The sequence below is a fragment of the Nicotiana sylvestris genome, chromosome 10, assembly GCF_000393655.2.
Source record: "Nicotiana sylvestris chromosome 10, ASM39365v2, whole genome shotgun sequence".
NCBI lineage: Eukaryota > Viridiplantae > Streptophyta > Magnoliopsida > Solanales > Solanaceae > Nicotiana > Nicotiana sylvestris.
This window is the reverse complement of record NC_091066.1, coordinates 141,152,654-141,224,742: the sequence shown is the minus strand read 5'-3', so window position 1 is coordinate 141,224,742 and position 72,089 is coordinate 141,152,654. Positions and strand designations below refer to the sequence as shown.

General features: G+C 35.5%; 4 protein-coding genes across 8 annotated transcripts; 1 reads left to right on the top strand and 3 right to left on the bottom strand.

Moving 5' to 3' along the window:
* Positions 1-37,055: 37,055 nt before the first annotated feature.
* LOC104211055 (single-stranded DNA-binding protein WHY1, chloroplastic-like) lies at positions 37,056-40,619 on the bottom strand. Its single transcript, XM_009760051.2, has 7 exons — positions 40,230-40,619; positions 39,374-39,471; positions 39,170-39,262; positions 38,864-38,958; positions 38,490-38,563; positions 38,298-38,386; positions 37,056-37,463 (listed from the first exon to the last, which is right to left on the bottom strand). Exons 1-7 carry the CDS (start codon positions 40,468-40,470, stop codon positions 37,344-37,346), a joined length of 810 nt encoding a protein of 269 aa, XP_009758353.1. The 5' UTR covers positions 40,471-40,619; the 3' UTR covers positions 37,056-37,343.
* A 4,019-nt stretch (positions 40,620-44,638) lies between these two features.
* LOC104211054 (uncharacterized) lies at positions 44,639-49,401 on the top strand. 4 transcript variants are annotated; one of them, XM_070160258.1, is made up of 9 exons: positions 44,658-44,940; positions 45,661-45,716; positions 45,967-46,129; positions 47,008-47,096; positions 47,556-47,688; positions 47,933-48,025; positions 48,306-48,408; positions 48,791-48,844; positions 48,950-49,037. In XM_070160258.1, the coding sequence occupies exons 1-8, from the start codon at positions 44,764-44,766 to the stop codon at positions 48,841-48,843; spliced, it is 867 nt and encodes a 288-aa protein (XP_070016359.1). In that variant the 5' UTR covers positions 44,658-44,763; the 3' UTR covers position 48,844; positions 48,950-49,037. The 4 variants fall into 4 exon arrangements, with proteins under 4 accessions (XP_009758351.1, XP_070016359.1, XP_070016358.1 ...); XM_009760049.2 differs by lacking the exon at positions 48,791-48,844 and having other exon boundaries at positions 44,639-44,940; positions 48,950-49,401; XM_070160257.1 differs by having other exon boundaries at positions 48,791-49,048.
* A 279-nt stretch (positions 49,402-49,680) lies between these two features.
* LOC104211053 (pectate lyase-like) lies at positions 49,681-52,576 on the bottom strand. Its single transcript, XM_009760048.2, has 4 exons — positions 52,236-52,576; positions 51,119-51,785; positions 50,716-50,958; positions 49,681-50,251 (listed from the first exon to the last, which is right to left on the bottom strand). Exons 1-4 carry the CDS (start codon positions 52,436-52,438, stop codon positions 50,027-50,029), a joined length of 1,338 nt encoding a protein of 445 aa, XP_009758350.1. The 5' UTR covers positions 52,439-52,576; the 3' UTR covers positions 49,681-50,026.
* Positions 52,577-54,900: 2,324 nt separating this feature from the next.
* LOC104211051 (alpha-amylase 3, chloroplastic) lies at positions 54,901-68,111 on the bottom strand. Of its 2 annotated transcripts, none has more exons than XM_009760046.2 (13): positions 67,763-68,111; positions 66,758-66,888; positions 66,268-66,325; positions 65,968-66,090; positions 65,680-65,800; positions 64,876-65,225; positions 61,477-62,156; positions 60,675-60,864; positions 59,938-60,044; positions 57,934-58,183; positions 57,657-57,779; positions 56,192-56,359; positions 54,901-55,513 (listed from the first exon to the last, which is right to left on the bottom strand). In XM_009760046.2, exons 1-13 carry the CDS (start codon positions 68,021-68,023, stop codon positions 55,355-55,357), a joined length of 2,721 nt encoding a protein of 906 aa, XP_009758348.1. In that variant the 5' UTR covers positions 68,024-68,111; the 3' UTR covers positions 54,901-55,354. The 2 variants fall into 2 exon arrangements, with proteins under 2 accessions (XP_009758348.1, XP_009758349.1); XM_009760047.2 differs by having other exon boundaries at positions 66,268-66,322.
* Between the last annotated feature and the right edge of the window lie 3,978 nt (positions 68,112-72,089).

Sequence of the window (72,089 nt, the reverse complement as noted above, 5' to 3'; positions counted from 1 at the left end):
CACATGAAATGCACACCTAAATTTGGGAGTTAGATATCATGACTATGCCACGGGAACCGTACCCATAATCACGATAATGTACTATTTATTAATTGCTCCTAAAGCAAACTACAATGTCATGATTCTGTTATCCTAAAATTTGAGATTTGCATGACCATGAACAATTAAGCAAATAACTATGTAATAACCTCAAAATCAACGTCTGAATATCCAGAATTAAAGGGCTAATTCATTCCATCATTGACCTTACAAGAAAATAAGAAAAATACTCAATGACTGGCAGAAGTTGCTTCTTTAAAATTCAACATTAAGTAGTGTTTGTAGAAATTAGAAATAGCAAGGCAGTGCAGACCAAATACAAAAATGCAGTTCGATGAAGCTCGCGAAGAGAGCATACTAGAACGGCTCATCAATAGCATAACATCAGCCCCATATTACAATAGCTAAACTCAACTTGCTATGTCATTAGTCCATTTTTCATCATCCATTTAAAACTTAACAAGCTAACATTTCCCAAACCAAAGTTGCAGTAATTTAAAGTCATCAAGTACATAAGTAAACTAACCTCACACATACAGACACAAAGTGAACAAATTAAATAATATCATGATATTCAATTAATCAATTATAACAATTACATTGTCTAAACTGAGCTACATACCTCAACAGCAAGAATCAAACTTAGCAAGACCAAATAAAAGCTAAGAACAGCCGCAAATTCGGTTACGAATGAAGCGAAACAGCAGCAAACAAACAGCGATCCGATCGAGACACACGTCGGCGCCGGAAACCTTGAACCCAACTCAAAAAATCGACTTAACTTGGGTGTTCTTACACAGTTAAAATGAACCTCTGTTCATCGGCAAACATGGTGCGACAGCTACTATTTTTTGGGTGGTTTGGTGTTGCGTTTTGACTGGTTTTTGGGTGACGTTTCAGCTGGTTTCGGAACTATTTTTACTGGTGGTTTGAGGTTGTTTCAAGTGTGTTTGGAGGTGGGGAAGACGATGGGGGAAGGACGTGAAGCAGCTGTAGCAACTGCTACTCGACGGGGTGGTCGACGAGATGTGTATGGAGCTGGTTTCAATGGAGGAAGAAGGCGATGGGGGAAGGACGTAAAGCAACTGCAGCAACTGCAGCAACTGCTGCTCGACGGGGTGGTCGACGAGATGTGTATGGAGCTGGTTTCAATGGAGGAAGAAGGCGATGGGGGAAGGACGTGAAGCAGCTGTAGCAACTGCTGCTCGACGGGGTGGTCGACGGGATGTGTATGGTGGTGCGCGAGGATGGAGTTTTCGAAGGGGTGGCGATGGCTATGGCGTGCGGGTTTTAGTCGTGTTTTCTCTTCTTCAAAAAAAAAAGAAGAAGATGAACAGTCCGTGGTCTCCTTTTTCTTAGGGTTCTCTCCTTCTTCATTTTGAAGAAGAAGAAGATCAAATAGTGGTCCCTTTCCTCTCTTCTTCAAAGAAGATGGACCTCACGTGTGTAGGGGTCCAAGACTTGTGTCCCCCATGCGTGGTGGGGTTCCCCGTGTGTGTGTTCCATTCGTGTTCCCCACGCGTGTCCCCCATGTGTAGTGGGCTCGGATTATTACGGGCTAGGCCCAAAAATTAGGCCTAAAAACGGGTAGTTTGAACCCAAATATTATTCTTTGCCCAGACCCGAGAATAAAAACACGATGTTATTCAATTAATCCTATGCAGGCAAAATAACAACCAAAATAAGACTAACATTTAAAACAAAACTATTTCTTTTTTTTTAGTATTTTTTCCAAGATTAAAATAGCTACAAAGCATAAATAAAACTATTTTTGTCATTTTCGTTTTTATATAAAGATAAAATATAAATTACTATTTTTGTATTTTTCAAGATTAAAATGGCTACAAAACGTTAATAACTTTTTTTGTAATTTTCGAAATTATGCAACGATAAAAACATAAAGTACTATTTTTATATTTTTTAAGTTTAAAATGACTACAACACATTAATAAAACTATATTTTTTATAATTTTCGAAATTATATAAAGTACAAAAATAAGGTACTATTTTTTGTATTTTTCAAGTTTATGAGAAATATATAAGCTAAAATTTATATATATATTTTTTGTAATTTTTCTTTTGCGACAAAAATAAAGTAAAATAGTCAAAATAGCTATATTAGACCCAATTTAAATATTCACGCTAAAAATGTGAAAATTCCCGGGGAGGGTCAAAAATCACACGTCTACAGCTGCCCCTCTTTGACTGGAAACACGAAGAGTTTTCTGACAAAGAACGACTAGACATGTTTTTGACCTGACCATTATTTGGAGGGACTATACTAAGGAAAGGAAGGGAATGTGACCGAGCCCTGGTATCTGAACTGCCTACATATCCTTGGTTATAAAGGAATCAGGCCACGTGTAGTTCGAAAATGAGAGAGATGGTAGAGTGTACCGAGGTGAAGAGCCAATCGAGGTGCGATTCCGTTGAGGTTCCGGTCCGCGGTCCTCCTATTACAAAAAATGAAAGATGGAGAAGACTAACTAAGCCTATCAGCTACTAGTTACAAGATTCCTATCTATAAGTCTTCTGAAACTTGATCTTGAGTCTTGAATGGTGCTTCATACAGACTTTGGATTTGAACCTTGATACTTGCTATTGTAGGTGCTAGCTCTTGAGCAGACCACATCTGTTCTCCACTTTCGTACTTTAGATTCATTTTTTCTTTTTCTTTTTTTTTATGCTTGCTTTTTTTTCTTTTCTTGTTTTTGTTTTTGTGACTAGCTTCTGTTGATTATCTCAGACTGTTGACTCGCATTCTTGAGGCGAGCTTCTACTATTTCTAACTTGGATTGAATGCTGAGGATTTTTGTTGCAACCTTCTGCCTTCCAGTGGGTTACTGCTTGATCTTGAAAGATATTCCTCTGTTCTACAGGCGGACTCCTGACTTCATCATCTTGAATTTAACAACCTCCATTCTACAGGCGGGCTCCTGACTTCTCCAACTTAAAATTTAACAACCTCCGCTCTCCAGGCGGGCTCCTGACTTCTTCAACTTAAAATTTAACAACCTTCGTTCTCCAGGCGGGCTCCTGACTTCTTCAACTTCTTAAATTCTATCACCTCTATTCTCCAGGCGGGCTCCTGACTTCAACAATTTCTTAAAGTCTATCACCTCTATTCTCTAGGCGGGCTCCTGACTTCAACAATTTCTTAAATTTTAACACCTTCATTCTCCAGGCGGGCTCCTGACTTCAACAACTTCTTAAAAATAATTCAGCCTCCGTTCTCCAGGCGGGCTCCTGACTTCAACAACTTCTTAAAAATAATTCAGCCTCCGTTCTCCATGCGGGCTCCTGATTTCTTCAACTTAAAATATAACAACCTCCGTTCTACAGGCGGGCTCCTGACTTCTCCAACTTAAAATTTAACAACCTCCGTTCTCCAGGCGGGCTCCTGACTTCTTCAACTTCTTAAATTCTATCACCTCTATTATCCAGGCAGGCTCCTGACTTCAACAATTTCTTAAATTTTAACACCTCCATTCTCCAGGCGGGCTCCTGACTTCAACAACTTCTTAAAAATAATTCAGCCTCCGTTCTCCAGGCGGGCTCCTGATTTCTTCAACTTAAAATATAACAACCTCCGTTCTACAGGCGGGCTCTTGACTTCTCCAACTTAAAATTTAACAACCTCTGTTCTCCAGGCGGGCTCCTGACTTCTTCAACTTCTTAAATTCTATCACCTCTATTCTCCAGGCGGGCTCCTGACTTCAACAATTTCTTAAATTTTAACACCTCCATTCTCTAGGCGGGCTCCTGACTTCAACAATTTCTTAAATTTAATTCAGCCTCCATTCTCCAGGCGGGCTCCTAATTTCTTCAACTTAAAATATAATAACCTCCGTTCTACAGGCGGGCTCCTGACTTCTCCAACTTAAAATTTAACAACCTCTATTCTCCAGGCGGGCTCCTGACTTCTTCAATTTCTTAAATTCTATCACCTCTATTCTCCAGGCGGGCTCCTGACTTCAACAATTTCTTAAATTTTAACACCTCCATTCTCCAGGAGGGCTCCTGATTTCAACAAACAACTCTGAAAATAAAATGTCATTCTACAGGTGGGCTCCTGACTTCTTTAACTTAAAATTTAACAACCTCTGTTCTACAGGCGGGCTCCTGACTTCAACAATTAAAATTTTAACACCTCCATTCTCCAGGCGGGTTCCTGACTTCATCAACAACTTTAAAATAATTCAGCCTCCGTTCTCCATAGGTGACGTGTTGACATTCATAGCTTCTTTACTTTCAGACTTGGGTACGACTTCCTGGCTTCTTGCTTGTCATTCCCTTTGCGAGGTTTATAGATGGGAAGCCTTTCATTTCCAGCTGAGGCCATGCTCAATTCCATGTCGTGGGCACGAGTTGCAAGTTCTTCAAATGTGTCATGCTTGATACCTTGCAAGATGTAATGCAATTCCCAATGCATGCCTAGGATGCACATCTTTATGCCTGAAGCTTCACTAAGCATGTCTTTGCAGTTGAGGCTTGCATTCCTCCAACGATTGATAAAGTCGATAACTGGTTCATCCTTTCATTGACGAGTATTTGTAAGTTCTATCATACTCATAGTGTGTCTCGTGCTATAAAAGCGATTGAGGAATTCTTGCTCTAGTTGATCCCAGCTATTAACAGATCCAACCTCGAGGTCTGTATACCAATCAAAAGCATTTCCTTTTAATAAGCGGAAAAAAATGCTTGACGAAGTAATCTCCATAAGTCCCAACATTGTTCCATGTCACAACGAAGTGCGCCACATGTTGCTTTGGATTGCATTTTCCATCAAACTGTTGAAATTTTGGAGGTTGATAGCCAGCAGGCATCTTCAACATATCGATCCTTGAAGTGTATGGCTTTGGCGTAGGTAAAGGAGGACTAGAAGAGACTTCATATTTGTTTTTTATAGTCCCTTCAATGAACTCCTTTAGTTGATTGATTGGAATCATCCCTTCCGAAGACACTGAAATTTCCTTAGTAGATGCAACTTGTTATGGGGGAGGATCAATCTCTTGGACTTCTGGGAGTTTGCCGGGTGCATGAGTGGATTCTTCTTCCATCAAGATTCCCACCCTGTCTGTTAGCTTGTCAATTCTAGCCTCTTGATTTTGCATGCATTTGGTCAAGCCATTGATTACTTCCGTCAAGTTTGCCAATTCTCCTCCATAGATGAAGTGTTTGTCACCATGGCTTGCATGATTGTCATGGATGATAGAGAGTAGCATGGATTTTCACACAGATTGATCCTTGATTGGTTCACACTATGTGGTGTAAGTGGGGAGGATCCATCACTTGAAGCGTCATCATCTTTCTTCACAGCAGAGTGCTTGGATCCAGAGAGGTCAAGGAGAGCAAGAGTTTTCTTGATCTTTTCAGCAACATCGCTTCCTCCTTCAGATGCGTTTGTGGAAGATCTTGCTCCTTTTGAGGATGAAGATACGAAAACAGGGGTTGATGCAGACGATACTTGGGGTGTTTGTTGTCCTAAAGAGCTTGCTTTGCTCCTCGTAACTGGTCCGAAGCTTCTAAAGGTGACATCGAGGATGCTTTCCACATCAGCATAGAACCTGGAGTTAGCAGCCTTGGTGGAAGTTGAACCAAAATTGATTTTCTTTGAACCATTTCAATGTTCTTGGACTTTGGTGATTGAAAAGTTGAGATGAGAGGTAGAGATCGTCCCACTGGGCGTGCCAGAATTTGTAGACAATAAATTGCGTCGGGAAAATAAAATCAAAACCGAAAATATCGCAACAATTGTAGTATTTTATTTCGAATATTAGAGTGTTACAATCTCTATGATTCCTCTGATTCTACTTTTCAATAGTAAATAAATTCAAGGGCCTTTGAGCTTGATCTTGAATCTATATTTGTTTCCATGAATGATGATCTTGTTCTTGACCATGAGCTTGAGCTTGATTGCTTGAACTTGACCTTGATTTGTTCTTCGTTCTTGAGCTTGAACTTGATTTCTTGAACTTAAACTTGATTGCTTGAAGCTTGAAACTTGTGGAGAAATTTGCGCGTTTGATCCACGAGCTCTCTCTTACTTCTTGTTATAACATCTTGTGTCTTTTCTGAGTTATGAAGACCCATATTTATAGTTGTGGAAGGGAAGAGTTATGATAAGAACAAACTCTTTCTGACCAATCAAATTGAAGTGTGATATGGCCGCATTTGATTGGCCAGAACACGTCACTTGCACCTGTGGCACGATTTCATTGGCCTTTTAGTGTGACTTGGCATGCCTTGTAATTTTGACATGTAGTATGATCCTATTGGCTCTTCCGTTTGACTTGGCAGGCCACGTCATTTGACACGTGGCACCAAACTAGGCCTCTAGGAAGATGTCATCGTGGGCTTAATGAAGTGGGCTCATCACTTTAGCCCAATTAAATGGGCTAGCCCAATGGTTTAAGACTTATTTATTTAATCCATATATATTGGACTTATATAATTAATTCAATTATGTTAGCCCATAGTATTTATTTGGACCAATATATCTTGAATTTAAAATATAATCCAAATTATTTTATGGATTTAATTTTAATAAAATTTATATGCCTACAGATTCAAATGAAGTTTTAAGATGTTAATTCATTGGTTATTACCATTTGAATAGATCTAGTAGTTTTTACTAGAAAAATCATGTTGGACTGCATGATACATTCAGTTCATATTTGGTACGTTCGATACAACTGTCACGACCCAGAATTTTCACCGTCGGAATCGTGATGACAGCTAAAATTTCACTTGCTAAGCAAGCCAACATTAGAATAGTCTTAAGCCATTTTTTAAAACAATTCGAGTAAATGATGCCGATTAAACTGAAATAACTAAAATAGAACTGAAATAAAGTACGAAAAGTCATAACAACCGAAATATCTAAATACAGCCCCGGATCTGGTATCACAAGTGCACGATCTGCTAGAATAATACAGATAAAGGTCTGAATGAAAGTAAAGTTGTCTGAAAGAAAATACACAACTAGGATAAGGTAAAAGGGAAATCAGGGTTCGCAAACTGTGGGTCATCACTTGTTTTAAAATGAATTCTGCATTTTAAGGCCTTGAAAACCTCTTTCGGCATCACCTCGATTTGTGTGCGCAGTCCGGGCGCGTATTCGGAGAGTCAATATGTGAAAATCTGTGAAAAATGATGAATTTTGATTGTAAAAGGGATTTAAGTTGACTTCGGTCAACATTTTGGGTAAATGGACCCGGACCCGTGATTTGACAATCCCGGAGGGTCCATAGGAAAATATGAGACTTGGGCATATGCCCGGAATCAAATTTCGAGGTCCCAAGCCCGAGAAATGAATTTTTAAAGAAATTATTTTCTGAAATTATTTCTGAGTTTTGGAAATGAAATGAGTTTAAAACTCGATGGTATCGGGCCCGTATTTTGGTTCTGGCGCCTGGTACATGTCTTATATGTGATTTAAGATAAGTCTGTGAAGTTTGGTAAGAAACGGACTTGAAACGACATGAATCGGATCGTTTTTGAGAAAAATGGAAAATTTGAAGTTCTTGAGAAATTTCATGATTTTGATGTTAAATTCATAGTTGTTGATGTTATTTTAGTAATTTGAATGTGCGAGTGAGTCCGTATGATGTTTTTAGGTTGGTGTGCATGTTTGGGTTGGAGCCCCGAGGACTCGGGTGAGTTTTGGACCACGGAGTGAAATTTTAACTCAGGGAATTGCTGGTATGCTACATGCCTGCAGGCTTCGCATTCCTATCTCGTAAATGCGAGCAATGTGTCACAAATGCGAGATGTGGCCTGGGCTGCCTTTTTCGCAAATGCGAAGTGACTGTCGCAAATGCGACAACTGCCTGGAATCCCCCTTGGTCGCAAATGCGAGACTTCAGTCGCAAAAGCGACTTCGCAAATGTGAACTTAGTAAAAGTCTAGGTTGGCAATTGCGAACCCTGGTCGCAATTCTCATATCTGCAACCTGCAATTTTATAACTTAGCCTAAAATCTTTCGTTTTTCACACTCTTTCAAAACCAAAACACTTTTGGGCGATTTTTCAAAGACAACTCTTCTTTCAAATCGATTGTAAGTCAATTTTAACTCGTTTTCTTCAATCATTAACATCTTTTCACATGATTTCAACTCAAAATCAATGATTTTCATGGGGGAAATTGGGTGTTTTTGGTAAAACATAGGTTTTTCAAAAATTGGGGATTTAGACCTCGATTTGAGATCCGATTTCAAAACAAATTATATATTTGGGTTCGTGGGGGAATGGGTAATCGGGTTTTGGTTCGAACCTCGGATTTTGATCATGTGGGCCCGGGGGAGAATTTTGACTTTTTGGGTAAAACTTTAGAAAAAAACTCATTTTTCATGCATTAGGATTGATTCATTTAGCACTTATTGATGTAGTTAAGTAACTTGTGGCTAGATACGAGCGAATTGGTGGTGGAATCACGAGGTAAAGCGAGAGTAGAGGCTTGAATTGTGTTTGTGGCATCGAGGTAAGTGTTTGGTCTAACCTTAGCTTGAGGGATTAGGAGTCGTGTCTTATTTTCTACGTGTTAATTGTGGAGTACGACGTATAGGCATGGTGACGAGTATCTATACGTCAGTGTCAAGCATGCCCGTGAGTCTTGTATTGTAATTGTTATGACTTCGTTGTGGTTTATTGCGCTTCACATGTTATTATCATTATTGTTCCCTTGACGAGATGTTATTATTATTATTGTTCCCTTGTCGGAATGTTATTATCATTATTGTTCCCTTGTCGGGATGTTTTCTTGATATTATAGTTCCCTTGTCGGGATGTTGTTGAGATATAATCGTTCCCTTGCCAGGATTTTTTTGTGATTATTATTGATTTGTAAATGGGATCGGGTGGCACGCCGCCATGGAGATATGTGAAATGGGAGCGGGTTGCAAACTTGCAACAAGATATATGAAATGGGAGCGGGTTGCACGTCTGCAACGAGATATGTGAAATGGGAGCGAGTTGCACACCTGCAACGAGATATGTGAAATGGGGGCGGGTTGCACGTCTGCAATGAGATATGTGAAATGGGATCGGGTTGCATGCCTACAACGAGATATGTGAAATGGGAGCAGGTTGCACGCCTGCAACGAGATATGTGAAATGGTAACGGGTTGCACGCCTGCAACGAGATACATGAAATAGGATCGGGTTGCACGCCTGCAACAAGATGTGACATGAAAGTGAACTCTGCATTTGTTTTCCCTATCCTTGTTAGTAATTGGATTTTGGTTTCCTTATATTCCTCTTGATATTCTGTTGTTATCTTTTACTCCCCGCAGCATGTTTTCCCCGCCCAATTTTAAATTGTGATTATCTATTTCTATTTTCGATGTATATGATTTAACTGCACAGGTTTATTTGATAGTCTGGTCCTAGCCTCATCACTACTTCACCGAGGTTAGGCTAGGCACTTACTAGCACATGGGATCGGTTGTGCTGATACTACACTCTGCACTCTTTTGTGCAAATCCCAGTGCTATAGACTTCGGACCGTAGTAAGATTGTTGTTCCTTGATCATTAGGCGACCCGAGGTAGTCCTGCAAGCATCCACAGGCCTTGGCGACACCTCTTATCTTTCCTTTATTCTATTTCCTTTACTTATTTTAGCAACAGTGTATCTTATATTTCTTTCAGACCTTTATTTGTAGTACTCTTAGACTATCTGTGAAGTTGTGACTCCAATTTTGGGTAGTCTTATTTAAATAGTTGTATTGGTTATACTCAGTAATTTTATTATTTTTCTTCCGCTCGATATAAATTCCGTTGTCTTTAAGTTATTGCTCATAATTTCTTGTAAAGGATTAAAATGGGAAAAAGGTAAATTGTTCAACAGTTGGCTTGCCTACACACTAGTAGGCGCCATCACGACTCCTGAGGGTGGAGAAATCCGGGTCGTGACACGAACGCCGAGCAATTGTACCTCAAGTATAGGTCCAATAGTCAACCTAAGCAATTTACTGACCGCCGTTAGGACAGACTCCAAAATCTCCGCAAGAAGTGCAGAGTATAGTATGAGTACAACCAACCCCATGTACTCTGTAAATGTCGAGCCTAACCTCGACAAAGTAATGACGAGGCTAAGGCAAGTCACTTATAATAACCTGTACGCAGTATAATAATAATAATAATAATAATAATAATAATAATAATAATAATAATAATAATAATAATAATAATAATAATGACATGAAAGTAAAGTACGAAAAATAAGGCAGTTAACTCATGAAAATAACTCAATCCTCGAAAACCAGTAAAAACTAAAAATACCAATCCTCAGAGTTTCGTAGGAAGAACCGAAGCCAACAGAATACAAGAAGGAATACAAAACACATAAATCGTTGCGGCGTGCAAAAAATGATCCTCCCTTATTCCACCATGTAAATATCAATAATAATAATAATAATAAGCAGTAAAAAAGTATGTTGTTGCGCGCAACCCGATCCACCGTATCAATATCAATCCTTCTTTATTCCACCTGTTGCGGCGTGCAACCCGATCTATAAATAAAATCAATAAGTGCAATCAATTTAACAACTTGAATCACAAGAATCTCTACGATTAACGAATATGAAAGCAAAACCATAAAAGAATCTCGTACCAAATCTAGAAAGGCTACAATTAATACTGAGCAACAAGACAAGTCGAATATATGACAGTTAAAGGATACAAGTAAGACAATTAAGGCAAGTAGCAATTTATCATGGAAGAAATTAATATTTTTAATGCGAGAATAATAAATGACAACTAGCAAGTTAAGGCCTAGGAAGTAATTAAAGTATGTAACAATCAAGATATGGGATAAAATAATTAATGAAATATGGGTAGATATGGAAACAAGTAATTGACAGCATATCTACACTTGTCACCTTGTATATACGTCGTTACACATGAAATTCACATAGCACATACCTCAAGGGTTCCTAATTCCCTCAAATCAAGGTTAGACCCAACACTTACCTCGCTCACCGAGCAAATCAAAGCTCTACCAGGGCCTTTCCTCTAAAATCCGTCTCCAAACCAATCGAATCTAACCAAAATCGACTCAATAACATCAAATAATTCTAGGAAAATCAATTACAATACATAAAGTTAAGATCTTTACCCTTTTCCCAAAAAAGTCAACATAAGTCAACCCCCAGTCCGCTTGGTCAAAATCTCCATTTGAGGTCTAAATCTCAATTTTACAAAAAAATTCAGTTCTTCCCAAATTCCTAATTTTCTACCATGAAAGGACAAAGATTAAGGCTACAAATTAATGGGTGATGATGGAAATGGAAGAAAATAAGTTAAAGTACACTAACCTATGAAAGGGTGATGAAATTTCTCCTCCAAATCACCTCTAGGCCGAGCTCTAATAGAAAGATGGTGAAAAATTAGTGAAATCCCATGTTTGAAATGTTTTAAGGTCTGTGCGCCAGGCCTTCTTTGCGTTCACAAAGGGCCTGCCGCGTTCACGATGCACAACGGTCCAATTGGCCTACGCGTTCGCGAGATGTGCCCCGCGTTTGCGATGGTTCTTCCCCCTGACCATCGCGTTCACGATCCAGTGATCGCATTCACTTAGCGTAAAAATGGCGTGGGGTAGCCACTATTTAAGGTGGTATTTATTTTTTATCCAGCAATTCTAATGTTGAGCAAAAATAGCCACTACTCTATTAAAATTAATATGAAAAGATATTTTTACCCTTTCTTCAATTGTTTTTCCTCCTAAACCATAACGTCTCTCTGTGCATCGAATATTGATCGCATGCTTTGCGTATTTTATCAACCATTGACCTAAAGTTGTATTTTATTCCAGAGGCAAAGCATACTAAAATTTGTTCAAAAGCGACCGTCTTCATCTTCCAAAGTCAAATATTAAGAAAAACACGCATATCATATTTCTTTAAAATTTAATTTTACTACAGAATTAACATCTGATACTTACCATTTGGTATAGAACTTGCTTTTTAACAATGCATCAAACATTGTTTATTTCTGATTATAAACAATATTTATACTGAATTCAGAGGTAGTCCTGAACTTAGAGCTTCAAGTTCAAAAAATAAGGACATGTAGTCCTGAACTTAGAGTTATAATTTCAAAAGTTAAGGACATGCAGTCTTGAACTTAGGATACAAGCTCAAAAACTAAGGACATGTAGTCCTTAACTTAGACTTACAAGCTCATAAATTAAGAACAGCTAGTCCTGAACTTACAGTAACAAGCTCATAAGTTAAGGACATTTGGTCCTGAACTTAGAGTTGGAAGTTCAAAAATTAAGGACACTTTGTCCTTAACTTAGAGTTACAAGCATATAACTTAAGGACAGATAGTTCTTAACTTAGAGTTACAAGTACAGAAATTAAGGACAGGTAGTCCTGAACTTTGAGTTCCAAGTTCAAAAGTTAAGGATATGTAGTCTTGAACTTACACTTACAAGTTCAAAAGTTAAGGACAGGTAGTCCTAAACTTAGACTTACAAGCTCATAAATTAAGGACAACTATTCCTGAACTTACACTAACAAGCTCATAAGTTAAGGACACTTGGTCCTGAACTTTATGAGCAAAAGGGTATTTTTGTCCAGGCGGGTAAAAGTTTATTAAAGCATTGGCTAAAGACTAAATATATTTTAAATAGTGGCATAAAAGTAAATACATGTCTTATTAGTGGCTAACTGTGTACTTCCCACGAAGCTTAGCACACCAGCCCAACTCCCCAAAAGTACACCTTGCTTCGCGTTCGCGAAGGGCAAGCCCCCCTCCACTTCACGTTCGCGTCCAGTACTTCGCATTCGCGAAGAGAAAAATCCTCCCCAATCCCAAACTACTCTTCGCGATCACGGGAGTATCTTCACGATCGCGAAGAAGCATGCACCAGAAACCAGTAAAAGCTAAACCAACATTTTCCTTGAGTTCAAATAACATTTGCAACTTAATCGAAACTCACCCGAGCCCTCGGGGCTCCAAATCAAACATGCACACAAGTCCAAAAATATTATACGAACTCGCTCACGTGATCAAAATACATAAATAACACTTAGAACTACGAATCGGACACCAAAACGAATGAAATTTTCAAAGAAACTTAAGAATATGCAATTTCTCAACCGGACGTCCGAATCATGTCAAATCAACTCCGTTTTGCACCAAATTTTGCAGACAAGTCAAAAATACTGAAATAAACTTATACCAAGTTCCGGAACCGAAATTTGAATCCGGTAGCAACAAAGTCAAACTACGGTTAAACTTAGAAATTCTTTAAACCTTTAAACTTTTAGGTTTCAACAAATTACGTCAAATTAAGCTAGGGACTTCCGAATTCGATTCCGGGTAGACGCTCAAGTCCCAAATCACGATACGGACCCACCGGGACTGTCAAACTACTCATTCGTGTCTGTTTGCTCAAAGCATTGATCGAAGTCAACTCAAATGAGTTTTAAGGTACGATTTCACATTTTCATCAATTTTCTCATAAAAACCTTCTGGAAGAAAAGAGACGAACTGTGCACGCAATTCGAGAAAGGCTAAACGAATCTATTCGTGGACTCGAAATACAAAAATAAAAGTTAAAACTGAAAATAACCTATCGGATCATCACAGCATCTTTTCAAACTTGTAAAGGGCAGTTGATCATCTTCCAATACAAAACATTGTTCGAAATCTAGAAGATATAAGGGATAAGAACATAAAAGAAAAGTGATTTTCAAGTGGTCAGTATGTATGTTGCCGGTAAAACAAAAACTTATAGTAGTACATTATCATCTAGAGTAGATAAACATCCTAAGACTTGGACTACAATTATTATAATATAGTAATTATAGACCTATTTTTATCTGTATGATGCATAATTATCCTCTTCCCCTAAGAAATCTGTGGGGAGCATATCTTTTTCTTCTTTTGGATTAATTTTTCACAGCAAGTCTGATATGGTAACTTGAAAAATAGAATAATAATACTATAACCGATTCAAACTGAGTTGATGTTATAAATATTCTTTATATTGTTAATGAACATAACTTAAATTCTTCTTTATCTTTTAATGAAAAGACGGGTAATTTTCTTCTATTATCTTTATAGTCGTTTGATAGAGAATAAGACAGACATTTAACTGCTTATTGATCACCAAAAAATGAAAGTATTAAAGAAATGAAGATAGTACCTTACCTCTATCTTATATAAAAGGTGAATCGACATGCTTATTCACATATATTGATACCCAAAATAACGATTATGTATTGATATGACGACTAATTTAAATGTATTTATTTAAATTAACTTGTAAATTAAGTCATTCAGCTAGCTAGGTCGTCAATAGCACGAGTTCTTTGTCCAACTTGTCGCATTGCCCAAAATAAAAATAGGTTCTAGTTGCAATTTATTAGGAAAGGCATTCAATTAATAGGGTATGTAGCACTAAAGAATCATTAAAATTTGTTGGTTAGCTCTGAATTTGCTAAGCTACGTAATAAAATAAATAATTGGTCGTTTTGATACCAGAGAGGGTTAACTGATGCTGATTTAGTAAAACTTATTGTTTTGTTTACTACTTCCTTTGAATTAATACATTGACCTAAACATGTTTATTTAAAAGCTTACTGATAAAACTTGTGCGCCTACTTTTGTTGCATTAGTTTGGCAGGTTCTTTCTATATAGCACCATTTATTAGTGCACTCTAATCAAGGGTGGATTTATAAGGTAATGTATAAGGCGCATAAACGTATTGCATTAGTTTCGCAGGTTCTTTCTATATATCACCACTTATTAGTGCACTCTAATCAGGGGCGGATTTATAAAGTAATGTATGAGGCACGTAAACGTATTGCATTAGTTTCGCAGGTTCTTTTTATATATCACCACTTATTAGTGCACTCTAATCAGGGACGGATCTCTAAGGTAATGTATGAGGCGCGTAAACGTATTGCATTAGTTTTGCAGGTTCTTTTTATGTATCACCATTTATTAGTGCACTCTAATCAGGGGCGGATTTATAAGGTAATGTTTTTTAATGGCACGTAAACGTATAATCTCTTTGCAAACCTGGGTATTTTATATATGTTTCAAACCATGGAAACAGTCTCTTGCAGAAATGCATGGTAAGGCCGCGTACAATAAGCAAGTGTGGTCCGGCTCTTTCCCGAACCCCGAGCATATCAGGAGCTTAGTGCACCAGGCTGCCCTTTGGTCTAATATTATCTATTGGCATCCACGTTCTACAAAGGCTGAATGGTGCACTTGGTTGAAGTTATTATCCAAAGTAATACGGATCAATTCCGACTTAATATTTTTTTCCTCCTTTCTTTAGTGATACACTCATACTTCTAGAAATCCTAGATTGTCTAATATATAATTAGTCACAACACGACCAAAAGGGCTTACCATTTATTTTCAGAGAAGAAATTAATAGAGTCCTTCATTTATTTGACGATGCACATAAACTACCCATTGCTTTTACCCATTTTGTATGCTCACTAGTAGAAATTCGGAAAAAAGCGACCAAAATTTAGCGACCAAAATTGATCTGTGGGAAAAAGCGACCAAAGTTGGTCGCTAAACTAGCGAAAATAATAAAATAAATAAAAGAAACAAAATAGCGACCAAGGTTGGTCGCTACTTGGTTGCTATATTAGTCAAAATGTTGACTGGACTGGTCAGACTTTCTTGGTCAAACATTTACTGAGATTAGTGACCAATGTTGGTCGCTAAAGTGGGACCCACCTACAAAATTTTAATAATTATATTATTATTTTAAAAAAATTATAAAATATAAATATATATAATATAAAAATGGCGACCAACGTTGGTCGCTACTTAAAGGGTAGGCAGATACCGACCAACTTTGGTCGCTTAAATGGGGCCCAGTTATACAATTTTAATAATTATATTATTAATTTAAATATTATATGAAATATAATTAAATCTGATTTAAATATAGCGACCAACTTTGGTCGCTAAACTAAATTCTTGAATAAATAGCAACCAAAGTTGGTCTCTATTCAGGTCAACAATGGTCAAAATTAAAAATCACTTTTGTATTTACTATCTAAATAATATAAATATAAGCCGTTAATACTTTTGTAATACAAGGGATGAATAGTACTACGAATCGTGCGTATCTCTCTCTCTCTCTCTCTCTCTCTCTCATATATATATATATATATATATATATATATATATATATTTACGATATATTATGCACTGAGTATAAGTCTATTAGGTAATATTATATCGAATATAGCTTACATATATAATATATATATATATATATATATATACTTACGTTATACTATGCACTAAGTATAAGTGTATTAGGTAATACTGTATCGAATATAGCTTATATATATATAATATATATACTTACGCTATACTATGCACTAAGTATAAGTGTATTAGGTAATATTGTATCGAATATAGCTTATATATATATAATATATATACTTACGCTATACTATGCACTAAGTATAAGTGTATTAGGTAATATTGTATCGAATATAGCTTATATATATATATATATATAAATATATATATATATATATATATATATATATATATATACTTACGCTATACTATGCACTGCGTATAAGTGTATTAGGTAATACTGTATCGAATATAGCTTATATATATATATATATACTTACGCTATATTATGCACTAAGTATAAGTGTATTAGGTAGTACTGTATCGAATATAGCTTATATATATATAATATATATACTTACGCTATACTATGCACTAAGTATAAGTGTATTAGGTAGTATTATATTGAATATAGCTTATATATATAATATATATAAACTTACGCTATACTATGCACTGCGTATAAGTGTATTAGGTCATACTGTATCGAATATAGCTTATATATATATAATATATATATATATATATACTATGCACTAAGTATAAGTGTATTAGGTAATACTGTATCGAATATAGCTTATATATATACTATATATACTTACGCTATACTATGCACTAAGTATAAGTGTATTAGGTAGTATTATATCGAATATAGCTTATATATATATATATATATATATATACTTACGTTATACTATGCACTGAGTATATGTGTATTAGGTCATACTGTATAGAATATAGCTTATATATATATTATATATACTTACGTTATACTATGCACTAAGTATAAGTGTATTAGGTAATACCGTATCGAATATAGCTTACATATATATATATATATATTCGATATAATACTACCTAATACACTTATACTTAGTGCATAGTATATATATATATATATATATATATATATATATATATATATATATATAAGCTATATTCGATATAATACTACCTAATACACTTATACTTAGTGCATAGTATAGCGTAAGTATATATAGTATATATATATATAAGCTATATTCGATATAATAAGTATATATAACTAGTATATATTAGGTAGTATATATATACTACCTAATATATATATATACATAATGGTAATGATGTTTATATAAATCTATATCATGCTTGTTTAACAAACGAATAGTCTGTTCAGATGAATTTAATGCTAAAGACTGTTCAGTCGTTTTTATCAATTGTTTAGAAGAAAGTTTATCAAACCAACCATAATCATAAATGGTTTTTATAGAAACTTTAGGAATTGTCCATTTATTTAATAAATCAAGGTTTTGAGGTATATCTACCTCTTCAAGTCTAGTACTTTTAGTACTTGTTTCTCCCAGATCCATTCCAAAAGCTTCATATCTATGTTGAATCTTTCATATCTATTACACAATTACCATGAAAATTCCTAGGCTCTGATACCATTTTACACCAGGATCTAGGTAGGCGGGCGGTAGTCCGCACGGCCATCCAGATCTAGCTGCTTTAGTACACTTTTAAAGGTTGGCGGTAGTCCGCACGACCAATAAGGATTCGAAATATACGGAAATTCTATTATAGTTTAATGACTGTATGGAAGGATCTATATCCTTTTACCCAAGCAAGGGGCCTGTCTAAGCCCGATACATACTCTTACTGAGCCCAAAATCAGATTTTTCATCAGAAATTTCTTTTCCTTTATCATTAGAAAAATCAGAAAATCCTTTAGTCGAAGATTCAGGTAGAGAATTATTTTTCTCAATTTGAGTAATCCGGTGATCGCAAATCATTTGATTTTGCTTAAGAGACTTAATATCTCTTTTCAAATTTTCGATTTCTTCTTTTAAATCATCAAAAGAAGTATCTCGACTAGGAGTACTGGACTTTTGAAGTCTTCTATTTATTTCAGATAAAGAATATGGTGCAAAGTGTTCAAATTCGTTTTTGTATTTTTCAACAGTCTTTGAACTACTAGAACTTGAACTTGCAGCTAAAGTAATAATTTTTTCACGAAGTTTTTCATCAGTAACTTCTTTTAAAAGTTCTATTACATTGTCAGACGTAATAGTTTTTATATTAAGATCATCAAATTGTGATTTCAATTTATAAAATTCGTCACTATCACAAGCACAAATATCACCTTTGCAAGCAGTGCAAGCAGTATCAACATTTTTATTATTATCAGAAAAATCAATTAACTCAACTTCAGCTTCAGATTCAGTCTCTGAGTAATAGTCAGATTCTGATCCCGAAGTGTATAACAAGCCATAAACCTTATCGTGTAACTCATCATCGAGTTCTAAGGTTTTTAGCTTTTGAAGCTTGCAGTTTGGAGAAATATGACCAAACTTTCCACACTTATAACACTTAATATCAGCGAGATCACGTTTGGATCTATTCTTCGCAAATCGAGTAGATTTCCTGTTCGCTTTTCTAGTATCACGTTCTTCCTTAGGCCTATATTTAGACCTCTTTTTCTTATACGGGCTATCCGGGTTAGGGTACCTATGATATTTGGTTTTCTTCTTCCTATTTTGAGTGGAAGTTCCGGGTAAACCAAACTGGGTACAAAAGTCACCTACTTGGGACCTTTCTTTAAGCTTATCTATCTTAAGCTGTCTAGAAAGTCTTAGCTCATTACATAATTTAAGACCTTCTTCTGTACAAACACCTATAAGCTTACCATAGGTATAATTATTATACAGAATCTCTCCGCAACTACCCTTTAACACATTCCTTACTCTTTCAGCAAATAAGGAAGGGAGGCCGTCTATAAACTTGGCTTTCCAGTGCTCATATCTATTCTCGGGTAGTTCCATAACTCTACTCATAAAAGTATCTTTATACCATCTAAACTCACTAAGGGTCTTACATCTAAGTCCATTAAGTAAAGTTCGGACGGTCTGATGGTTTGAGGTAAATCTACCGTTGAAATGCTCTAAAATTGTAAGGATAAGAGTATAAACTGCATCTTCTCTACCCACTACTAGAGCCATACCTATGTTATCAACACCTTCGTCGGTTGCCGTAGCATTTATAACGACTAAAAATTTCCAGATGTTATCACTGACAGGACTCAATTACAAAGATTTTTGGGAAGCTTAAATTATATTTCCCCTTTTTATAAAAGTTTGTCACGAGATCTAGCCCCTCTATACGATCGGCTAAAGAAAGATCATAAACACCCTTGGACTAACCAACATACTGAGTTAGTCAAAAGTATTAAAGGGCGTGTTAAATCTTTACCATGTTTAACCCTTGCCAATCCTACTTGGCAAAAGATTATCGAGACAGATGCGTCTAATGTTGGATATGGAGGGATTTTGAAACAAGTAAATCCCAATAATAAGAGTGAATACTTAATAAGATTTCACTCTGGTAAATGGACCGAAGCTCAAAAGAAATACGCTACTGTGGCGCATGAAATGTTAACTATTGTTAAGTGTGTATTAAAATTTCAAGACGACTTATACAACCAAAAGTTTTTGATAAAAACTGATGCTCAATCGGTTAAATACATGTTTGACAAAGATTTTAAGCACGATGCTTCAAAATTAATATTTGCTAGATGGCAGGCTCAGCTAGCACCTTTCGATTTTGAAATACAATACAAAAAAGGAATTGATAATTCCCTTCCGGATTTTCTATCCCGGGAATATTTAGAATAGATTATGAATTATTATACCATGTTTTTGGATGATAAGGTACTAATCACTATTCTTAAAGTGATTAAATTAAATAGAGACTTATACCATTTAACACCAGGATCTAGGTAGGCGGGCGGTAGTCCGCACGGCCATCCAGATCTAGCTGCTTTAGTACACTTTTAAAGGTTGGCGGTAGTCCGCACGACCAATAAGGATTCGAAATATACGGAAATTCTATTATAGTTTAATGACTGTATGGAAGGATCTATATCCTTTTACCCAAGCAAGGGGCCTGTCTAAGCCCGATACATACTCTTACTGAGCCCATGTGTCTAGCAGTTCTAACTGTGAAAGAGATAGCCCTTTTGACAACTTCAGCGGGCTTTAATGTCACAGCTGGCTAGACGTAGCCACTAAGGCAAAGCCAATAAGAGTAGTACCAGAACCGACTGTACCACCATCTTGGAACCAAATCAAGAAACTATATTAAAATTTCTTTATATTTTGAAAGAGTCTGGATTCTTCATGGTTAATATGCAAGAGAAATTAGTGCTTCAACATAGATATGAATCCGTTTAGCCGGACATAGTCACGGCTAGGGAGAGAGACTAAAAATACTTAAAAGAAGAATAAATATGTACCTTGTAGGCCGAGAAGCAAGGCCCTGAAGATGAACTTCAAAACTTTTATTAATTCTTGAACTCGATTTACAAACTAAGCTATGAACTAAGTGTTTACAAAGGGGGTTGGTTGAGAGAGAGAGAGAGGAGAGAGAAAGTCGAGAGAGAGGGGGGTTCCGGCCTTCTTCTTCTTCAAATGAAGAAGCATTCTTAAATAACAAAAAAAAAGAATCTTGAATAGTAAAATGGGTCCCACATCTGGGTCCCTACACAGTGTTTTTACTGTAGATAAACAGTGTTTCTACTGTTGATGAACAGTGTATCTACTGTTTAAGTGGGTCCTGGCGGCTGATAAGCTGTCAAGTCTTCTTTTTGTCCATATTTTGCATCTGTTGGAGGAATTCTTCCACCTTGTCAATTTCTCTGTCAGATAATATCATTTCTGGCTGTATAGGTTGAGTATCTTCTACGAGGTCATCACCACTCGTCTCACTTCTCATTGAAGTGTCTGATTTTTCACACTGATCTAGTGATTGGAGCAGATTTCTTTTCAACCCTTCTAAGTATTGATTTATCAAATCCATTTTATCTCCATCTTGGATTGATATTCTCCGAGCAATATGTTTAACAGTGCTTTCTTCTACTATCCTTTTTTGAGGGGCTGTCACATATAAATGAATTTGTGTTTTTATAGAATCTAATAATTCTTGGCCGTATAACGTCTTTGTTTTGGGATCAGTTTTCATCAATTTGTCCCAAAAATTGTTGTAGAATACCCTATATAAACAAGGGATTTGTTCTTCCGTATAACCCATTTCCGGGGTCCATTTATGGATCCAGGGGATAGAAAATTCAATAAAGAAGTAAATCTGATCAATTTTTTCTAAATAGCAGATATGATCTGCGTGATATAAATTTGTTAAGAACGGAGAGGCTTTTGTCCATTCTTTGTATAATTTCAGGAATGGTTCAGGCAAAATTTTGGTAGTAGGACCGTGGTATGACCACCAGTTTAAAAACCAGTTAGGGATAGGTCCTGTAAATACCTTGGCGCATACCTTGATAAACCAAGTATGCTTATGTCTTTCATTGTTATAATAAAGCACTCTATCAAATGCTTGAATATAATCCCAATAAGTGAAATTCATTGGTGATTTATTAAGGCTTATCTGCCTTTCTTTCATTGTGGAAATACCCCATTCTTCAACAGATATAATCTGTTTGATAATGACTTTTGAAAAGTTATAAACATTTTCATTTGTGTTATAACCTGAAAAGTGCTGGAATTCTGCACTACCTGTACTGATCAGGATAGTTTCATAATAGGTACGGGTTTTATATGATTCACCCGGATAGTATAATCCATTAATCAGATATCTCTGAAATATTTTCCACGGTTCTTCTTTTCTCTGAATCTCAGAGTTTTCAAGGAGAAATATCATTTCTCTTTTTGGTAACTTTTCATATGACTTGATATCATCATTGTCTTCCTCTTTAGCAATTGAAGCAAAAGTATCACTTTGCTTTTTAGATGCTAAATAAGCCTGCAGATGTCCGTATAACGGACTGTCTTCTGGAATATCTTCCAGATGTATAGAATGTCCTGAGGATTCTCCTGTATGCGGTACCTTTGAGTTTATCAAACTCTTTTTTCCTCTTTGTATTACTGGAGAGGTTGATGAGGATCCGTATGACGATCCCTGAGAATAAGTCCTACTAGGGGAAGATCTTCCCCTACCTCTGCCCCGGGTGACCCATGAAGGGTCCATTCTGCGGAAATTGCAAATCATTATTAAAAAGTGATTGCAAATCATTATTAATTAAAAAGGATAACATAATTCTAGTGCTGATATCATCTTGACCGAAGGGACACACATTTTCAATTAACTGAAGAATATCAATAACTTCTTGAAAATTAGAGTGTTCTTCTTCCCTTGTTTGAATAATGTCAGCCATAATAATATCAAGTATAACTTCTTGTAAGTCTCTATTTAATTTAATCACTTTAAGAATAGTGATTAGTACCTTATCATCCAAAAACATGGTATAATAATTCATAATCTATTCTAAATATTCCCGGGATAGAAAATCCGGAAGGGAATTATCAATTCCTTTTTTGTATTGTATTTCAAAATCGAAAGGTGCTAGCTGAGCCTGCCATCTAGCAAATATTAATTTTGAAGCATCGTGCTTAAAATCTTTGTCAAACATGTATTTAACCGATTGAGCATCAGTTTTTATCAAAAACTTTTGGTTGTATAAGTCGTCTTGAAATTTTAATACACACTTAACAATAGTTAACATTTCATGCGCCACAGTAGCGTATTTCTTTTGAGCTTCGGTCCATTTACCAGAGTGAAATCTTATTAAGTATTCACTCTTATTATTGGGATTTACTTGTTTCAAAATCCCTCCATATCCAACATTAGACGCATCTGTCTCGATAATCTTTTGCCAAGTAGGATTGGCAAGGGTTAAACATGGTAAAGATTTAACACGCCCTTTAATACTTTTGACTAACTCAGTATGTTGGTTAGTCCAAGGGTGTTTATGATCTTTCTTTAGCCGATCGTATAGAGGGGCTAGATCTCGTGACAAACTTTTATAAAAAGGGGAAATATAATTTAAGCTTCCCAAAAATCTTTGTAATTGAGTCCTGTCAGTGATAACATCAGGAAATTTTGAGGCAAAATCAATAGATCTTTGTATTGGGGTAATTTTTCCCTGGCAAATATTATGACCTAGAAAACGAACACTTGTTTGGAATAGACTCATCTTGGGCTTAGAGATTACTAAACCGTTTTGTATAACAATTTTCTTGAAAATATCAAGATGCTTAATATGCATCTCCAGAGTTTTAGAAAATACCAATATGTCGTCAATATAAACGATGATAAAATCCAAATATGAGTTAAAAATATCATTCATAATTTTTTGAAATTCAGAAGGGGCATTTTTCAAACCAAATGGCATAACATTCCATTCATATTGCCCAAATGGAACATTAAAAGCAGTCCTATAAGTATGCTCTTTAAATATTTGAATTTGCCAATAACCAGATTTTAAATCAAATTTTGAAAATATATTGGCGTCATATAATCTGGATAGCAAGTCCCTTTTGTTAGGGATAGGATACCTAATCCATTTCAGATGTTTATTTAATGGTTTATAATTTATGACTAAGCGAGGAATACCTCGTTCCTTTTCTGCCGCATTATTAACATAAAAGGCAGAACATGACCAAGGAGATTTTGAGGGTTTTATCAAACCCTTTTGTAACAAACTATCAATCTCGTTTTTGCAGAATTCAACTAGCTCAGCATTCATCTGGCAAGGTCGAGATTTAGTAGGAATATCATCCTCAGAGAAGGTTTCTTCGTATGGAAGAGTTACAATATGCCTTTTCCTGTTCCAAAAGGCACTAGGGTGATCGGCGCAAACATCAACGGCCATTTTTTCAGCAATTAATTTAATCTTCTGCTGAACTTTTGCAGATTGTATAGTATCAAATATATTCATACTAAGAATTTCTAATTGTAGTGAATCAACATGCCTTTGTTTCATATTAATCAAGGCATTAATATCTCTAGTTACGGGATCTGTAACAAAGGAATAGCTTATCTTTTTATCTTGATAAGTAGCAGAAAAACCATGTTTATCTATATTATTAAACGGATAAATAGCATTAATAAAAGGTGTTCCAAGTATGATTGGAGGGTATAACTGGTTTTTTACCAAAAAGAAGAAATGTGGAATACAGACTTTATTCTGGCAAATATGAGTATTAGGCAATTTGTACTCTATATCTAAAGCATGACCAGAAGCGGATTTCACCAAATGAGTAGTCTTTTGAAAATATCTAGTAGGAATCAATCCTTCCTGAATGCAGCTTACATCTGCACCACTATCAATCATAGCTATATCAGTTATAGAAAAATTATTATCAATTAAAATAGTACATTTAATATACCATTTATGTGCAGTAACAATTTGCATCATACCTAAAAATAAATCAGATTTTTCATCAGAAATTTCTTTTCCTTTATCATTAGAAAAATCAGAAAATTCTTTAGTCGAAGATTCAGGTAGAGAATTATTTTTCTCAATTTGAGTAATTCGGTGATCGCAAATCATTTGATTTTGCTTAAGAGACTTAATATCTCTTTTCAAATTTTCGATTTCTTCTTTTAAATCATCAAAAGAAGTATCTCGACTAGGAGTACTGGACTTTTGAAGTCTTCTATTTATTTCAGATAAAGAATATGGTGCAAAGTGTTCAAATTCGTTTTTGTATTTTTCAACAGTTTTTGAACTACTAGAACTTGAACTTGCAGCTAAAGTAATAATTTTTTCACGAAGTTTTTCATCAGTAACTTCTTTTAAAAGTTCTATTACATTGTCAGACGTAATAGTTTTTATATTAAGATCATCAAATTGTGATTTCAATTTATAAAATTCGTCACTATCACAAGCACAAATATCACCTTTGCAAGCAGTGCAAGCAGTATCAACATTTTTATTATTATCAGAAAAATCAATTAACTCAACTTCAGCTTCAGATTCAGTCTCTGAGTAATAGTCAGATTCTGATCCCGAAGTGTATAACAAGCCATAAACCTTATCGTGTAACTCATCATCGAGTTCTAAGGTTTTTAGCTTTTGAAGCTTGCAGTTTGGAGAAATATGACCAAACTTTCCACACTTATAACACTTAATATCAGCGAGATCACGTTTGGATCTATTCTTCGCAAATCGAGTAGATTTCCTGTTCGCTTTTCTAGTATCACGTTCTTCCTTAGGCCTATATCTAGACCTCTTTTTCTTATACGGGCTATCCGGGTTAGGGTACCTATGATATTTGGTTTTCTTCTTCCTATTTTGAGTGGAAGTTCCGGGTAAACCAAACTGGGTACAAAAGTCACCTACTTGGGACCTTTCTTTAAGCTTATCTATCTTAAGCTGTCTAGAAAGTCTTAGCTCATTACATAATTTAAGACCTTCTTCTGTACAAACACCTATAAGCTTACCATAGGTATAATTATTATACAGAATCTCTCCGCAACTACCCTTTAACACATTCCTTACTCTTTCAGCAAATAAGGAAGGGAGGCCGTCTATAAACTTGGCTTTCCAGTGCTCATATCTATTCTCGGGTAGTTCCATAACTCTACTCATAAAAGTATCTTTATACCATCTAAACTCACTAAGGGTCTTACATCTAAGTCCATTAAGTAAAGTTCGGACGGTCTGATGGTTTGAGGTAAATCTACCGTTGAAATGCTCTAAAATTGTAAGGATAAGAGTATAAACTGCATCTTCTCTACCCACTACTAGAGCCATACCTATGTTATCAACACCTTCGTCGGTTGCCGTAGCATTTATAACGAACGCCTTTTCCTCTACAGATAAATGATTATCCCACCAGCCACGAAGTTGGCCAGTAAAACCTGCAATAATCATTTTGCAAATAGTTCTATCTGTATTTTTAACACTTTTACAGATAGTCGAATACATGAGCATTCTGTGTACGAGAATGGTTAATTGTCTATCAGTTAGACCATCAAGATTCCATTCATAAATTTCGGAACCGTTATAAGACGTATTAGTCTGATTCCAATCTCGTTCCTCAATCAACACATCTTGAGGAGTAGGACGAGGATAATAATAGGTCTGCATTCTCGGTTTATCAGCATACCTATGATTTTGTTTAACAATCCCTTTGAGTTTATTAAACTCTGACCAAGTCTCAGTTTTATAATCAGAAACGGTCTCCATTTTATCAGCAAAATTTTTTGATAAATCAATAGGTCTAATATTTAAACCGGAAAGCTTTTTATCTAAAAGCTGAGCTAAGTCATCAAGAGATTTGAATTTAAAATCCTGAATCTCAGGAGGTCTTTGAATATGGGTAAGAATGTTTTGATCAACTGTTTTACTTCCTGAAGTGGAGGCAATATCAGTTGGTCCTTTCTTAGTACCCATTTTTTTTATTAAAATAGTCAAATCATCAAGTTTTTTATCAAGAGAACCAATATGTTCTCCTAAAATTTTAACATATAAACCCAAATAATTGTTTTGAGAAATCAATTTATTAATTTCTGCAATACTAATAGCTGCCACATTATCATCAATAAATTTTTGAAAGGCAGTGAAAGTAATACCAGTATTATTAGGTAAAATAAAGGGAGCCTGAGGCGGATAAATTGCTTTAGTAATATTACCACTCCCGTCTTTATAAGATCTTTCTAATACCTTTATATAAAGAGGTAAATAAGTTGTTATAAACCAAGGAACAAAATACATAATTTGATTATGTAAGGCACAAGTTTCATAAAATTCTTGAGATATATTACTCAAATCCTCTTTACTATAAGTATCAAAAAACCATGTTTTAAACTGGTTCCATTTTTCACTAAAAAATTCTTTTTGAATATAAATACGGGCCCGAGAACCTGGGCTAAAATCAATTTGGTGTGGAATCATTAAATATTATTGGGGTCGAAATCCATCTCAGATGGAGAAGGAATATCCTTATCTGAAATATTGTCACTATCTTGAACAATATTTGTTTGAGGGTTAATCTTAACCCTTTCAACCCTCTTATCTTTGGAATCAGGCTTATCGCTAGCAATAGTGTGTAAAGAAGCCGCACGATTGCGAGCTGGACCGTAAACTGGTTCAACAGGGGAAATATGTTGCATAGCAGGTAGAAGTCTGTGATTAGAAAAAGAATGTCTATTATAAATAGTAGACTTATCATCAAATTGAATACAAATCCTACCATCCGGATTTTGAGTGACATGCGAAAATTCAGTATTTGACAAGTCGTTAGTAATCTGACTTGGGGATATAACAGAATTTAAAGTCCATGTAGTCGGAAAATTAATTTCCTCCCATCTGATAGGTCTCCTAGTGGTGACCTTGGACTTTGCAAAATTGGTTTCGACCAATATGGTCTGATCCGAAGTATCGTATAACTTACATTTCGGATTTAAAGTAGATAATAATTTGAAATAAATCCTATAGGACAGACATATAAGTTCAGAACCAGGCGCATAATTATAACCATGCGTTTTCACATTTAAAGTTAAAGCATCAAGAATATTAACATCAGAAAGAGATAGTTGCAAATTGGGTTGAGTATTAAAATATACTGGACCATAGGCCACTGTAGATTCTATCGAACCCATTAGAGACTGTCTGAAATTCAGATTTCTAGCATCTCTAAGAGCTGCTAAGAAGGTCTCTGGTAACCCTTTAAGGGTTAAAGGTTTAAAAGCAATTTGAACCATACCAATATGCACATAATGGTAATGATGTTTATATAAATCTATATCATGCTTGTTTAACAAACGAATAGTCTGTTCAGATGAATTTAATGCTAAAGACTGTTCAGTCGTTTTTATCAATTGTTTAGAAGAAAGTTTATCAAACCAACCATAATCATAAATGGTTTTTATTGAAACTTTAGGAATTGTCCATTTATTTAACAAATCAAGGTTTTGAGGTATATCTACCTCTTCAAGTCTAGTACTTTTAGTACTTGTTTCTCCCAGATCCATTCCAAATAATTCATATCTATGTTGAATCTTTCATATCTATTACACAATTACCATGAAAATTCCTAGGCTCTGATACCATTTAAATTACACACCAGGATCTTTTGTAATAGATATGAAAGATTCAACATAGATATGAATTATTTGGAATGGATCTGGGAGAAACAAGTACTAAAAGTACTAGACTTGAAGAGGTAGATATACCTCAAAACCTTGATTTGTTAAATAAATGGACAATTCCTAAAGTTTCAATAAAAACCATTTATGATTATGGTTGGTTTGATAAACTTTCTTCTAAACAATTGATAAAAACGACTGAACAGTCTTTAGCATTAAATTCATCTGAACAGACTATTCGTTTGTTAAACAAGCATGATATAGATTTATATAAACATCATTACCATTATGTGCATATTGGTATGGTTCAAATTGCTTTTAAACCTTTAACCCTTAAAGGGTTACCAGAGACCTTCTTAGCAGCTCTTAGAGATGCTAGAAATCTGAATTTCAGACAGTCTCTAATGGGTTCGATAGAATCTACAGTGGCCTATGGTCCAGTATATTTTAATACTCAACCCAATTTGCAACTATCTCTTTCTGATGTTAATATTCTTGATGCTTTAACTTTAAATGTGAAAACGCATGGTTATAATTATGCGCCTGGTTCTGAACTTATATGTCTGTCCTATAGGATTTATTTCAAATTATTATCTACTTTAAATCCGAAATGTAAGTTATACGATACTTCGGATCAGACCATATTGGTCGAAACCAATTTTGCAAAGTCCAAGGTCACCACTAGGAGACCTATCAGATGGGAGGAAATTAATTTTCCGACTACATGGACTTTAAATTCTGTTATATCCCCAAGTCAGATTACTAACGACTTGTCAAATACTGAATTTTCGCATGTCACTCAAAATCCGGATGGTAGGATTTGTATTCAATTTGATGATAAGTCTACTATTTATAATAGACATTCTTTTTCTAATCACAGACTTCTACCTGCTATGCAACATATTTCCCCTGTTGAACCAGTTTACGGTCCAGCTCGCAATCGTGCGGCTTCTTTACACACTATTGCTAGCGATAAGCCTGATTCCAAAGATAAGAGGGTTGAAAGGGTTAAGATTAACCCTCAAACAAATATTGTTCAAGATAGTGACAATATTTCAGATAAGGATATTCCTTCTCCATCTGAGATGGATTTCGACCCCAATAATATTTAATGATTCCACACCAAATTGATTTTAGCCCAGGTTCTCGGGCCCGTATTTATATTCAAAAAGAATTTTTTAGTGAAAAATGGAACCAGTTTAAAACATGGTTTTTTGATACTTATAGTAAAGAGGATTTGAGTAATATATCTCAAGAATTTTATGAAACTTGTGCCTTACATAATCAAATTATGTATTTTGTTCCTTGGTTTATAACAACTTATTTACCTCTTTATATAAAGGTATTAGAAAGATCTTATAAAGACGGGAGTGGTAATATTACTAAAGCAATTTATCCGCCTCAGGCTCCCTTTATTTTACCTAATAATACTGGTATTACTTTCACTGCCTTTCAAAAATTTATTGATGATAATGTGGCAGCTATTAGTATTGCAGAAATTAATAAATTGATTTCTCAAAACAATTATTTGGGTTTATATGTTAAAATTTTAGGAGAACATATTGGTTCTCTTGATAAAAAACTTGATGATTTGACTATTTTAATAAAAAAAATGGGTACTAAGAAAGGACCAACTGATATTGCCTCCACTTGTTTGGAATAGACTCATCTTGGGCTTAGAGATTACTAAACCGTTTTGTATAACAATTTTCTTGAAAATATCAAGATGCTTAATATGCATCTCCAGAGTTTTAGAAAATACCAATATGTCGTCAATATAAACGATGATAAAATCCAAATATGAGTTAAAAATATCATTCATAATTTTTTGAAATTCAGAAGGGGCATTTTTCAAACCAAATGGCATAACATTCCATTCATATTGCCCAAATGGAACATTAAAAGCAGTCCTATAAGTATGCTCTTTAAATATTTGAATTTGCCAATAACCAGATTTTAAATCAAATTTTGAAAATATATTGGCGTCATATAATCTGGATAGCAAGTCCCTTTTGTTAGGGATAGGATACCTAATCCATTTCAGATGTTTATTTAATGGTTTATAATTTATGACTAAGCGAGGAATACCTCGTTCCTTTTCTGCCGCATTATTAACATAAAAGGCAGAACATGACCAAGGAGATTTTGAGGGTTTTATCAAACCCTTTTGTAACAAACTATCAATCTCGTTTTTGCAGAATTCAACTAGCTCAGCATTCATCTGGCAAGGTCGAGATTTAGTAGGAATATCATCCTCAGAGAAGGTTTCTTCGTATGGAAGAGTTACAATATGCCTTTTCCTGTTCCAAAAGGCACTAGGGTGATCGGCGCAAACATCAACGGCCATTTTTTCAGCAATTAATTTAATCTTCTGCTGAACTTTTGCAGATTGTATAGTATCAAATATATTCATACTAAGAATTTCTAATTGTAGTGAATCAACATGCCTTTGTTTCATATTAATCAAGGCATTAATATCTCTAGTTACGGGATCTGTAACAAAGGAATAGCTTATCTTTTTATCTTGATAAGTAGCAGAAAAACCATGTTTATCTATATTATTAAACGGATAAATAGCATTAATAAAAGGTGTTCCAAGTATGATTGGAGGGTATAACTGGTTTTTTACCAAAAAGAAGAAATGTGGAATACAGACTTTATTCTGGCAAATATGAGTATTAGGCAATTTGTACTCTATATCTAAAGCATGACCAGAAGCGGATTTCACCAAATGAGTAGTCTTTTGAAAATATCTAGTAGGAATCAATCCTTCCTGAATGCAGCTTACATCTGCACCACTATCAATCATAGCTATATCAGTTATAGAAAAATTATTATCAATTAAAATAGTACATTTAATATACCATTTGTGTGCAGTAACAATTTGCATCATACCTAAAAATAAATCAACTGTGGTCGCTATTTTTAATTCCAGAGTGTCAAAACCGGGATCCCCTCCCATTCTTTCTAAAAATTTCCCAAAATCTCTCTTTTCTCTCTCACACTCAAACCCCCCCCCCTTCCAACTCCCAGCACCAGAGGCCCCACCCACGCCACCAACGACCACCGCCCAGCTGCCGCCGCCCCGTCGTCGTCGCCTCTGCCGCTGCTGCGTCTCTCTCCTTCTCCACCTCCTAAAAATTCTAGGTTATAATTACAATTTATATCTTTTGTGTAAGCTTATAATGTTTTGTTTATTAGCTATGAATTAGTTTCAAATGACTAGTGTTTCAATTGATTATTTAACATTGTATTTTATAGAAACCTAGGGTTTAGGTTGTATTTATCATTATTTAACATTTTATAAAAATCTAGGGTTTATAGAAATGTAGGATATAAATTGAAACTTTTAGGATATGAGTTGAATTTTTAGGATATGAATTGAAACTTTTAGGATATGAGTTGAATTTTTAGGATATAAATAGAAATTTTAGGATATGACTTGAACTTTTGTGGATATGAATTGAACCTTTAGGATATAAATTGAACTTTTAGTTTATGTTTAAACTCGTAGGATAAGAATTGATGAACTTTTAGTTTTTAGGTTTTGTTCTTGTGAATTGAACTTGTAGGATATAAATTGAAGCTTTTATGTATGACTTGAACTTTTTAGGATATGAATTGAAACTTTTAGGATATGAGTTGAACTTTTAGGAAATAAATTGAACCTTTAGCATATGTATTGAACCTTTAGGATATGACTTGAACTTTTAGTTTATGTTTAAACTCGTAGGATATGAATATAACTTTTAGTTTTTAGGTTTTGTTCTTGTGAATTGAATTTTTAGGATATGAATTGAAACTTTTAGGATATGAGTTGAATTTTTAGGATATAAATAGAAATTTTAGGATATGACTTGAACTTTTGTGGATATGAATTGAACCTTTAGGATATAAATTGAACTTTTAGTTTATGTTTAAACTCGTAGGATAAGAATTGATGAACTTTTAGTTTTTAGGTTTTGTTCTTGTGAATTGAACTTGTACGATATAAATTGAAGCTTTTATGTATGACTTGAACTTTTTACGATATGAGTTGAAACTTTTAGGATATGAGTTGAACTTTTAGGAAATAAATTGAACCTTTAGGATATGTATTGAACCTTTAGGATATGACTTGAAGTTTTAGTTTATGTTTAAACTCGTAAGATATGAATATAACTTTTAGTTTTTAGGTTTTGTTCTTGTGAATTGAACTTGTAGGATATAAATTGAAGCTTTTATGTATGACTTGAACTTTTTAGGATATGAATTGAAACTTTTAGGATATGAGTTGAACTTTTAGGAAATAAATTGAACCTTTAGCATATGTATTGAACCTTTAGGATATGACTTGAACTTTTAGTTTATGTTTAAACTCGTAGGATATGAATATAACTTTTAGTTTTTAGGTTTTGTTCTTGTGAATTGAACTTGTAGGATATAAATTGAAACTTTTAGGATATGAGTTGAATTTTTAGGATATAAATAGAAATTTTAGGATATGACTTGAACTTTTGTGGATATGAATTGAACCTTTAGGATATAAATTGAACTTTTAGTTTATGTTTAAACTCGTAGGATAAGAATTGATGAACTTTTAGTTTTTAGGTTTTGTTCTTGTGAATTGAACTTGTACGATATAAATTGAAATTTTACGATATGACTTGAACTTTTTACGATATGAGTTGAACCTTTAGGATATGACTTGAACTTTTGTGGATATGAATTGAAGGTTTAGGATATGAATTGAACTTTTAGTTTATGTTTTGGAATTTTAGATTGCCGGAGGATTATTAGAAGAGGTTGATGACGTTATTAGACATGCAATAGAACTTCCACCAAGAATAACTAAGACACAGTACCTGGCAAAGTGTGCCTTTAATTGTTCTTCTCATTAGCGACAATGATGATGAGAAGGCAATGGCATGTGTTTCAAATAGTGATGGTGTAGGTAGGAATTTAGTATTTTCTAAGTAGATAAAAGAAGAGCTTATAAAGTAATTTTGTACCTCATTTTCCATGAGGAAAAGAAGTTTAATTGAGAGTGACAAGGTTGATGAAGACGGAATGTGTTCTGTTGGTCATGGTAGTTCCCATAGAATGAGGATCATAATACTCTATGATGACAGAGATTATAGGAAGTTTTGTTCTAAATTTTCTTTCAAGTCTGATCCGTACTAGCTTACTGTGATATTGGTGATATTTATTCGGATTCAGACAATGATTTGACCGACAAAAGTATGGAAATGCTCTTAAAAAGAATTAAAGGTAAAATCTTTTCAGCATCCTTCTCTACCAAGAAAAACATTTTACCTTTAATTCTTTTTAAGAGCATTTCCATACTTTTGTCGGTCAAATCATTGTCTAAATCCAAAGAAATATCACCAATATCATATTAAGCTTGTACGGATCAGACTTGGAAGAAAGTTTAGAACAAAACTTCTTATAATCTTTGTCATCATAGAGTCTTATGATCCTCGCTTTATGGGAATTGTCATGACCAACGGAAAACATTCTGTCTTCATCAACGTTGTCACTATCAATCAAACTTCTTTTCCTCTTGGAAAGTGAAGTAGAGAATTCCTCTATAACCTCTTTTATCTACTTAGGAAATGTTAAATCCTACCTATACCATCACTATTTTGAAACACATGTCGTTGCCTTCTCATTATCATTGTAGCTATAGAGATCAACAATTGATCAAAGACACACCCTGTCAGGTACTGTATCCAAGTTATTCTCTGTATCCAAGTTCATCCCGAGCTTTATGATGCCAATGAAGCAAGATGAGCTATTCAATAAAACTCGTATTGTAAAGAAGAAGAAAGAGACTGATTCAGAAAGGAGGGTCGAGCCTCGACTATATACATGTAAGTTTTTTACTTTTCATTAAGTATTTTGATTTACTTTTATATAAATTTTGAAATACTAATTCAATATATATAATTTTTCATATAGGTTCGCTTCACATGCAGCTGACGTGGGGGAATTCATACGCAGTCAACCACCTAATGAATCGGGCGAGGCAATCCAACTTTCGGACGAGGATGCTGAAAGAACACTCCTTGAGTACTTTATATACTTTGAACTAGACAAAAAAATTTAGTTCTATTGTGTTAGTTCTTTTTAGTTCGAATGGGCTTGTAATAAGCGTTAACTTAGTTTTGTTAGCTTAATGTGTTAGTTCTATTGATTGTTGCTTTTAATTGTTGTTGTTGTTGTTGCTGGCATAAAATGCCTGTTTAGGATGTTTGGTAAGCTGGCAGGTGGTGTAGCTGCCAAAACAGGCAGTTTCTGCCAAAAATATACCAAGAAAAGCGACCAACTTTGGTCTCTATTTGGTTGCATTTCACTATAAAAAAAATAATTTTCTGGGCAATAGCGACCAACCTTGGTCGCTACCTGCCCAGATTTCTATTAAAAAATATAATTTCTGGAAATATACCGACCAATGTTGGTCGCTTATCTTTAAAAAAAATTAAATTCTTGAATTTAGCGACCAACTTTGGTCTCTATTGTCCAGATTTTAAAATATAATATTTGGATTAGAGACCAAAGTTGGTCGCTTTCTAATGATTAATGATAAATTAAAAACAACGTATTTCATATGTAGAGACCAACTTTGGTCGCCAAATTTATATTATTAAATTAATATAGCGACCAAAGTTGGTCACTAAAGTCAAAATCAGAATATTTGGTCCTTTTAACTTAGAGACCAAAGTTGGTCGCTAATTAGCGACCAACTTTGGTCCCTAAAATAAAGGGACCAGCAATATTGCGACCAGGCATGTTTGGTCGCTTTTTGGTCGCTTTTAGGCCTATAAGCGACCAACTTTGGTCGCTTTTTACCGGATTTCTAGTAGTGGCTAAAACAAAATTTACCGGAAAAATATGGGAAATAATTAACACAAATTTGCTTGAATTCATTAGAAGTAGTATATCATTCTCTATAATTCAACTAGGAAACAAATAATTGATCCATGAATATTTTCATGATTTCATCAATAGTCAATTAAGGGGTCGGTGCAAACTGCAATAGCAATTGCATATTAATTAAATAGCACATAAATATTTATCTAATCCGTTCTCATGGATCAAACAATATTAATAGTTGCTTTATATATTTAGTTACTTAGGTGGGCAAGTAAACCTAAATGATTAAGTTTAATCATTTATCCTATAAAGTCTAACCTTTTCCTCTTTGAAAACAGCCAAAACTTATACATATGACGATTTCGAGTGTGATGGTCAATGAGTTAGTAGATCATACACTGTGTTTCAACTAACTTTAGTATTATAAGTTAGCTGTTTGTATGATTAATCTTTTAACTAAGTCACACTTTTATTAATAAAAACATACATCTAATAAACACTATGATGCTTGAGTGATGCGTGACCAAAATGAATTAATATATTTTCAGATAAAATAGAAATTGACGAACTCATAATGTAAGGTAGTTGTTGAAGGTGTGAAGTTTGCAAATCATCTAGTATTAGTTTTTTACTTTCATAAAAGGTAAAAGGTTGGTGTCTTCATCACTTATTATGGCTTTTAAATAGAAGAATTTATTATTAAATGTCTAATAGGTCTTCAAAGACGTTAGTGACTATCGTTGAGATGACGTGAAATTAATCTGAATAAAATACTAAACTTTTTTATTCACTAATCTTTGAGTTATCGTTGAGAAGAAAGAAAAATAAAATGAAAAGAATAATTTAAAAAATAAATAATCTGGCTTAAGAAAAGTACAGTTTACATAATTTTGGTCATGGGCTTTGTCTAAGATCCATCATCCTTGAAACTTGAAAGGTCTATGTTACGTCATTTTGATCTTTTGGATACGATGAATAAAGATGGCAACGAAATGCACTGATGATATTGTTCGTGTTGAATCTAGACCTTCACACATCACTAGGATCTTAAATGCATTATATATTTAACATTTCTCCTTATTTTAGCTGTGTAGAGTGCTAGATTCACTTTTTAAGACTCTTGCATCCTTCCGCCATTTGCCCCATCATCAGTTAAGGTAATTATGCTGACATCCTATGTTAGCACATTACTGATATTATTCATTTCCACCATGCATAACTTTAAAATGTGTCCCTAAGGTCTTAAGCTTTCTTCATTATATATCTCTTCCATGTTCTCATGTATTAACTGTGGTATACTTTTTTCTTCTTGGTTGTTGGCCGATTGTGCGTGGAACATCGGGTCATATTTATTTGTTGATTTAAATAGTATGGTCCTTATATGGGTGAGCGTGCTGAGTCAAAAACATTCTCTCTATCACCACAAGGTAGGGGTTAAGTCTATCTCCACAAGGTAGGGGGTTAGGTCTGGCATACACATTATCTTTCTCAGACCCTACTCGTGGGGATATACTGGGTATGTTGGTGAGCATGAGGCAATTTTCCCTAGTATTTGTGCCCTCAAATATTCTTGTATTCTTCCTTACATGGACAAGCATGCTGAGGAATAATACATGTTTGGGCAAATTTCACTTGTATTTGTACACTTCTCTACTTTAGTAGAACATGTAAATACAGTAGAGAAATCCTCAAGTACTCTTTGGACCTCTTAAAACATTGCTATGCACAGGTCAGACAGTGCCAACCTCATTCTTGAGGCAAATATCAGCTCAAAAATTCCCTTGTTTGACAAGCTGACAGCTTTCCTCTTTTGTGATTCTGGGAAAAGCCAGGTGGAATAGCATATAATCCTGAACTAAGGACATAAAAAGAACCAAATAGGTTGGCGAAAACTATTCAACAGAATAATCAGTGAATGGGAATTTCCACTGCAATATGGCTACACAATAAACACACCTAGACACAACACAACTACATTAAATCACCATTACAACAAGAGAGTTAATTCAACCGTCGCGGAAACTTCTAGGAAAGCACTCCCAGTTAAAACCCCTTGTAGAATCAATGGAGGGTGCAAGTCAAAGAGGGTCATACAAAATTTTGATCAAAGGGCCAAAGAACATCCTGCTCCTCGATCATAGCACAGATAACGTACTCTATCCTGCCAGAACTATCTACTCCATTCTAAATCAGCACCTGATCTTGGATTTGCATTGTTTGAACGGCTGGCATCTTCAGGCTTGAAGGAATTCACAGCAGTGTGCCAACCTAAAAGGTATGGCACAACAAACTGCAAGAAAATCAGCAGAAAACGTGTTAGAAGAGTAACACTGCTGGAAAGAAAGAGGAGAATAAATATCAACCAGAAAGAAGAACCACCTTGAAATTTCAACACCGACAATGATCACAAAGGGTTAGCTAGTCATAATGCTTCATTTTTAGCAAGAGGAATAGTCGAAGGAGGGCAATGTTGTTGGCAAAGAATTCTATGGACGGAATTATACTTGACACCTTGAAGATAGCTTCATTCTAATATGATTTAACTTGTAGTATAACATGAGGCACTTTTTGAAAAGCAAGATTCAGCTTCCACCACTTGCTATTAGTCCAAAATGCAAGAAAAGTAACAGGAGAAAGCTTATCAACTAAATTCCAAGGTTTTCACAATAAAGCACAAAGTACTCTGCATCTGAATGGACTCTGACCACTTTGCAAGGTCCAGGGGGACCTAAAGAAGAAAGCAATTCCCCGAAATAGAATGATCCTAAGATATTTCTACTTAGGTTGCCAAGTCTTAAGCTTGCAAAAGTTGCCACTAGTCTTATTTCTTTCTCCATTCTCATCCACGTTAATGGCAAACAATGGGGCTATTGAAATATTCACGGGGTCAACCCTGTCATTGAATCCTGACTAGGGAATTTAAGCAAAAATCAAAGGAACTGGATCTATACGTAGCATAAATAGCCAGCTATCTGCATGCATGAACTTTGGCAAAATTCGCTATTTAGCGCCACAAGCTGACAAAAATCAAGAGGCTTACTAGCTTAACAGAATATGACATGGGTGAGGAAACAATTAACGACTATATATCAACAAAAAAACTGGGAGACCAGCTTCATCTTACATTGAATGCTGAGATAAGAACTGCAAACTCTGCCTTTGTAACAGGGATGTAAATGTTCTCATCCAAATTAATAAGCTTGTTCTGAACACCTGCATTCATTAAAGAAGGAAGGCAAACAAGTTATGTTCTATGGTTCAGAAATAAAATGTCCAATTTTCACTGTAATAGAGTGTCAAGGAAGAAGGTGATTACTGAGATTGAAGAAGTGACCAGAGCCATCCGGAAGTGGCTCAACCTTCAACACCTTCCTGACTTTACCTTCATCACTGCAAAGCACATATAAGATGGCTTCTTAGAACTTAAACCAATGAGAATACATAGTATCAATTAATTCCCAACACATAGAATGCCTATCAATTAAAAATATTGATCTCCAAGCCAGTATTCTAATAAATACCGTACATTTATGCCTACAAATACATCGACATAAACAAATCATAACCGTATCCAGGACAGTCGATTGATGGTAACTGCAGCTAATTGCCAAATCAGTGGTTACTACAATGTTCACATTAGGAATCAATAACACTAGGTTTTGTGACGTTGCGAAAAAATGTAGGTGTTACCTTCTTCCTTTGTTTGGATCATGGAAAAATTCACATGAATCTTTTGCACCAAGGCTGATAAGAGATCCCATTTCAGTCACAGACAATGAGAAGACCTGAAAACACAAAGGCACTTGGAAATCAACACAAGGAGAGCAGAAATAATGCCCGACTAGATGGCACACTCACCATGTTAGCAAAAAGTGTCATGGACATGTCCGCCACAAATAACTACTACATATTCTACTACCTGATGATTATATCGAAGCTAAGCCTCGCCCATGAGTTCAGCAGTGGGGCAAAGAGAGGAATTAAGGTAAAGATTACCTGCTTTCTACCCCAATCATACTGGCGAACACCAGCAGCAGGTGCAAACTGAAGCAGCACGAAACCCTCTCTTGAAAGTTTGAAGGCCCCTGACTGCTCCATAATTTACAACAACCAAAGTAGGCATTAAATTACTACCAATTCCTCAATAACTCATAAAGTTTAAGCAGAAGAAGGGCAACCCAAACACATGGGGAAGCATACGTCTAAAGGTGAGAACTCTGGAGGCCGAGGGTCGACAGTGAGAGCTGCCTTCCCTTTGTATATCGAGTATCCAACATAAACCTTAGGCGTAGATGCCCCTAGAAAAACAAGAACAATTTTAATTCTTTCATACCACGAAATGGCTCATAAGCATATAAACTAACCAAGTCACTACAAACCAATACTACTCATGCTCTAAGCACAATGTACTAGAAAAGACAATACAAAAGGTAGAAGGGAGACAAAACTCTTTCTCAGACGAAATCAAAAGCGGGAAAACATTCTGACATTTTCGTTAATGACTACAGCTCGAAAAGTATTTCAGTATTTCCCGAAATTCTCTGTGGCCATCAGCAACTGCCAATACTGAACTTCAGTATTTGAAATACGAGTGAAATATTGAAAAATTTGTTTGTGGAGCATTTGAACTAAAATAATGGTTTTTTTTACTCCCAAATCTTCAACCTTTTTCCAAGTAAAATTCATGTCCAAACACAACAACTTGCAATGCTCTTTCCAACTTCAGCTTCAAATCCTCTTTCTTTTTCTTTTTTTTTCCAATTTCCACCAAATATTTTCCAAATGCCTAATATAGACTGCACCTACAACAAACAACTGTAAATCAAGCAAAAAGCAACTATTTGAGTGTAACAAATGAAGCAAATAGGGGAATTTTAGCAACAGCAATTCTCATTGTAGAAAAAGCCCTTAAACCTCAGCCATAGGCACCCAAAACCAAAACTCAGTCAGAGCTGGAATTTTAACTTAACCAGTCCATAAAATAGGAAAATAATAAAATAAAAACCAGACAGAGTCCAAGAAAGAAAACCCATTTGCAAAACTTAACAGAGTTTACCCTGTTGTTGCTGTTGCTGTTGCTGTTGCTGTTGAGGTTCAAAGTATTCAGAATGGCGGCATGTTAAGGAAAGGTTTCTAGGCAAAGCTTTAGAGCATTTTGTGTTGGAATATAAGGGGTTAATATTATTGAAGGAGGAGGAGAAAGAGAGAGGTTGATGATAGGGATAAGGGGAGGAGGTTTTAGAAGGGTTTTGGAGGTTAAGGCTAAACCCTGCAGGAGAAAGAGAAAGGTTTAACATGGCTTCTCAAATGGCTGACGGTAAATAATAAAGCTTTTATCTTTACCAAGAAACTTTTGCTGCCCAAGAATGGAAAGCCCTGTTCTTGGAGCGAACGAGCTTTCGGTTTAGTGCTGGAGAGAGGGAACAGGCATTTTGAGGGATAGTGTGTATTCTTCTAAATTAAAATGAAATTTACAATTTTAGCAAAAATATGGAATTAGGGTATTGCTATTTCGTCCGATACCCTAACATCGAAGTTCCTCTCTCTTTTCATAGTAGTTCTTATATTCCATGGTTACAAGTCAAATGACAAGAATAAATATGAAGTCACAAATTCTTACTTTATGCGTGATGGACTCTCATATTATATTGTCTATGCTCTAGTTATTAGATTTCAAACATATGGGATGTTAAGTTTGGCTCATACCAATTGTGGAGATATGTGTTTTTTGTATATTATAGAGCAATCCTCATATTATGACCTAGTTTTTTTGGGTTGCTTAGGTTCAAGGTCTATTTTAATTAAACCCATATTTAAAGGTGCAATCTTTTTTGATATTTTTGAGCTATTTATGGAGTCAAGTATAAGTTAGGTGCATTTTTTTTATTTTTGTCTATTTCTGGTATTTTTTGATATTTTTGATCTATTTATGGAGTCAACTACAACCTTTTAGGTGCATTTTTGCTCTTTTGGGGTCTATTTTTGGTGTTTTTGGTCTAATTCTTGAGTGCGGTGCATGTCACTATCCCAATTTTCCACTTTAGAATGTCGTGATGGCACTTAATCTCTAAGATTAGATAAGCCCAACATTTAATGATAGCTTAATAGAAATAACCAAACTAATGAGATACTAAAATAAAACCGGTAAGCTCGTATAAATTCCCAAAATAGAACATCATCAACATAATTCCTAGAATTGATGGAACTGAGTCATAAGTTTTACAGAATATTCTAAAACCTCTACTACAACACTGTGTGATAAAGGAAATAATAGAAATGAGAAGATAACGAAAGGTGACTCCGAGGCCTGCTGACGTCGAACAGGTATAACTTAAAGTCTCCAGAAAGCAGCTAACCAATCAATCACTAGCGTCCAGCACGGGCAGACGTACATGAATCTGCACAAAAATATGCAGAAGTGTAGTATGGGTACACCACAACGGTATTCAGTAAGTATCAAGCATAACATCGGTAGAGTAGTGACGAGGTCAAGTCAAGACACCTATTAGGAGAAAAAGAAACTAACAAAGTATAACATAATCAAAATATGAGCAGCGAGGAAGTAAATGGCAAGTAAACAGTTCCATAACGGAAATTAAGCAGTAAAGGCAACTAGGAGTAAGCACATGATGAATCAACAAGAAGACAAATACGAAAAATTACAAGTAAAACAACAATTCAACCAACATGCCTTTTCTACATGGAATGTACAAAAAGAAATCACAACCGAAATACTGTCTCGTATTCATATTTCACAATTCAATCACAATCTATCCTTATATCATCGCGTGAGCCTCACGTTTAGTTTTGAAAATCATTTTCTCCGAAATAGCTATACGCGTTTTAGCCCATCTTATCTCACCGCATAGCTTCAAGTAGTTCCCCTACTGGCAACACGCGTATTTATCTCACCACATGTATATCAAACCCTACCCTTATCACACTGCATGAGTATCAATATCACAACACAATAATAACTCGCACCACAAGTACCCATATGCCACAACTTGCTAAAAAGTCAACAATACCAATGTTTCCATAACAAATAGCTCATGGCTTAACCACAATGTGTACAAGAATTTCAATAATAACAAAAAGAATGAGAATTGCTCAACAAAGAAAGATATCTCAACAATTAGCAATTTCACCTCAATGTAATAACGACTTTTACAACTTCAACACCAATAACTCAACAAGAATATATTCCACGAAATAACAACTTCAAGTAGAAGTAATTCAACAACTAAAGAGGTAACAAGGCAATAAGAAAGACAATAACTTAAACTAAAATATATAAGAGCAAAATAATAAGTAAGAGGTAGAACAAGTACTAACAACATCAAATAAAGCATGTAAGAGTAGATCATGTAATAGTAGATTAACAATGAGAGATATAACATGTTATAGCAATTCAATTAAAGGCATGAAAAAGTCTAAATAACCTAAGCTGGTCAAATACCACATATAGTTAGCATACGCACTCGTCACCTTACGTACATGTCTTTCACATAACACAAATGGCTCAGTCAACCCAAATCCTAAGGCATAGTTCCCCCACAAAAAGTTAGGCAAGATGCTTACCTCAACTAGACCAACTCAACCCTCGGAAGTGGCTTTTCCCCTAAAATTTGCCTCCACATGGCTCAAATCTAACTAAAAATGACTTAATAACATCAAACAATGCAAGAGAAATCAATTACAATAGATAAAATTAGGATCTTTACACTTTTCCCAAAAAGTCAACTCCGGGCCCGCCTGGTCAGAAATCGGGTCCAAGGGTAGATTCCGACTACCCATAATTTCACGAGTCCATATATGTATTTTGTTTTCAAATCTGAGTCCAAATCAACTCTCAAAACTCAAATATTCATTTTTCAATACTTTGATAAAAATCCCTAAATTTTTTCTTTGATTCACATAAATTTTATGTTAAATCTATGATATAATCATGAAATGTAGTTGGAAATTAATTAGCATCACTTACCCAATGTTTGTAGGTGAAAATTCACTCTTCAAATTGCCTCATGCAGAGTCTAGGATTCTAAAATGAGAGAATATGATAAAAATTCCCGACTCTCAGCATTTTTGTTCAATCGTAGGTGTCGCATTTGCGACAGTAGATTTGCATTTGCGAACCCTCGAAATTGCAGAACATGGATCGCAATTTCGAACCCTGACAGCCTCCACAAAATTTGCAATTGCGGCAAAGGCTTCGCAATTGCGAACTAACTTCCTTCGCAAAAGTGACTGGTGGTCGCGATCGCGACCCAACCCAAGTATGTACTGACTTCCCAATTTACAAAGGGAAATGTCGCATTTGCGACATCTGCCATTCCCTACCTACTTCAGAATTGCGACATAGAGCACCAACACACCAACAAATTCAGTTTTCAGTCCAATCCTTCCAAACCACGTCTGAAACTCATTCGAGCCATCAAGGCTCCAAACAAAATATCAACACAAGTATAAAAATATCATACGAACTCGCTCGCGCGATCAAAATACGAATTTAACATCTAAAACTACGAATCAGACACCAAAACACATGAATTTCAAAGTAAAGTTCAAGAACTTGTAGAATTGCAACTAAGCGTCCGAATCATATCAAATCAACTCCAAATAATACCAAATTTTGCAGACAAGTTCTAAATAGCATAACGGACCTATTCCAAGTCACAAAATCAAATTCCGAATCCGATAGCCAAAATTCAACCTATGGTCAAACTTCTAAACCTCAAATTGCCAATTTTCGGCAAAACGACACAAATCAACCTATGTATCTCCGAATCCGATTTCGGGCATACGTCCAAGTCCAAAATCACGATACGAACCTATTGGAGCCTTCAAAACATAGTTCTGGGGCCGTTTCCATAAAAGTTAAACATTGGTCTACATAATCAACTTAAGCTTCTAAGCCAAGAGTGAAAGTGTCCAATTCAACCCAAAACCTTCCCGGAACGAAACCAATCAATCTTGTAAGTCATAAAGCCAAAATTACATATATGTAAAGTATCAAAAAGGTAAACAGGGCGCAAATACACAAAATAACCGGTGGAGTCATTATAGTGCAACTTCTTGAGATGCAGTTTCCGTTACCATCTACTATGTTTATGGTGTTCAGTGCACAATTAGTAGTGTAGTTTATCGGCTTCGACGAGACTTCCCTAGTATTTCTCGTTAAATTAATTTTTCCTTTCTCAACCAAAGTTTGCTTAATATTTTACGGATCAAATGTGCACATTTTTCACAAATTTAAAGGAGCAAAATTGTTCAAAATTATATATATAAGGGACCATTTTGAACCTACCCCAAATATAAGGATCATTCCAATAAACTCTTCCTCATTGTATATTATGGGAACCGTAGGATTCCCATGCAAGGGGTGCAGAAATATGAGCCGTAGATGGGAAAGTATGGAGCCCATTATCCAAAACATTTAAGACCAAAAGCAGAGGATAAAACAATGAAATCTTGCTGTCTACTTTGCATCCACATAACTCTTTATAAGATCAAAAACATCTCCAAACTAAATCTCTCTGCTGTTTCAATTCAAGGTAATCTATCATTACTTTCCATGAACTATAGCAAGAATGTCAGCAGCATTATGTTCATCATTTCGGGTAATGTTGCCTCAATGGAGATACTGTAACAAGAACTTGCACTACTGGATTTTGCCTCCTTCTAAGACAAAACTTAACTTCCTTTATTTTCCAATCTTCTCTTCTTTTACTGATGATGATTCTGTCAAACCCATCAAACAAAATCAGGTACTATTATTTTTTTAGTCTCTTCTGTTTTTACATAGACATATACTAACTTATGGCAGAGAAATGAGATGAAATGTGCTGTTTCTTATCCAATATACCATTAAAGTCGCAAAATTATTTTTGGTCACGTTAAAGATTATAACACTAAAGTCACATAATTATTTTTTGTCACATTTAAGCAACTGAGCTTGAGCTTCACCGACTATGAAAGTATAGTAACTAAACTATGGTGGTAAAATGTATTAACTTTACTTAGTGGTGAAGTACAATAGTGGCATATCGTCATAATGGGTAAAATTTAGTGGCTTAATTGATATAGTGGATAATGGGTATGATGCACAAGGCATCCCGCGATTAAGTAGATCTTGCGGAAGGACCGTACCGCAAAAAGTATAATATAGACAGTCTATTCTAATGCAAGCACTAGTGGCTGCTTTCATAGCTCGAACTCGTGATATACAGATCACGCGGAGAAAACTTTACCGTTGCTCCAAGGCTACCCTTCCAAGTAAATGCACCATCAAAATATAATTGTGACATTATTATTACCGTGTGAAAAGTTTAACTGTTATAGTGAATAAAGTTCAATGCGACATTTGTGACTTTAACTTTTATAAGTAGATAAAGTTAAATGACTATAGGTGAAATTAGCCTTTTGTTTCTTGAAATATTGTATGATAAGACTTAAGAGGGCTTACATTTCACTTGTTCTATTAACAGGTTATGTATGACCCTTCAGAGGAGCTCTTTGGACTTGCTGCTGATTTGCAGCCAAGGTTTTAGCTTCTTCTTTTTCTTCTGTTTCTATTTAATTGCTTGCATTAGTTCATGGATTATGTTTTGTTGCTGCTATAGTCATTGAAATCTGCATAGGCTGGTTATTTTGATAATTGAAGCATAAATTCTATACCCCTTCCTCATGATAAGGAACCCCTTTTCACGTATTTACTCGTAATTATCTATTGAGTAAGTTAACTATTGATCTTCCATCTGCATTCCTATGACCTGCTTTTATTCATTTTCCAGGAAGGTTGTTTCTAGTGCGTCGAGTCCAAGATCATGGTTTGGCCCAAACGGCCAATATATAAGAGAATTGCCGTGCCCGAGCTGCAGGGGAAGGGGCTACACTCCTTGTATTGAATGTGGAATAGAGAGATCCAGTTTAGATTGTTCATTGTGTAATGGAAAGGTAACTTCTTTTCTGGCTTATGTGTGCCATACCTCCGGTTCATATTATCTGTCTTTAAAGGTTATTGTACACCTAAGTTGCTCGGACTCGGGTGTGGGTATCCGATACGGGTGTGGATCTAGAGGTCGGATCTTTCATGATCTAAATCTTAAGATACGGGTGCGGCTAAAAATAATTCAAATATCTAAAAATAGAGCTATAAAAATATGTCTCCATTATGAGACATTATGTGGAAATCATACAAGGTATTCCGAAAAAAAAAACAAATAAGGATCAAGAGTAGTATCCGAGAAGAAGAGAAAAGGAAAATGACCGACATAGAAGTTTCTATATACAAGATATTCCATTTTCTTCAATTTCACCCTAACTTTTGTTTTGATTTCAAAAATCATTGTATTTGTCCCGAATTCCTTTATTGATTTTGGTCAAAGTACCCAAAATTGTTGACCAAATTCGATACAGATCCCACACCTACTACCATACCCACATCGTATCGACACAGGTGCGGCATCAACGGTGAACAGTTCGAGCAACTTTGTTGTACACCCCTTAAGAAAGACATTTAATAGCCTTAATCGTAAAAATGTGCTCTATTTGTTTAAATTAAACATCTCACTTGATTAACACTCCACTAATTGGAACAGACGAACAGTAAGGGTAGGTTCGCAAAAAAAGAAAGTAATAAATGATTTCTTGTTTTTCTAAAACGTCAAATATTTTGAGATATATTCCATTTGCGTAAGCGACTACTATTTGGGACAGGTGGGAGTGAGCTCTAAACTTACCTAAACATACACTTGATATGTCTGCTGGAATATCGATGCGATGCTCATCTATACAAGAGCTATGTTCTTAATAGAAGTTTTCATGTACGGCAGGGTATGATGACTTGTCATCAGTGCAGTGGAGATTGTGTCATTTGGGAAGAGTCTATCGACGAAAGGCCTTGGGAGAAAGCTCGGTCAAGGTAAATATTTCCTGCTTCATGTTTCAATCAGATTCCATTTTGCGAAAGTCATGTGTCCTCACTTTAATATTATTACATCGAGCACATAAGTTTGCTCTATAATCAAGTTCATCATTGTGCTACTCGATATATACCAACATGTTTACCTTGCCATCTGTGAGACTTCCTCCCTATTCCTATGGGTCGAGTGAGCAGAAACTTTCAATCTTTCTGATCTTTCTCCTTATTATGGTGAAGAAAGCACTAACGACTCAGGGGTGAGTCTTCTTCAGTTTGAGGTGGAGAACATTTGGCTTAAGTATGGCATTATGTTTTATGTAGTTACTTAACCATGTTTTATATTCTGCATCAGGCATCTTGTGTTGTAACCTTTCTTTCTTCCTATTTATATTACAAGCAATATTTCTTGGGGAATTTAGGTAACGTTGCCTTATAAGAAGCCTACATGATCTTTTTCAGTTCCCCTTTAAAAGTAAAGGAAGACGATGAAGTGGACAACTTAGACATAAAGCTTGATGCGAAGAGGAAAACTAAGCGTGTCTACCAATCTCCAAATACAGAAGTCAATTTGAAGATCAGCAGATCATTAAAAGTTAGTATTCATTTTTCTTTTAGTACCCTAGTTGTCCTCTCCACTAGCATAATTTTTCTTCAATCAAACTATTGGCACTTGGTTTCCTTATTTTGACGTTTCTATTTCACCATTATTATTGCATGGACAATGTAGTGAACCTTTCATTTGGATGATTCTTTGGATCCCTATGCAAATTCTTAAACTTCAGACGGATTCGTCAATTCTTGAATATAATCTTTTTTGTTTAGTTGGATGATTGCAGAGCTTAAATGCAAAGACTGGACTATTTAGTAAGAGAATGAAGATTATCCATGGCGATCCCACGCTTCATGCACAAAGAGTAGCTGCTATTAAGGTTTGACTTATCAACTTCATATCTAAATGATTGACCTCTAGCTATGCAAGTTCTGCTAACTCATTATAAGTTACTGCACGGAGCATGTCGGTCTGATTTTTCCTACGAGAGAAGTATGCAACATGTTAAAAAGTCATTTAAAGTTATCAATCATGATGTAAAACTAACATAAATTGCAGATAATGATTGGAATAGATGAGGTAGAATGGGGAGAGTATTTTCTCAACATTGCTTCAGCCAAACCTTAAAGTTTTAATTCGACATAATACTTGTTATGCAGAAAGCAAAGGGGACGCCTGCTGCTAGAAAACGTGCCTCCGATTCCATGAAAGATTACTTCCGTGATCCAGATAACCGTCGCAAGAGAAGTATATCCATGAAAGGTCTATAAAGTTTTTGCTCATGTCACACTTAAAATAATGGTAGTTTTGCTTTCTTCTTTGATTATATCATAGTTGTACTGAAGATGTCAAAAACGACCCCTTAATGTTCTGTTAATGGTCTTGAACTATTACACTACAGAAAATGATTACTGTAAACCATTAAACACTTAAACATGGAAAGATTTTATTCTTGTTTCCCTTCATTTACCTGTCGCAAAAAGTTGAGTTCACCATTTGGCTTTTGCGGCATAAATATTGCATATAGCTCTTGATATTCAAGCACTACATCTTATTGGCATTTTCTGTAGGGGGTTTTGGGGAGGGGGGGGGGGTTCTGGATTTGATATGGATCACTCACATTATTATCCTTTTCACTTATCAGAAAAGCCAATGTCTTGGTACATTTTCCTGAATATCAAGTGGTGCTCTCATTAAGGTCTTCTGTTTATACTGAATTCGATATGCTTTTTTGTTTGAGAATTGTTTAATGAGAGCATGTTTCTCTCAAGAAGAAGTTAATAGCTGATTTATCTAATTGCAGGGGTGAAATTTTACTGTAAAAATTGTGGACAGGAAGGGCATAGGAGCAACTACTGTCCAGAAATTCGAGACAATACAGATAGACGTTATAGATGTCGATTATGTGGAGCAAAGGGTCATAACAGAAGAACCTGCTTAAAGTCAAGCTTAATTGTACCGAAGAAGATGGTCAAGATTAACCATCATTGCAGCAAGTGTCGAAGAACTGGCCATAATAGAAGGACATGCAACCAAAAGAAGAATGAGACTAAAGTTGTTGCTACAATCAATAGTTCTGCTACTCGGGCAAAGAGAACTTATAGCTGCAGTGTGTGCTTAGGGAAAGGGCACAATGCTCGGACATGTCTTCATAAAAACAACTCCAAAAGAAGATAGTTCTTTGTAAGGAAATTCCTTATGTCTGACTTTGTTCACATATATCAATTAATCCAATATTCTGTTTCTTTTCTGATAGTTCTCCGTTTTAAATGTTTGTTCGATTGAAAACATTGGATCAATTCGCTCTAAGGATATGTAAAATTTGCATATAAAGCTGTGACAAATAACATGGTTGATTTTTGCATGAGAACACGTACGAGTCGTATTTGATAGGTTGTGCTGCATATATCTGTTCTTGAAATCCATATTTTCTTAAACAAAGTACAAATATATCAGCATTATGCCTTTATTACTACGTAAAAGAATAGGGGTTGATACAATAAATTTCACTCTTGGGGACACATGTAGCCTATATTGAAATTCAAACAGGGAAATTTACATTTATTAGAAATCATAAATCAAAACTTTCTGTTACAAAAAATAAACTTGATCTCTCACCAGAACCCACTTTTTTTCCTTTTCTCCCTCTCCTAACTGTTTTTCCCTATAGAGCAAACCAGCCAGGAAAAAGCAAAAAAGAAAAACCCGTAGAAAAAAACTGAGAAAACAACGAGACAACAGATAGATGTCTCAGCCATTTCTTTCTTCTCTTACTGTAAAAGAACCCCAAAAAAATCTTCGGCTCCATGTCAACCCCAAAAAAGTGAAATGTACATATGGTTTATATATTAGTATTATGTACATAAATATAGAACATTGGCTAGCATGCTTTTCCAATCTTGCACTTGATTACACCAGCTTTGCGAGTGAGTCTGCCGACAAATTTAGCAGGCTCAAACTTGATGCTGGTGTGTTCTGTGAATGGAGTATGCTTGATATCTGGTCCGGACTCCCTAAAGTAGGCTCCGTTCAAGAACAAATCCCCCTCAGATCTCCATTGCCAGTTTCTCCACAGAGATTCTGGGGCGCCATTCCGGTTTGTCACCTTCATTTAGCATACTTTATGTTAGCAATTTCACATGCAATATGCCACAAAAGGGAATGATAACTCTCTACTGTTTAAACTGAAAAACTGTTTATGTTAGCCTTATGCTACATTCTAAAGGCAGGGCAACCCGATGCACTAAGCTCCCGCTATGCGCGGGGTCCGGGAAAGGCCGAATCACAAGGGTCTATTGTATGCAGCCTTACTCTGCATTTCTGCAAGAGGTTATTTCCACGGCTCGAACCGTGACTTCCTGGTCACATATGTGATTGGACAATCTAAGAGGACATATCAATATGTGATTGGACAAGAAATGTTAGTTTGATTTATTCGCATATGCTTAAGCCTTGGTAAGCAGGTACTATCTGGTATATGTACTGATTGGAGGTAGCAGATACTCGGTGAAATCACCGACAGACACCACTATTGTTATAAAAAAAAAGTGATTAGAATGTTATGCATACCTCTTTAGTGTTTGGATTGTTGGAAGCCTTGAAGCGGTTACCCTGGCTAATAATGGTGGGATTAGCAGTGCCACCAATTGCATACATTTCCCATTTTGCATAGTCATTGTTGACAACATGGAAGAATCCCCATCTGCACCTTGGCATCCTCTGAATACATCCCTTTCCGAACCGATTGAATGCAACTGTAACTTGCATGATTTTATCTTGAGGAAAGGCATCATTTGCTCCCAAAAGCATCACCTGAATCATCATTTGTTGTCATTAGGCCAAATACAAATCGACAGACGACAACCCCCTAAACTTGTCAATTTTTTTTCATTTAGACATCTTATCTAAGAATCTGACTTATTGAACACAGTTGAAATGTGCCTGCTAAGAATAGGAGAGGAGAAAAACTTACGTCGTTATGATGATTGAATTTGCAGTTAGAAATGGTGATAGCAGTGGAAGCCATGATTGCATCAATGAGGCCATCAGCACCCTTAGTTAAAGTACAATGATCGATCCAGATACGGTTGGCACCAAAGATGGAAATAGCATCACCATCACTCACTGTCCTAAGACCAATATGGTCAATAGAATCTCTGATCATACCACCTGAGGTAGAAAGGATGTGATGAACTCTAATGTTGTGGACAATCACATTGTGCACAAATTGTATGGTTAGTCCTGCTCCATATGCAACATGAACAGAAACTCCCCTGCCATCAATTGTCTTATCATTGTTGATCATCAGTTCTTGCTGCAACTTGATTATCATCGACTTCTCGAAGATAATCCACAACGGCTCTTCTTGGATGACAGCGTGGCGAAGGGTTCCTGGCTTTGGCTCTTCCACGTTATCATCCGAGGGATCGGTGACAACGTAGAACTTACCGTCTTTACCACCAGTTGTGCCATGGCCAAATCCCCTAGCACAATCTGCTAATGCCTTCCTGTTATTAGCCCAGTTTTTGTCACACCTCCAACATTTGTCAATTGGATTGTATGCCTTGCAACCATCATTGTCATCCTTATCATCTTTATCTTCTTCCTTCAGATGCCTCCTTGTGCCATTAAAAATTGTTCTGCAATGTTTGACAATAACTAATGTCAATTAAAAAAAGGGAAGATGTCCAAATTTTACCACTCTATTATGCAAAATATCTTAATTTTACCCTCCATTATACTTCCAGCCTGGGGCTATTCATACCTTTGTCGTTAGCAAATCATCTCATATTTGCCCTTGCTTTTATTGGAACTCCAACGTGGTCTAAGTGGATTCCATATGTCAAAATACTCGAGGGGAAAAGGTCTAAATTCACCCATGTACGTTTCATTATGGGTTAAAATTACCTCAGTTATACTTTATTGGAGCTTCATAAGGAAAGATACTAGACGATTTGCTAACGATAAGGGTAATGATCGCCTTCCCCGGTCCTTCCACGGACCCGTGCATAAAAAGCTTTTGGTCAACCCACAAACCAAGAGACCCTTAGACAAAGAAACCATTTGTTCAAACAAAAAAAAATACTTACTCTCCAACTTCTTTGTTGAAAGTATCAGTGAGTTCCTCAGGATTTTCATTATAAGCAGCAAGAGAGGATTTGAGGGCTTCTTCAGCTTTCTTTTCCAAATAAGGGTCAAATTCAGCAATATTGGCATGCAAGTTTGGGATTAAAGAAGCAATACATAAAAGGGAGTAGAGAAAAATAACTGAATTACAACTAAATGAGGCCATTGTTTTTTTTAATATTTCTTTTGTTTTTATTATGGTAGCAGAATAACTTTTTTGTTAGTTAATTTCTGCTACCACCTGCAGCTTGGGGAATCCCAAGTTTTGGTAGTAGTTGATATTTGTAATGCAGATGAGTTCCCAAAGCTTGGGAATACAATAATAGTAAACACATATATACCACTAACATAGGAAAAGATAGGGACATATTTTTAGCGGGAACAACGGATGACCAAATACTAATTTGAGGTTGACAGTTATAGTTTTCCTAACTAACTTTTGAATGTTTTCTTTTTCTATTTTTTGTGTGGAAAACACAAGTCAAGGGATGTTGAAACAAGGAAACATAAAAAGCGGATCTAGTCTAGGATAAAATCCCTAACTATATTTATAGTTCAAATTAATGGCTGTTGGTGTAGCCGTATCGGCTATATATGTCTACTTGTGCCTGTTAAATATGATCAAGAAGCCACAATTCAAACGAAAGTCTAGCTCTATAATGCTTGCCAATTTTTTTAACAGAACAATAAAAGAAATTTCAAATTACATTAAATAAATATTCTTAGACAAGCTTTACAAATGTTATATACTCTCTTCATTAATATTACAACAACATACCCAGTGTAATCTCATAAGTAGGGTCTGAGAAGGGTAGTGTATATGTAGGCTTTACCCCTACTTTAAAAAAGATAGAGATGTTATTTCTGATAGACCTTCGGCTCAGGAAAAATAAGAAGAAATGAGTAACAAGTAATAACACCAGCAAGCCAATCAGAAAATCGAAGTGAACGAAACAACAAGTGATAACAGAAATATAAGAATAAGAAAAGACGACTAACACTATGTAGCACACTAATGCCACTGGTATGAACAAGGTAAATAAAAAACAGTCGGCCACCTAACCTTCTACGCGAAATCTCGACTTCCACACCTTCCTATCAAGGATCATATTCTCGGTAAGCTGAAACATCGTCATCTCTTGTCTAATCACCTCACCTCAATAATTTTTCGGCATACCCCTACCTCTCCTTGGATCCTCCAAGGTCAACCTCTCACACCTCCTCATTAGGACATCAGTGTCTCTCCTCTTTACATGCCGAACCATCTAAATCTCGTTTCCCGCATCTTGTCTTCCACAGGTGCTACGCCCAGCTTTTCTCGAATAACTTCATTCCTAATTTTATCCAACCAGGTATACCCGCACATCTATTTTAAGATCCTAATTTTTGCTACCTTCATTTTTTGGATGTGGAAGTTCTTGATTGACCAACACTCGATCCCATACAGCATAGACGGTGTGACCACCGTTTTGTAGAATTTACTTTTAAGTTTTGGTGGCACATTCTTATCACATTAAATACCAGAGGCGAGCCTCCATCAATATTGACTACCGAATAAAGGATTTGTGAGAGAGATTGGTCGGATTATTAATTACTCCCTCCGTTCTAATTTATGTGAACCTGTTTGACTGGCACGGAGTTTAAGAAAACATGAAGACTTTTGGAATTTGTGGTCCTAAACATGTCAAAAAGGGGTCCAGAGTATTGTGTGATTATAAAAGCTTCTCATTAATGGTAGAATTGTAAGTTTAAGCTAAATTGTTACCAAATTTAGAAATGAGTCATTCTTTTTGGAACGGACAAAAAAAAATATTCCGTAGTTCACATAAATTGGAACTGAGGGAGTATATATCCTAACAGAGAAATTAGTTGGACGGGTCAAAACTGGTTAGGGGAGCGGGTTCAAAGTGGATATTATCCCATACTTAAAAAAGATGCTAGCAGAATGCGGAATACCCAAAACACATGGCCGGAATGAGCTTTTTGGTTTTTGATTTCTTGATTGCAAAAAACAATTTTGTACTTGGGGATAACTTTCCCGGTTCTTTTCTAAACATTTTTTCTGAACTTCCCTAATTGAGGAGATGGAACTAATATATTTCTCATTCGAAAGACGACATTTCTCGGTTGCCAAAAAAAGAAAGGAAGTAAACTATATATATTAAAGTCTTTTTTCTAAATTCTTCTTCATCACCATAATGGTAAAGTTATAGCCGGGTTACATCACACCTCTTAGGGTGTTGTTCTTTCTCGGACCTTGCGTGAATGCAAAATACTTTATGTACCAAACTGCCCTTCTTTTTTTCTTCATCGCCATGGTGAATATAATACTGACTTTAAATGCCAATTTAACAATTAATTAGTCCCAACATCCCTTTTCTCATTCAAAATCAGTACGACTGCCAATTTATGATCATCTAAAGATACTCAAGAAGAGACCATTATTTTCACATAAATAACTCTTACTCTTCGTGGTTATTTCGACTCAAGAAGGAAAAACAAAACTTAATGATGACATCTGAAATGGATGTATGTATTCAAGTGTGGGTAATTTGCTGTTAATGTATATAAAATTAAACTCGGTTGAAATTGAAAAGAAAACTACTATTCTGTGCAACGCATGCTTGATTCAGCAAAAGAAATACAATATATCAATAGGCATATTCCAATATTTATACACAAATAATGTTGTCCTGATGCCAATATGGCTACTAGTTGTACAGAATTCCTTACATCTACAATGCCTCTATCTTCTAAGAAGGCAATACAATGTAATGGTATCTATCATATACATTTTTTACCAGACTGTATACAGTGTCCGTGATTTCACGAGATCTAATAATATTAATTACAACTCTTGCTCTTCGTATTTTTAGAACTATTTTTTACTCCAACTTCTTAGATTACTACCCATATCAGGCTTAAGATGCAGCAAAACTAATAAACCGCTGCAGTACAACATTTTGATGACATGAGCTCCTCCCATCTCCACTCCTTTGGCAGATAAATTGGAGCAACATTAACCTCAAACATGTCCGAATAGTTTCTAGTCCTTTGATACAGCGTAAGAGAGTGATTCTTCTTATGAAGATTCCCAAACCTTGTAATTGTTACCCTCAGCAGCCAACGACCATCTCTGATCCCCACTCGGAGGCTCATAGTGGCCTGGTCCTATTTTAACGGTCAGCTTATCATCAATAACTGCTGCATAAACATCCCTTTCGGCCTTTGTTATTTTCACCTGATTCAGACAGAAGGCTTAGCATGTTGGGAATAGGATTGATTTTGCATCCACATTACGAAAAGATATCTTGATAAGGCCCATAAGAACAGAATTTTAAAATAACAAAGCTTGTTTCGGAGTATTTTAAGGATTTGAATTACTAACTATAAAACACCTCAGCATAAAAAAAACCTAATCCCCACCTTCATAACTATACCAGGGTTAGAAACGGAAATTATTGCAGCTGACTAGCAAATACCAGTTCCACTGTTGTTGACAATTTGAATATATGTGTTGAATTCATACAAAATACCATGCCGACATACTTTTTTCTAGAAATATAATGCTTCACCTTACAATGATCTTATCACCTGATACTTCCCAAGATTGAACAGCCAAGGTTCATGTATTGCAAGCATGTAATATTTATTTGTTAGTTCTTTCTAGAGGTCCTTTTCACTGTATCATCACTAGGCAATTCTAAAAAAGAGTTGGCTTCATGTTGATTTGTCAGAACAGAAAAATAAGGAAATGGAGAGGCCATATGTTAACTGAAGAAATATAGAATGTTTGTTATTCTCTTCTCTCCTTCCTATTCATTCAAAATCGATCAACCATAACTTTTCAGATTAGGCTGAAATTTAACCTCAGAGGTCAAAAGAACCTGCATCAGTCAACATGGTTTTTGAGACTTACCATACTCCGACAGTTGATCTTATTCCGCCTTCTGAGTGACATAAGAGTTCCTATTTCAGATCGATAACCAGAGAAAATGTGATCAAAGAAGACTGACGGGGTTCCAGGGTGAGTCAGGATATAGGCATAACCTTGCATCTCCTTCCCACCAGGAAATCTCCAATGACCCTTCAAGGCAAAGGCCCAAAAACAAAAAGTTAACGATGAAAAGCAAGTCAGATCTTATGCTTACTCCGTATTATTCAACCAGCTATTGAAACAATAAATTACGAGCCCATTGAGGAGATCATGAGAGAAGCGCTACAGATTGGATTGGAGCTTCAAATGAGAAAGAAGAATATGGTACTAAAATAAGGTTATGTTACCCAAAAGAATAAAAAATAACACCAAATAATAACGATAAGGGTTCCATTTGGATTATTTATTGCACAAGCTCGTAAAAATTTCAAGATTTGCAGCAAACAAACTCTAGGAACTTGTGAAAACGCAAAGAAGGATTTGAAGAACATCAATAGAAAGTTTGGACTGATAGCTAAATGACATAAAATCCATTTCAAATCATTACAATTATAGATTTACTATTATCCCATCTATTCATACAGGCAAAAAATGTTGAGCTCAAACGCATGGACTTTATTGATGAGTACAAATGGAACCTAAGAGAGGTGCTCTGGTAGCAAAAAAGAACTACTAAAGACATTTAAAGCTTAATTTAAGGGTTTTCTTAGAATTTTTGTTGAATAAGGAGGTAATACAAGCGAATAATGGAACATCGAGAGCAAGAAACCAAAAGAAATCAAAGTTGACAACTAGGCTGGAATTTCTTCACTGATTCCAAGGAGAAATATTCTTCTTATAGGTGATCACAGCTATGCACTAGTGCCCCTAGAGATTCTACAGGGGTTACATTTCATCATGACATAACTAACTCTAAATAGCATTTGTAACAGTTCCCAGGGCTCGAGAGTACATTTAGCTCCCAAACTTGAGGGATCCAATGACAAACAACAACAACAACAACCCAGTATAATCCCACTAGTGGGGTCTGGGGAGGGTAGTGTGCACGCATACCTTACCCCTACCCTGGGGTAGAGAGGTTGTTTCCAAATAGACCCTCGACATCCTTCCCTCCAAGAACTCCCCACCTTGCTCTTGGGGTGACTCGAACTCACAACCTCTTGGTTGGAAGTGGAGGTTGCTTACCATCAGAGCAACCCCTCTTGTCTAGGGATCCAATGACAAAATGCAGGAAAAATGTATTAACTTGACTGAATGATCAAGAAAGGCACAAAATTGCTTCAGGCAAGTGGATATGATGAACTAACTGCCTCCTCATAAAGTCCCTGTTATCATTGTTTTAGGATCAAAAGAGGAGCATCTTTTTTTTTCAATTGTTTAATAGAGGAGCCTCTTTAGTCCTCTACAAAATACACCAGTAAGAATAGAAAACTAAAAGCATATTTACCTGTGTGGAACCTGTATCATGATTCTCTATAAAGGTAACAGCACGCGATGGCCACCACCCAACAACGCCAGGAGGTTTTCCCTTCTGATCCGATAATCGCCAGTATTCGCATCTCTCAATTGCCTAATTACATAGAAGTTGAAAGAAAATGCTGTTAACACCAGAAAAAAGTGATTTCTAACCACTTCTCTTTATTTATTTATTTATTTATTTTAATAACTACTGCTGGCCAAGTACTTGTATCCACTGTGCCCGGAGCAAAGTTTGAGACACTTACAGAATGAAGAATTCCTTTTGTTGTCACATCAAATGCTCCTGCAGTTCCATTAGTAGCATTAATCCAGTCAACAATTCTCTGTCGATGCGCATCTTGATTGTGATCCATCTCTCCGTAAGTATAACTAAGTGAATCCCAATACTCGCCCACAGCAAAGTAAGGCTCAGTTGCGTCCAAGTAATCCTTCACATAACCACCCCAGAACCCACGAACAAAATCAAGCCTCCATCCATCATAACCAATTTCCTCCCTGGCAAACCAGCGAAAATTTGTTACAAGATGACCTTTGAAGTTGGAACATTCTTGAGTAAGACATTGGAAGAAAGCTAAGTTGCTCGGACTCGGCTGCGAATGTCCAAAACATATACAGATCTAGAGGTCGGATCCTTCATGATTTATATTTTAAGATTCAAGGATACGGATCTAGGTAGGGATACATATGCGAGGATTCAGCTAAAAATAATTCAAATATCTAAAAATAGAGTTATGAAAATATGTCTAAATTATGAGACACTGTGTGGAAAACTTACAAGATATCTGAGAAGGAGAAAATATTGGTCAAGAGGAGAATCCGAGAAGGAGATAAAAGAGGACTAACAGAAAATTCTATGTACAAGATATTCCATTTTCTTCAATTTCACCATAGCTTTTGTTTTGATTTCAAAAATCATTGTCTCTGTCCCGAATTTCTCCGTCGATTTTGGTCAAAGTACCCAAAATCGGTTCACCTGATCCGGCATGGACCCCAAACCGACGCCCACACCCACGTCATATCGACACGGGTGTGGCACTGAAAGTGAAGAGTACAAGCAACTTAGGAAGAAATTATAATGGAGACTATTAGATTGTATCCTATGCAAGAAAACAGCATTTTCATACAGTGAGGCAGAAATACCCGTGAAACAGATGGAGAAATACCACCTTCTTACACAGTTTAACAGTTGGGCAACTCCACTTGGTAATTCAGTCTTCTTCATGAGCGGTTGCAATAAAAGAGACATAGATATCTATTACCAAAGGAGCGGACGGGATAAAATGACAACATCTTGTGGGATGAGATGCTAATCCTGCTGCTATATGCAAGTGAATAAAGTAAGAGCTACTGATGCTTCATAATCCGTATTATTGGTGTAAATGTAGCCCCTTAGGAAATCTGGATCAGTATATGTAATTCCTGGGCATGCTAGGAGGGATAGGATAGAAGGTGGATGATGTTGTTTTGTATGTTTTTTGTATCTTTTTGTACCATCTTGGTACCTTTATAATAAACTTTTACCTTATCAAAAAAGAAAAGAAAAGTAAGAGCTACTGATACTGTTTTACTGTTTAAAAAAATGGATAGAGAAGCAAAGGAAGCAGCTGTTGACTCTTCAACTATCAATTAAAGTATTTGTTTCTGAACGTCGTAAAGGATATTGGTTGCACCTCATTTACTTTTCACATTTTGAATCAAAGCATTAGTGTGGAGTAAGTAATCTAGTCCTTTGGCCAACCACAATTTCATTTTAACTGCCTTCAATTACCAATTGTTTTCTTTGAGATCGTGGTGAAATTCTTGAGAAAAATTGACATCTGATATCTTCAAGAATGATAGCTGTATACTTCAGGTCTTCTCTTTAAGCATTACTCAATTTCCATCTACCAACTCTTTCCTATTCTTGCCACAGAATGCGTTAATCTTCCAAAAACCAAAATTCCTGTCTGAACCACCAGATATTTATATCACGTTGACTACTTTGCCTAATGTGCATAACATAGAGACGGTACAGAATCTCTTTCTTTTAGTTAAGTGCTTTGTATTTTGAATTTAGTACCAACAAATTTTAATCCTGATTGACAGACATCAAATGTACTTAGACATTGCCAATGTATAATTATTGCTAAAGATACTAGGTCACTAAAAGCCCAGGCATAACAAGTACAAAGATGTTCAGATGAAAATAAAACAGAAAAAAGGAGGGGAAAGAAGAACATTGATAAGGTCAAAAGCTATGAGAATTAAACCTCAGCCAGTGTAACCATTCCTTGATATCCTTTCTCACAAATTCCTGGGAATGATCAATGTTAGGAGCAGCATGGAAGTTATCTCCACTACTTTTGTTACCCCTTCCCTGTAGAAATAAAAGGTAGTTCAGACATTTGATTCAGCAGATCATGTAAAAACACATCAGTATATCATTAGGGAAAGGGAAGCAATAATGTCCTGATAGCCACAATGTCTAAACTATTCTTGGCTAAACCATAGTAGAGGAGTTGAGAACATTGCTTTGGCGATTAACAGATATTCTAAAGAGTAACCTAGTCAACTTGAAAGCACGAATGAAAATCCACCGAGTATAGCGAAGTGTACCTCCTCACACCCACCATCTATAGCAAAACCGATATATATCATGACTAGGAACAATCGTTAGCAAAACCCATATATAGAAACATTTAGACCTTCCATTTTTTCCAACTTCAACAGCACTTCGAGATACCTTACTTGTTTTGACATATCAAATATTTTATCGTGTTCTCTGAATTAATATTTCATTGCAATTTATTTCAAATAACAAAATAAGGAATGGGTATACTATTCATTAAGTGGTGGACAAGCTCATTCTCAAACATTTCAGTTTGCTACTTTGCACCCTCTCTGAATTTGTGATTATTTATAGTCTTCTGGTGAAGGACAAGCATCACCGCAAAAGTTTTCTTTGCTAGCACAACAGCAAGGCAAAATCTAAAGAAAAAGCACACACCTGGAAATGTGGATCATCAGCAACAACTGCACGATCATCCCAATTTAAACGACCACCAAAAATATTCCATATACCATTTTGATTACGTTCACTTGCACATCTATGATTTAAGACAACATCACCGAGAACCTTGATGCCCACTTCATGGAATTTCTTTACAGTAACTTTCAATTCATCAAAACTACCATATCTGACAAAGATACAGAAAAACAACACAACAATTGAGATACCCCAAACAAGTCAAGATAAAAAAGAACAAACCGAGAGAGCAATAAGTATGCTTCATTAAAGTCTCTTTGACCTGGTAGGAACTATCTAATCATTGTTCGAAAAAAAAAGGATAAAAATAAGATGCTAATTCTGTACTAAGGAATAGCCTATCGAACCAGAGAAAGACAGAAAGCAGAACCAGTAAATCAAAATAACAGAACAGATGTACATTTTGCATGTTTAATCATAACAAACGAGTAGAAAATGAGAGATATGTCCGATCTTCTGCTGGAAAGAGGAATGACGTAGTAAGAGCAATGTACCCCTTCTTAATTGTTGGCATATCCCTAGTTTAACTTCAAATAAAGAGGCTAATAGCCAAGAGAATTGAATTCTCATCCATAAAAACCATAACATGAGACTGCCATTCCTAATATTTGGGCATCTCCTACTTTAAATTATAATGGAAAAAAAATAGTAGAACTTGTATGAGATACTTAGAACTTCATCTCATAAACCCAGAAGGGATATACATGACTTATGCTTTAATATTTGACCAAAATGGAAGTGAAGAGAATTTTTATTATAATACCTGGAATTTAAGTTATATAAATCCCTAGGCATGTAGCCTTCCGGTGACACCGAGTCAGTTGGTGGAGGTAACCAGATGACACTGAATCCAAGTGAAGATAACTCTGCAGCTTTTTCATGCAGCTCCCTGTACCATCTTCCAGATTTATGAGATTCCCAATTAAACCCTTGGCACAAAATTTCAAATCCTGAACCAGTCCCTGAAGATACTTTGACATCAGGTTGTGAAACCTCAGCTTCAGAAACAACATTTTCTGAAATTGTTGGGACTGTTGGGGTTGAACTTCTGAATATACTATAAGCCTCCGCGGCAAGCTTCTCAATTTCTTGAAGAATGTTTTCTTGTGTTTCCTTGCTTTTTGTCTTCCGACTCTTTTCAGAGGAAATGCCAGTCACCAAATTTCTTATCTCCTTTATTATTTCATCAGTAAACATAGAGCCTGCTTGTTTCTCCTCAGGAGCACGGTTGAGTATCTCTGAAGAATTTGACTCTTCATCTTGTTTTCTCTCCTCCGAATGTATTGTGCTAGACTGATATTTGCCACTTGATAAAGGTATATAAAAGTCGTTTCCCTTGCAATTCAACCATGTATTTTCATCCAGCTTCACCACAAAAACAAATCCGGAAAGTCCTCCATCCAAAGTAAACAGGCCAGAAGAACCATCGCCTCCCTCTTTTCTCTGTCACGAGGGCATATATCATCAATAAGCAAAGGCTAGCTGGTCTTAGAAACAAAAGGTTACTAGTTCTTTCTGGTCAGTGAGACATTTTTCAAAGAAAAGTGAACCAGATGATAATAGAGAAAAAGAGAGCCACAACTATTGCATGGCAATTTTGTTTCTGAATATGGATCGATCCTAAGTAACAGTAGCACTCTGCATAAATCCGTACCGAGAGATAAACTAGTATTTGTGAAGAATGCTAGACACACCATATAGGACCCTTCCATGATGTTGGAGATTCAGGTCGAATCTAAAATACTGCAGTTGTTGAAGGGGAAAAGATTGCAACTTATAAGTGCTTGACGACAGAAGTGAGCTTACTTGCCCTGGTTAGCCTAATCTTTCCATGAAGCCATGTTTGGAAGTCCTCAAAAATCAGTAGTTCAGCATATTGTTCACGTTTGCAAACCGCTAACTTCCTTATAGTTTCTTCTTTAATCACAGTACACAAACATCAGACATCGTCTCTATTTAAAGATTAGACATTCAACTTATGACAGTCTAGCCGATTCTTCTGCTCCCCTAAAAAAACCCTGTTCTAATTAACCAAATAATTGAATTTTCCCTCTAATAAAAATGAGCAAACAGATTAAAATCTTGGACGAAAAAGGTCAGATGTCCCTTCAATCATTAAAGAAGAAGAGAAAGGTTAGTTGCTTTGATGTATACATCCTTGTACAAACTTGAACATTTTAAGCAACCTACCTTTGTCCCAGCAAGCCCCATTTCATGTCCGGAACTATTGGGCAACTAAGTAGTGTAGCGAAGGCAAAGATGCCATGTCTCCTGGCAACTAAAATGCTAAGCAGTATATAGCAGGTCAAATTAATAGAAAAGTGACCAAACTGGAAAGGGGAAGAAGAATAAATAAACTTATCTTTTAAGACTGTCCCAAAATTGTGCCAACTTCCTTTTAAGAGAGATGTTCTTGTACAGTTTACATGCTCTAAAGGTCATGTAGGAACCTATTTTACAATTTACAAAACAATGTCAACTCTATACTAACTCTAAGACCACAAAAGTCAACATAGTGCGCCAACATATTCCCCACCAAATACTAAATAATTCCTTTAATTAACAGGTTGAATCTAAGTTGCTCCAACACGACAGTCTAGGTGCCGCACCCGTGTCGACACGACACTAGTAAGAGTGTGGGTATGGAAACCGTACCGGATCTGGTCATACAATTTTGGTTTCTTTGACCATGATGGATGAAAAAATTCGAGATGGAATATAATTTGATTCCCGGAATCAGAACAAATAGCATACCTTATCTAGGAAATCAATTCTTTACTTATCTACAACTTGAGAATAAAAAAGAAATCCACACTTTACAAGTTATACGTAAGTATTCCACAAAATTTCTCATAATTTAGAGATATTTTTATATTTTTTTAAATTATATTTAGCCGGATCCCCGCACCCGTATCCGTACTAGGATCCATATCCCCGAATCTTAGAATTTACATCTTGAAGGATTCAACCTCTAGATCCGCATCCGTGTCGGACACCGGCACCCGTGTCCGAGCAACTTAGGGTTGAATCACTGAGTCAAACTAAGACGACTAATTTCGGATGAAGGAAGTATAAAGTAAGATTCCAGGCATTAAGAACTTCGCCAAATCTTTGATTGGATGTTATGCTAGCCATTAATCCAAATAGCATGTTAGAAATCCAATGACTTACAGGTCAGGAACAGATTCACATGGCAATTTCATATTTTGTTCTCATAATTACTTTTTTAATATACCAGCATTATGATAGTGCTTACAAAACTACATCAATAGCCTAGACCAACTCCTTTGAAACGATTCACACGGCACTTTCATTGGCTAAAATATTAATATTAAAATGCTCGTAACCTTGCTAGACTCAATTGAACCACACAACCAAGGTAAAATTGGACCAGCATATTAAAATCTTAAATAGAAAAGGTTATAACATCCTTTCAATCATTAAAGAAGAAGAGAAAGGTAGTTATCTGGATGTGCACATGCTAGTTACTACAAATGAACAACCTTACACATTGCACATGTCCAGAACTATTGAGCCACTATCAAGCAGAACGTGTAGAGAGAGGCCAACGATTTCTATTTTCCAAGGCTTCTCAAATATTAAAAGTGGTAGATCCAAAAAAAATTAGTACTCCCTGTAGCCCACTCCCCTTTTTTCGACTGTTCCAAATTGTGTCCACTTTTCCTCTAAAAATGCTTTAATACAGTTAACGCTATGTGGGACCAAGTTTTTTACTTTAAAACACAAGTTTACTCTGGAACTACAGAAGTCATCACATTAGGCCCATATGTTCCCCTACCAAATACTTAACAATACACATGTTCAACTCTTTTCTAAAATAATCACACCGAGCCAAACTAAAGACTACTGACTTGGATGGAGGGGAGTATAAATGAAGATTCCAGACTTAAAGGACTTTGAAAAATCCAAGATTGGAGATTACCATGGTCACTAATCTACAATACCAGGTCAGGGAAGGCTGGTTGTAGAATCCAATGACATGTTCGTAAGAAACAGATTAAACAGCATTTTGATTGGATAACATTAGAGGTCAAAAGAACAGCATTTTGAGATAACATTAGAGGCTTGTACTATTGCTAGTTTCAATTTAACCACACAACTAAGGTAGACACGAAAAGTTCATTAATCCAAAAAAAAGTACCTGCAGCAAAGTCCTCAGTGCCTTATTCTTGAACACTACTGTTTCCGCTGGATATGGCGTTGTAGGAAGTTCCCATGTTTTAGCATCATCTTTGCAGACTCCCCAGTGAAGAACTACATTTCCCGGTAAGTCGGTATCTATATACAAAATATTCTTGGCAGTGTCTGGACAGTGCTTAACAATGACACTAACAGTGTTGTCAACAAAAGTTTCTTTTACTATGGTCTGCTCTTCATAGAACCCTTCAAGGCGCTTGTTTTTCAAACTAGACCCATCATTGCTGCTTGCTTCCCCTTTTGAGGGAGCAGCTTCTGGCTTAAGGAGGATGTTCGACAGCTGCCCTAGCGGTCCTGCAATACATAAAGAGCTACCGAACTTTTACAACTTAAATTTGGAAAGACACAATCACTCAAACAAGACATAGATATAAAGGATCTTTCCGTCCTTTCTGATATTTCAGCTAAGCACAATAATTGCTTATTGCAGCTAAGCACAATAATTGATTGATAATTAATTTTATACCATGAACTTATCAAAAAAACCTATTGTAATACTAAATTGAGGAAAAATAGAAATTTATAACAGTAATGCATCATATATCATAAACAGATACAATCCTTGTTTAGCCTAGGTAAATAATTTTCATTGTTAGAAAAGATAGGTTTTGACATATTTGAGTAGTTTTTCCTACGGAGGAAGTCAGCCAGGATAACATGAAGAGAGGTGATACAGATTGCATGTAAGAGTAGGCAAAAGAAGAATGAACATATGTATACATTTCCCGACAAAAAGTATCCTAACAACCTGGCCATATGCCCGATCCCTTTTTAACTCCAACAATATTAGCATCATCTTCAAGGTAGTCAATAAGAGGAATCTTGAAGTCCCGCCCTCTGTGCTGATACCAAACTCCAGTTTCCTCATCCTGCATCATCAAAATAAACCGGCAAAAAAGCACCATCACAACCAAAAAAGTGAACGACCAAAGCTATCAGAGGCGTAGTATACATGAAGATGGTTTTTGTTAAATGTGTCGTAAGCAGCATAATACTTAAAAGAAGAAAGCCGAACCATCTAAGAGTAGAAGTCCACCTTCAACACAAAATTTATGGCTGCAATAGACCACTTAGAACTTATGTCAATCTTCACTTCCTGAAACTTTTCTCCTTCCAAAATTGTTGATGACCCTTTCAAAGGAGTTTCAATTGCGTAATCCTGTAATGGCAATGAAATTCACATTTAAAGAAAAAATATGAGAAAGGAAATGTAGGAAAAAGATAGACGGACACCTTCACAGAAATTGAATACTAAAGTGATTACATCCACATTCAGAGAAGAAATATTAACAGAACAAGAACGAGGCAAACTAGCAAGAGAAAGAGTAGTAGAGACCTTTATTGTGATCGAACCTGAGGGCCGCATCTCTGGAGGAGGTTGATCCCATTCACTGCTGGATAAAAAATGCAAAATTTAGAAACAACATGTCCAGCGTCTTTAGGTATTCAACAACTATTGAAGCACAAGTTCATGAGGTATAAATCTCCAAATCAGAACTAAAAGTCTAGATCATCCCCATCTGAAAGACCATTGGCAGAGCTAGCTTGGAGAAATGGGGTTCAATTGAATCTCCTTGATAGGAGGAAAAATTCTAGCAAAGTGGCAAAGTGATTCAAAAATTGGTTTAGATCACAGGTTTAATTCCCACGAGACATTTTTTAATCCCCTTATATGAAATTCTGGCTCCGCCACAGCTAAAGACAAAAACGTGACATTAAACTTAAATCCTTCCTATAAAAGATATTGTAAACAAATTCCACCTCAGTTGTTTCTTCCTCCAAAGCACAAAAGAAAAGCAGTACTTCCATTATCAAACCAGACTAACCTGCCAGCATCACCAGCATAATTGACCCCCCAATGAAGAATCCATTTCCCTGGCACGCTACATCCCACAGAGAGGTGCCAATTCTCTTCGTCTTTCCCCTTATCTAATCTGATTGCTATCTTTCCTTCAGCCTGCAATAAGCCAATCAACACCTCAGCAGCTCTTAATCTTTCTCTACTTCAGTATTGGGAAAAACAAATGACACTTACATAAAGCACAAATATTTAACAAAGAAAAACGAGGAGAGTCAAATATATTACTCCCTGTGGTTTCAATTTATGTTGACCTATTTGACTAGTCATGGGATTTAAGAAAGAAATGAGTACCTATGGAACTTGTGGTTTTAAACATACCACAATATTTATGTAGTTATAAAAACTGGAAGTTTAAGTTAAATTGCTTCCAATTTTAAAAGAGGTCATTCTAGAACAAACCAAGAAGTAAATAGGGTCACATAAACTGAAAATCTAAGTATGAAGGCCAAAATTTCAAAGATCCAACTATTCTCTCTCATTTTCGTAAGCTTGATAATTTATCTTCTTCATATTCTCCCTCTTTTTCTTCCTCTTGAGCGAACATAAATGTGAATAGTTGCTTCTCCACTTGTCCAAAGATAGGATAAAATTCAGGAAGCAATGACGGAAGAATACACCGCCCAGTTATGCAGAGTGTTATACAATTTTTACACTTGATAATAATTCAAAAAATTATGTTCTGAATAAGTTGAACTACTCCGTTAACTTAACAAAGAGTTTTTTTTTTAATTGTTAACTTAACATAGAGGAAAAAAGAATTGGCGGCAAACCGCGAAAACTCAATTCAGTTAGCTCCAAACACTCCTTAATTCCTACAAAAGTAACGTCTCATTTCCATTGATCCAATGAATTTACAAGCACAAAAACTAGAGCCAAGCAAAAAGTAGAGCACGCGATAAACAAATCGGCGAATCTCTAACTTAATAATAGATATACACACGAAAATATATATCTAATACAGGTATTTTACCCTTTCCGGTCGTTTCACCAAAAAAGTCTCTGTTAAAACGACGTCGGACTTCTCCGATGTCTCAATGACAGCGGCGTCAGTGGAGCTAGCTCGGAGAGCGAACGTCGACCGGCGACGCCGGAATCTCAAAGTTACGTTAGCGGAGAGCGGCTTCCGAGAGTAATTTAGAGAAAAATGAGGGGTTATTTTTGGATTTAAATAAAGTTTTGGGCTTCGCCGGAGACTATTACCGACGAGAGGCTCTATAGTAACAGTCGACATTTTCTTTTCCGGTCGCTAGATCTCTCACCTGAAAAGCATGAGGAAAAAAGAGAACGAAAATGATTTGGTTGATCAGATATATATATAGTGGATAGTTATTGCTTTTTCGGTTCTCTGCTGTTCAAACACTTTCTTTTCAATAACATAATCTTTACTCTTTTTAAAAGGATTACGAAAAGTACCCCTAAAGTAATCTGAATTAGCGATCAGGCACCTCACTTTTAATAAAGAATGTTGCCATAATAATTTATAATCCCAATTTGACCTTGAATTTAGTTTTGCAAAACAATTTTCGCAAAACTTTTTGGCAATGCATAGTTTAAACAAACAAAAAAATGTGTCAATCAAGAAAGTTGTTAAAAATTATTTAAAAAGTAGTATCGATAAAGTTTCAAATGATTGTAAAGTTTATTTATTTAATGGACACATATTTGATTAATATATACTACTATTCATATATAAAGACCTAGTATAATTCTAGATCCCATCTGGATAAGTGTGTCCATTGTAAAATTGCAGGGTAGATGGCAATTGAGGTAACTAATGGAAGCTTTATAGCAATAATGACAATAAAATAATGACTTGATTATTAAGATGAAAAAGTAATGGGCAAAATCAGGGGAAAAAGAAAAAATACTTTGGTAAAGGGATTGCACTTTCCGTCGGCTACGGACCTATTTTCTATAATACTTCCAACTTTACGCAGATTCGAAGTTTCTCTCTCCCTCTCTGAATTCGTGGTCCCAAACTGAAATAATATCTGAAATATCTCAATTCAAATGGCTTATTTGATAAAGACCTGTCATTATTTTAACTGGCTATGATTTTTTTAGTTGGTTATAATTTCTACTATAATAATTTACTGTATTTTTATATATTCAAAAAGGAACAAATAAGCAGGTGTATATTTTGATTGGATCTTACTCCGTTCTAGAGAGCTAATTAATCCGGGTAAAATCTCACTTTATACCCATTAAGCCCAAACTATTTATCCTTTAATACCCAAGCCTAAACTATTTACTTTTGGGAAATTTTTGTTCCTATACCATATAGGAAACTATATTACCAAATATGTTCATAGTTTGCATATTACCCATCATGCTAATAGTATTTCCACAAAATATAGACAATTCATTAAATAAGGAATCATTGTAGCTGTAGGCTTCCTTATTTAGGGGCGATGATATTAGGGAATTAAATATTCTTCCAGATATTTTACAACCATCTCACTCACGTATCAAACCACACCCCACGATTTCCTCTTCAATCACCCACGATTTCCTCTTCTAAAACCAGCGAAAATCTGTAACCCCTCCACCATTGACAACCATTAAAACGCTTTGAAGCTTTGAATTCGAATTTGGGTTTTCAAAAGACATTTATTGGTTTGGATTGGATGTTGTTGCAAAGAATTGAGAATTCTCTCTACGTCTCTCTCTATCTCTCAATCCCAAATTTCAGTAATATAAGAAGAAAGGAAAAGAGAGCAGCGATTCCACCATTGATAGCCATTAAAAAGTTTTGAAGCTTTGAATTCGAATTTGGGTTTTCAAAAATCATTATTTGTTTGAATTGGGTGTTGTTGAAAACAAGTGGGAATATGGTTTGGAGTTTATATCTTAATTTTGAGGGGTTTTGGTGAAGATTAGACTTGGTTTTGGCTGAATTTCAGATTGAAACTCGAAGAAGAAGACATGACATACATTATATTGCAGAAATTGTAGAAAAATTGTAGACTATTGTTTATTTATTTTTCTTTTATTCATTTACCTATTGTATGAAAGTTGAACAACATTGTATAAAAATTATATTTAAGTGGTATTATATTGTAGTTGTATATAACTTAGTAAAAATAATGTACGAAAATTGTAGATAAGTTGTATAATATATAATTAGTTGTATGAAATTTATTTTTACTATGTATAAATCAGAAACAAAATATGCAAAAGACATATTGTATAAATTTTGTATAAAATTTGTATGTAAGTTTATGTTATTGTAGTTGTATTTAACTAGTAAAAATAATGTGTGAAAGCTGTAAAAAATTGTAGATAAGTTGTATTCTTCTACAATGGGAGATGTTGGCATATCAAGTAACTTTAGTATTCCAAACGAACATGCATGAAAATAAAGATAAATTCTGTTATGAACAAGTTTGTAGAAATTTTGTAGATAATTTGTAGAAACATTGAAATTCTATATTTTCATATTAATTTTTCAAATGATATGTAGTTTTATTGTAGAATAAATGTAGAAATTTTGTAAATATTGTGAAAATCCATACTGATATACGCCATAGTTAAATGAATAAAAGAATACAATTTTATGGTAGTAAATTGTGCATCCGCACCTCATGCTCAGTTTTGCAAAGTCAAGAAGACATTTTGTGCATCCGCACTCAACTCACGTAACTTTACAAATCCACAAGCAACTAGAAAATTGGTCATGTGCCTCACTTTACTTTACAATCCTCAAGCAACTAAATAAATGGTCATGTGCCTGGGTTTTGACTATAGCAACTTGATCAATAGATGAAGCACAACCTAATTTCAATTCCTCAATTCTGTGTCCCCGAAAACAAGCCATTGTGAATCTTATTTGACTCATTCCTCACATTCAACATATTCTACAAATTCACGCCTATTTAAATACAATACAACCATACTTTTTTGAATTTAAAGGTATATCAATATATATAACTTAAAAACATATTTTCCTCTGCACAAGTTAGCTCCAAAACAGACGAAGTGGAATAACAAGCTCCCATCAATACTTTTAACACAAAAGCACAAAGCTCAAAAATAAATAAACAACAGAATATATTTTTTCTACAATTTCTGCAATATAATGTTTGTCATTTCTTCTTCTTCTTCTTCTTCTTCTTCTTCTTCTTCTTCTTCGAGTTTCAATATGAAATTCAGCCAAAACCAACTCTAATCTTCACCAAAACCCCTCAAAATTTAGATATAAACTCCAAACCAGATTCCCAATTATTTGCAACAACACCCAATCCAAACAAATAATGATTTTTGAAAATCCAAATTCGAATTCAAAGCTTCAAAACTTTTTAATGGCTATCAATGGTGGAATCGCTGCTCTCTTTTCCTTTCTTCTTATATTACTGAAATTTGGGATTGAGAGATAGAGAGAGACGTAGAGAGAATTCTCAATTCTTTGCAACAACATCCAATCCAAACAAACAATGTCTTTTGAAAATCCAAATTCAAATTCAAAGCTTCAAAACTTTTTAATGGTTGTCAATGGTGGAGGGGTTACAGATTTCGTTGGTTTTAGAAGAGGAAATCGTGGGTGATTGAAGAGAAAATCGTGGGGATTTAGAGAGAGAAACTTGGGGGAGTGGTGGGAATATACGATTGAGTAAAAATAGGAGACTAATTAATACCATTAAAATACTAAAATGGTACATAAATGGTAATTAGATATATAGAAGGTAATTATATTAAAAGTTAAGCGTGGAGGGTAATATAGTTTACTATATGGCATAAGAATGTAAAAATCCTACCTATGCAGCCCAAACTATTTACACGGCCCACTCATTAGCTATTTGCCTTCTCATTTGAAGTCAGAATGTTAAAAACATTCAACTTCATTTTTGCAAGCTTACCCGGTAGTGGACTTGAATGGATCTACTTCTTCTCAACCAGATCGATATTTATTAAGAGAGTCAACCCAAGCTATTGCTTTACCTCATTTCCTTATGATTTTTGTGTGTGTATGAAGACCCACCATTGTTGAGCTTGAAGACCCACCATTGTTGAGCTTGAAGCTCCTGAATTTGATTTTTTCTTGAAGATTTATTGTTTGATTCGATGTGGGTGCTATAAAAAATTGCTTATTAACCTTCGAGTAAGCTTCTCAAATCTGAATTTTTATGTGTGTTTGAATATCCATCATTGTTGGCTTGAAGCTCAATTTTTATTTTTGAAGATTTCTTATTTGAGTCAAAGTGGGCGTTATTAAATATTGCTTGTAGTACCTTCTGGAAGTTCATACTAAAATTTGATCACATTTGAAGTTGATTTGAGGTGACTGAGATCAAATCTTT

What these genes read in the sequence shown, in the direction of transcription:
- LOC104211051 (XM_009760046.2), bottom strand. Translation starts at nt 68,023, where the DNA reads ATGTCGACTGTTACTATAGAGCCTCTCGTCGGTAATAGTCTCCGGCGA. An exon ending in TATGCTGGTGATGCTGGCAG is followed by an intron (nt 66,326 to 66,757) that starts GTTAGTCTGGTT and finishes TTTTTTATCCAG; the next exon opens with CAGTGAATGGGATCAACCTC. An exon ending in ATGATACAGGTTCCACACAG is followed by an intron (nt 56,360 to 57,656) that starts GTAAATATGCTT and finishes TTTGCCTTGAAG; the next exon opens with GGTCATTGGAGATTTCCTGG.
- LOC104211054 (XM_009760049.2), top strand. Translation starts at nt 44,764, where the DNA reads ATGTCAGCAGCATTATGTTCATCATTTCGGGTAATGTTGCCTCAATGG. An exon ending in AACCCATCAAACAAAATCAG is followed by an intron (nt 44,941 to 45,660) that starts GTACTATTATTT and finishes TTCTATTAACAG; the next exon opens with GTTATGTATGACCCTTCAGA. An exon ending in GTTCATTGTGTAATGGAAAG is followed by an intron (nt 46,130 to 47,007) that starts GTAACTTCTTTT and finishes CATGTACGGCAG; the next exon opens with GGTATGATGACTTGTCATCA.
- LOC104211055 (XM_009760051.2), bottom strand. Translation starts at nt 40,470, where the DNA reads ATGTTAAACCTTTCTCTTTCTCCTGCAGGGTTTAGCCTTAACCTCCAA. An exon ending in ACAGCAACAGCAACAACAGG is followed by an intron (nt 39,472 to 40,229) that starts GTAAACTCTGTT and finishes TTGTTTTTCTAG; the next exon opens with GGGCATCTACGCCTAAGGTT. An exon ending in CAGAGTTCTCACCTTTAGAC is followed by an intron (nt 39,263 to 39,373) that starts GTATGCTTCCCC and finishes ATTATGGAGCAG; the next exon opens with TCAGGGGCCTTCAAACTTTC.
- LOC104211053 (XM_009760048.2), bottom strand. Translation starts at nt 52,438, where the DNA reads ATGGCCTCATTTAGTTGTAATTCAGTTATTTTTCTCTACTCCCTTTTA. An exon ending in TTCAACAAAGAAGTTGGAGA is followed by an intron (nt 51,786 to 52,235) that starts GTAAGTATTTTT and finishes CAAACATTGCAG; the next exon opens with AACAATTTTTAATGGCACAA. An exon ending in ACAATCCAAACACTAAAGAG is followed by an intron (nt 50,252 to 50,715) that starts GTATGCATAACA and finishes TGCTAAATGAAG; the next exon opens with GTGACAAACCGGAATGGCGC.